Source organism: Osmerus mordax, chromosome 15 (genome assembly GCF_038355195.1).
Source record: "Osmerus mordax isolate fOsmMor3 chromosome 15, fOsmMor3.pri, whole genome shotgun sequence".
Taxonomy (NCBI): domain Eukaryota; kingdom Metazoa; phylum Chordata; class Actinopteri; order Osmeriformes; family Osmeridae; genus Osmerus; species Osmerus mordax.
Window position 1 is genome coordinate 4,838,266 of NC_090064.1, and position 72,089 is coordinate 4,910,354.

A 72,089-nucleotide genomic window follows, 5' to 3' on the forward strand; every position below is an offset into this window, starting at 1 on the left:
TATTTGCCAGGTAAATGTTTTCACTGCCAAGTAGGGTTTGGTATAGTTCCAATTTATCGATTCCAATGCTGGTTTTAGAATCCGGTTCTTTTCGAATCTTGGTTTCGATTCCAATAATTTCTTAGATATAAAAAAAACACGAATATAATGATCTGTTCTAGCTCTGATTCTGATGTGCAAATAGACAAAGGAGAATACCAAGGATAACTTTCTGTAGGCTATTTATTCAACAACATTTGTAGGCCTATTATTTTATCCTCTACTATAGGCTAACTACAAAAACCATCCAAAGTTGATGTCAAATTATGAGATGGAAATAAATACGAATGAGGGGTAGCCTAACCTACAATTTCTAATTCTTTAAAAATTATTAAAGTTATACTTGCGGGAAGTCACGTGGGACCACTGATGGAGATGGTTGCCTAGAACTTGCCTTCCGATTGAATATATTTTAAGTTACAACGACGTGTAAAGTGTAGTATTACAAGTGTCCGCGCCTTCTCCCTCCCCTCATGGCGAATACGTCGAAGAGTAGAACAGCTAAACAAAAATAAACTATGCTAGCATGGCTAGTGGCGCTACATCCAAGACAGGGTCCGATGCAGCCAGTGTTCCCAGTCTTGCAACAGATGCTATAGCCGGACTTCGGGCTACTTTGGAGAAAACAATGCATGAGATGGCTCAGGTTAGTGTATACTTAAAGAGCTACAAGAGGACGTTTCCCAAGTTAAGAGAGTACAGGCTAAAACTAGCATGGACATTACGGCCATATATGAAAGACTGGATGAGGCAGACGGTCGAATTATGTACTGGGAAACTGAAAATACCAGGCTAGCCACTGAATTACAGAAAGGAGCAAAGCACTGTGAGGAGCTGGAGAGAGCCATGCAAAATGCAGAAAAAAAGGATAGACAATTGAATTTGAAGCTGGTTGGATTGAGGGAACATGAGGGGAACATTTGAGGGAGCTAACTCGTCAGCTCATTGATGTCGTGCTGGGAGTGAAGCTAGCTGACATTGAGCTACAGCGGGTGTATCGACCAGGGCCATTTCGGACGGATGAGGAGTCCCCTCCGCGACCGGTCGTTATGAGATTTCATTCTCTACTAGAGAGGGATCGACTGATGGCCGCCGCTAAGGGGAAATACAAGAGCAAGACTATGCTAAAATGGGAGGAGGCCAAGATCTCAATCTTTCCGGACGCGACAAAAGCTGTGGCTGAGAAGAGGAAATTCACTGACTTTCGGAAGAAACTTTACGCGATGGACATTCGATTTACACTCGCCTACCCAGCTACACTCTTCTTTACTTGGAAGGGGAAGAAAATGTATTTTGCAGACCACAAGAAAGCACTATTCCTTCACAAGGAGACAGAAGGCCCAGAGTGACTGCGGATAGGCTTGTTTTCTTAATGCAAACGGGCAGTCGCTGGATGACAGGTGTCGCAATAGTCTAGGGCTATCATGATTGCATAAGTGCTAGTTGGTCAGTGCTATTGGCTTGGAATTAACCCCTTTTTTCTGTTTTTCGTTTTTATCGAATGCAAGCCACTTTCAAAATACTTTTCATATATCTGCTGCTATTATCATTTGGTAATTACTTAGTAGCTAACAAGAATATGACCACAGATTGATTTTGGAAGTGACTCTGGTTTTGCTTTACATGTGTGGACCATTTCTGTTGATATAGGCTAGGGCTTACACATTTGGGTTTGGAGGGTTGAAAGGTAGTCATTGGATAAGCACCTCATGGACCAGATCAAGGGAGGGGTTTCCCCCATGGAGCTGGATGTACAGATTCCAAGGGGGACTATGGGCAAAGATAGGGTAGTAGTGTTATTTACCCTAGGTTCAAGTGCATGTTCATGTTGGAGTGTGTTGTTGTTTGACTTTGACAGTTTATCGTCTTTTGTTTTTGAAGATGCCGTCTCCCTTGTTTTTTTTTCTCTCCCATTGTCTCTAGTGGTGGGTGGTGGCAATATGCCATGAGGGAGCGTTACGTCTATGACTACACAGGGTAATGGTAAGTGTTTCCCCTACCATTATATTTGGGGGGCGCCCCTCCGCCCCCCCTGGAAGTTAATTGAGTTATTTTTTTAAATGTTTTTAATATAGCGTCAGATCCAAAAATAAGTCATTTAAGGTTACCTTTCCTATAAAACAGGTCTATAGCTTGCTCTTTTATTAAACAAAGTAAATGACCTTATGTTATTTATTTTATTTACGACGGCATGTCATTTCTGTCTACATGGTCGGTCGCCCCCTGCTGGGGAGTCCAGGTGCTGTAGGGTGAAGTGGAGGGCCATGTTAACTGCGTCGTCTACAGACCTGTTGGCTCTGTAGGCAAACTGCAGGGGGTCCAGGAAAGGGTCTGTGATGGCTTTGAGGTAGCACCAGGCGCTCAAAATACTTCATTACCACAAAGGTCAGGGCGACGGGTCTGTAGTCATTAAGTCCCGTTGGCCTTGGCTTTTTGGGCACAGGGATGATGGTGGAGGACTTGAGACAGGCTGGCACATGGCATGTCTCCAGGGAGGTGTTGAAGATGTTGGTTAACACCGGAGACTGCTGGTCAGCGCAGTGCTTGAGGGTGGCTGGAGAGACGGAGTCCAGAAGTGTGTTAACTTCACCCTAATGAATGGAGAGAGTTGTCACTGTATGCAGTGTCTTGGGATTCGTCTTACTCCAACTATCGATTACATGGTACAGGCTAATTTTTTTCCATTGCTTCAGCTTATAAAGGATAACCTGGACAAGTGGAAACTGACCAAACTTAGTTTATGAGGAAAAGTAAACACTATCAAAATGATAGTTGCTCCACAGGTGAATTACATATCCATGATGGTGCCATTGACTGTCCCAGAATCCATTTCTAAGCAGTACGATAAAATGATTAGAGACTTCCTGTGGAACGGCAAGAAGTCCTGTATAAAGCTTGAAAAGTTATAGACAACCAGAAACAAGGGAGGGTTGGCTTTGCCTAGTGTGGAGCTATACAGAACAGCTTTCGAAGTATTCAAAATGGCTAAGCACTGGGGTGGTGAGAGTTCAGCTCGGAGTTGGTTGGATATAGAGAGGGAACTGGTGTCTCCATTTGGGACTATTGAGGCTTTGTCACAAGTTGTTAAGAAGAAGCATCCAAACCCAATCCTGCAGTATTCTATGGAGACTTGGGCAAAAGTTCATAAGCAACTGCATATAATGTATTCATCCATATGGAATAACCCCCTCAATCAAAGTAGGAAATGAACCTTTTGTATGGGCCATCTGGCTGAATAAACGCATTAGTAGGATTAGTGACTTGTATGTTGATGGCCTGTTCCTGACGTTTGAAGAACTCAAACAAAAGTTCTATTTGACGGATAAAGCAGACTTCTGGAAATATTTACAGCTCAGGAGCAGTGTAAAGACTGATATATGCTTCTGCGTTTTTCGAAAAACGGACACATGGTAACGCCCTCGTCTCCGTGGAACGCCCTCTACGAACTCTCCGTCAGCCCTCGGAGAGCCCCGGAGAGCTCGACGTGCACCTCCTGAATTTTCTAACTATCCGTCGTGAGCGACGGAGAGCTACGGAGCTGTGATTGGTCAGTATTAAGAATCGCTTGCGGCGGGGGCGGGGTTGCCGGGATAAACAGGACGAACAGAATCCTTTGACCGCCATTGCTGTAAGTTTTCACAATTCATATTTCAGCTAAACAGTACATGTAAATCAGCATCTGAATTAAAATGTGACGAGAAATGGGCAGTGTAGTTGCTGAAAATGTGCGTATTTTATTGTTGAAACGGCTAATTTGTAAATTTGCTCCGACTTCTCAATAACCTAGGTAAATAAACACTACAAAAAACCGTTGCGCCACCTACTCTTCTGGCGGTGAATTGTTTTCAGCACCCACAGCCTACGGAGAACCATAAACGAAGTCTATCCGTCCGTATCCGTGCGTATCCGTGCGCCCGCCCATCCGTAAACGGAGACGCAGAAGCATATTTCGGCCTTTATTAGTCTTAACATCTCACTTGATAATGACACAAACAAGCTTCTCTGATATTTGAAGTTTCCTGAGCTTGTTCGTAATGCGGATAGTTTCTATGGTCATTCTAACCACTTAAGGATAATTTGGGAGAGGGACTTGAACTTAAACATTGAGGAACAGGCATGGGAAAAGGTGGTTTCCAATGCAGGGTGGCCGGTGAGGGATGCGATTAGCAAATTCACACATTATAAGGTTATTCACGGGTATTATTATACACCGGTCAAACTTAAAAAAATTTGATTAATAAAGGACAATCTGTGTTGGAAGTGTATGAACGTCACAGGCTCCTACCTCCATCTTTTGTGGGATTGCCCCCTGGTCTTTCCTTTTTGGAAACAAATCATTAAAACTATTGCAGATTGGTTAGCCACACCATTGCCAGAGTCTCCCCAGCTGTGTCTAAAGTGGAGTCCGCTCTGACACTAGCTGGGTTTATCACTGCAGTACGAATCGTTCTTAGACATTGGAAAAGCCAGGTAAGGCCTAGTTTTGCAGAATGGCTGAAGTCAGACACAGCCTCATTTGAAGATCTTATTGCAAGACTGAATGATGGTAGGGGTAAATTCTACCAAGTCTGGTGTCATTTCCTGCATTTTATTCAATTTGAACTGACTAGTGCCCCATAATTTATATTATTATCAAGCCTAAATCAAAATTAGCCAACACCCCCCCCCCCCTTCCTATTTTACTTATTATTAATGGTGTTACGGTCGTCGTTGTCTAAGGGGATATTAGTTGTCTGAAACCGATGCTAGGGCTAACAGCGGCGGGCCCCGACAGGTGAAACTGAGGAGAAGCAGGAAAACTCACCCCAGCCAGGTAGACTCCCACCCCGGTCTCCGGGACAGCTCAAGCTGCCGTTCCATTCGGCGAACAGCGCGTTCGTGGTTGGTAGTTGATCAGTTTGTATATAGATATCGGTACATTAAGCATGGCACTTACACAAAGAAAGGGTGGATAGGCAGCAGTTGGGAAACAACGCAGAGGGGAAACAGAAACCTAGGAGACAACCGGTCGGCACTGATGATTACTTCCACTCACAACAACTCTGAGGTTCCCCCATCTTTCCGCCATCCGGGAGTTCAAAAAGGTTAAACCCCTCCCCTTGATTACCTGGGCCCCAATCAGGACACAGGGCGTAGTCCCACTCCCCTCTCCATCACCACCATGTGCAAGGCTGCCGCGCCACTAAAGTGTTTTATTTAAAAGACACTCCCGAGAAAGGAATATGAACCTTTCTCTAACCGCTGCCACTAGGTGTGCATGTAACAATGGGTATGTGTTTTAATTGTGAGTTTTTGTTGTTGTTTTTCTATCTTTCTTGCCCAGATTGTGTTTGTTGCTGATACATGTTGTTAAATGGTGTGTTTCTCACATGGAAAACAATAAAAACGTTGATTATAAAAAATAAAAAAGTTATATTTATATTAACGTGAACACTGCTGATACAGTTCTGCAGCTACCTAACTAACCTTCTATCGGAACACACACAGCTAGATAACTTCTACGTTCATCAAGACTCAATAGTTTTCTGGCATCTCAGAAGTTGAAAGCTGGTTTCGCCAGATGATTGTCTGTGGCGACAGCTACGCTCTAATCCTTAAAATCCATCCAATCATTTATATTGGCCATATTGCGCCAAAGAATATTAGGAACTGACGAATTAGTTTAAGCAATTTTGGCTGTCCCCGACTAAGATTTTCTTTGGTCGACCAAGACTTGACTAAAACGTCTGAAAATCGACTAATCGAAATTTGAAATGCTTTTTTTTTTTTTCACAAAAACAAAAACGTACAAACATTTTCCCAATCTGACTCAATGGCTGCTGGACATTGCAGATTCAGCCGCTAATAGCTTACTAATAATAAGACTCGTATCACCAGTCCTGTTGTAACTGAATGCCGATGGTATTTAGTATCTCTTACAATGTAGTACTACAAATTACAAATATTGTTTGTTTAACATGCAAATCATCATAGCCCGCTTATCACTGCCTGAAAACTTGCACCATGCGAACTTACGTAGAAGCTGAGTGGGGAACGGTGCAACAGAGAAAGATTTTGTTGTCTTGGCCGGAGAAGATAATGTCATTCGATTTGGATGTGATTCTTATAATAGGCATATTCAATTTTCAACCCAGCGCGTTACCATGAGCGAAGTAGGGCTAGGCCAACTTACGTTTTTCAGGTGGTAGGCTTCATCATATTCAACGTCGAACTATGAAAAATAAACCGTTGATGGCAGAGTTTGCGTTCAACGATTTTCGAGTCACCCGGTACTTTGTAAATGTAAATGGACTTTAATGAAATGCTGCCATACCAAAGATTTCTTTGCCATTTTGACTAATAACACCGACAAAGTAGGCTATGGCAGAGTTTGTAGTTCGGCAGCCAATTGTGCTTGTGCCGTGTGCAAAATACCAAACCAAAACAAAGCGCAGATTAACGAAATGGAAAACACTAACACCTTTTCTTTTAAATTATATATTTTTAGAGTTGCTTTATTTGTCTTAAATAATATAATATACAATTTCTGTAGAACATTTTGTTAATTCAGCAATGATGACACAAGCGGGAATCAGATTTCACACTGCCATACGGCAGCTCGACTAAAAAAATATTAGTCGACTAAGAGCATATCGACCAGAAAATCGACTAGTCGACTGAGTGGGGACAGCCCTATTTGTCACCCACTTTGCCTGTTGCATTTTGTTAAGCGATCATTTAAAGGCAGGGTAGGCAATGTTGTTGAGAATCACTTTTGTCATATTTGCATCTTGATGGCAACCCATATAAAGATTTGACGGTAATATGAAATTGATCCTACATCTCTGGGCGTTGACAAGACTGTAATAAACACAACCAATCATTAATCCGTACCCTGACTAATGTTTGGACGGGCTATCTGTCTGTCTACCTACCTACCTACCTGCGGACACTCTTCCCCTTCACTCAATGAGCGTTACAACATTTTGTGGGAGTGGCTTTGAAGGGAGGGGGTGAGACATTTTGGTTTGAATGTGTCAAACCGAAGATAAAATAGCTAGCTTTGCATAACTTGCCTACACAATCTTTAATGGAGATGCAGTAGGTTAGAAACGTTTTGGCTTCATATTTGAGCTGTAAAGTCAACCAATCAGCCTGTGAAAGCAGGGTTCCCGCGGGGTCTTAAAAAGTCTGAACTTTAAATTTAAGGCCTTAAAACGTCTTAAAAAGACACAGATTTTCATCCGAGGTCTTAAATTTAATTTAGTAAGGTCTAACAAAAGGTTTTACCCTCGTTCATTTCCAGAATGCTGGCCGCAGGAAGTTATTACAAAATAGCAAAAAAAAGCAGCCGTTCCTGCCGTCATCCTCCTCAATGCCTGGTCCCTCCGGTCTCCAGCGCAATATCATCGCAGGTCCGTCGAACGACCTTCATGGTACTTTTGTATCAACTGACACGTCGAAAGCCAAAGTGCTTTGGATACTACACACGATGACTAAACATCACTCATTTAAAAAATGTATTGAAAAGGTCTTAAATTTTACTTACTGAAACCTGCAAGAACCCTGTGAAAGTCCAAAGGCTCAAAGAGTATTAGAAGACAAGAGGCGAGGCTCTGGTGTGTTTTTGACAATCGCTATTAGATGGCGCAAAGGTAGCGATGCCGCCATGTTGGACTGAGGTACAGTCAGAGTATAGAAGCACTTGCTGCTTCTATAAGAATGTAAGATCAACTTACCGGGCTCGGATAGCTTTCTTTTACCAGACATTTCCTCAGAAATTTATTTGTGCAATTTCTATCTGTAAAAAGTATATAGTTTATCCGAGGCTCATAGGATTTGCTGTGTATTTAATGTATTCTCTTATTAGTCTAATAATTAGTATAATTGTGTTATAAATCTTTTGGGGAGGGAGAGAGCACTCACAGAAATATTTAAGACTTGTTTTTAGATTTATGTAATTTAATTGCATATAGAATTTCCATTCATTTACATTACATAATTAGAATTAAACATATAAACTTAATATTATTTGTATATGTCAATATAATAAAACGTATTAGTTTGAAATGCATAAAAGCAGGTTCATGTTAATAAAGACTGTTTGAAATGCATTATAGGCAGGTTAACCTAATACATTTTATTTATTCAAAATAGATCATATGTATGTACTTTTTATTAATACCCAAAGGATTTTAAACATATGTTTAAATGTTTCTATCCACCCACAATAACTATAGAAAAATAAATCAGACACTTGTTGAATTGATCAATGTATTGCCATCAATGAGTAACAGATTACCAGATATGTGCATCTTTAGTAATTACACAATTTTCCAAAATTATATAGACATTATGTCGATAAATCCTGTCTGGACATGGTGTCCACAAATGAAAACATATCAAAATCAAATATTGTTAAGTATTTCACTTCCCACTTATTTAGTCTACGGAGCCCTTAAAGGGACATGGGTGAAAGAATTAGAGGTGGGAAGATTTCTCTTTTTTTTTTTTACATTTTTGACTGCTACAAATAGTTCTAATTAAACAATTTTCCAAAATAATGATATGTGGATAAATCCTCTCTGGTCATGCATTGTACACAAATTAAAACATATCAAAAATAAATATCGTAAAGTATTTAACTTCCCAGTTATTTAGTCTAAGGAGCCCTTTAGGGACATGGGTGAAAAACATTAGGAGGTGGGAAGATTTCTCATTTATTTTTCAAAAACCTTTTCTTTGACTGCTACAAATAGTTCTAATTAAACAAATTTCCAAAATTATATTGATATGTCAATAAATCCTCTCTGGTCATACAGTGTACACTAATGAAAACATATCAAAAACAGATATCGTAAAGTATTTCACTAGGGACATGGGTGAAAAAAATTCGAGGTGGCAAGATTTCTCATTTATTTATCAACTGGTGTGCTGTTTAAACCAACAAAAATAAATCTGCCACAAAAGAGAAAAAAAAGTTGTATTTTGTTATGAACAGTTTTTATCACTTAAGCAACTTAACTTTAAGTCCTTGGACTTTTGGTGACAGCTTTGTTGGGTCCAGTTCCATAATGATTTTCTGATAAAATTCAAATGTGGACTTCAGGAGCCGAGTGCATCAGCTGGGCGTAAAAAAGTTGTTCTTAACTCTTACGTCGGTCTTAGCTACGTCCGACTTTGTGATTTGAATTTACACCAAGTGCAGCAAGCTTGACAGACCACGGTCGTAGCTACGCCTGGTCTTAAGATGCGCGTCCTTGTGAAAATGCGAGTGTCGTTTGTTGCCAAGCAACACATTTAAGAGCCTATCCAAAGCGCACTCTATAGCTAGCCTATCTCCCTTCAAATCAAGCCATGGATAAAGAAAACCAAAAGAAAAATACATTTTACTGATGGAGAAATTAGGAAACTTAGAGTCGTATACTCATAATAGCGTGCTCACGGGAACATTTTATAATATCAACACAAACAAACAGAAACAATCAGCTTGGAAATCGATCACCAAAAGAATTAACAGTGGATTTGTGCGATTAATGCCCTTATGTTGCCTATAAACAAGACGCGCTGCATGTGCGATCAAACTGTTGTACATTATAATTACCATGGATATTAGTCCGATTTTCCAACTTACGCCTGCTCCACACTAGGCGTAAAATGTACACCCAGGTGCAACAGATAAAGGGCTTAAGTCTAACTGGTGCACTAGTCATAAATTGAAGTTGGTCGTAACTTTCAGTTCTACGTCGGACGTAGCGTTATGCCCAGGCGTACACCCAGCTGGTGCACTCGGCCCCAGGTCCTTGGGGTAGCTCAAGTTAAGGCTGTAGATAAGTCCAAAAAGCATGACACATCCCATGGTGACACTTGGGAGGTTAGGAATAACTGTCACACCTTCAAGAACCACGCCAGCAAAACACCCATTTCCTGGACTGGCACTCTGAACAGTGTAGATGCCCATGGTCATCTGCGCCAACTCTGCCTCACTGGAATCGATGTCCTGCAGGACAAACAGAAAAGAACTGTCAGTCACCTTGACCTTTGACCTCAAATCTTGCACTTGCACTTGTCTTGAAGGAATTTCTTATTTGGGTCAAACGGCCACTTGGACTTCGGAATTTGGTAGTCAAAGGTAAAGGTCACTGTGACCTCATGTCCATCCCACTCAGGAACGCAATCCCAGGAACGCCTGAAGGGAATTTCATCACACCTGGCACAAAGGAGAGTAGGCTAATGTACACTTACCATGTATTCTTTGACGAGCTTCTCCATGTCTTCATTGAGGTAGACGCTAAGGCTCCTCAGAACACAGTCACGCTTGATGTTTGTCTTCATTCTGAAGTAAGCATATCAGAATGGCAGTGTGAGATCTGATTCCCGCTTGTGTCATCATTGCTGAATTAACAAAATGTTCTACAGAAATTGTATATTATATTATTTAAGACAAATAAAGCAACTCTAAAAATATATAATTTAAAAGAAAAGGTGTTACTGTTTTCCCTTTCTTTAATCTGCGCTTTGTTTTGGTATTTTGCACACTGCACGAGCACAATTCGCTGCCGAACTACAAACTCTGCCATAGCCTACTTTGTCGGTGTTATTAGTCAAAATGGCAAAGAAATCTGTGGTATGGGGGTCCGTGTACTTTGCGGCCAATGGATTTTCGTTTTGAAATAAGAAAACCAAAATCTGGAAACGAGCTGTTTCCCGACTACCATTTAGAAAACGGAAAACAAAAAACGACCCATTTTCCATTTTCTGTTTTGATAATAGAAAACGGAAAACAAAAAAACAACCCGTTATCTGATTTTCTTTGATGTGCTTAACCCGTTAAGGAGTAGCGTCACACATATGTGATCGTTCGAAAGCGGGCCCCACAGAGTACCGTCACACGTGTGATTCTGAACATTCCAACCGACTATTTTCTGATAGACAACTATATGACAAACGCTATAGTATGGCTTAAAAATTTACAATTAGGAGGCTAACAAGTAACACTAGCAGGTAGTAGCATTGCTACGAGTATTATGCTAGGTTGCTAGGTAACGGAAGCTAACTAAAGCTAGCTAGCTTCCATTTAGGAAAAATAACCCACTCTGGTAGAAGCGTCGGTAATATTTAGAACTCACTCCTTAAAAGGTTAAACATGGAAATCAGGAATTAAAATAGTGTGTGGAAATCTTCTTTCTCAATTTTGCGTAGATTTTTGTGTTGTGACCCCGAAGTTGCTCCCACGAGCTTGAAAGTCACATATTCAGGATGTCAGCAGAGGGCGCAGAGCAGATGAACGATAAAATTGCTCGCAGAGCAATCGAGCCTCAATGCAAAATTGGATTACATCGGACACATTACGTTGTACACCAAATTTGAATATTTTTCTAAGAAAGTCAGCGACCGGATATATTTTATAAATTATAAGTGAGTCTCTTTGACTTTTGGGGAAATGGGCCATTTAATGAATTTTAAATGTTAGTTTGTTTTATGGACAATGCAACCATATTCGGAACCTGTACACACAATCCTCTGTTATCAAAAAAATATTTAGATTTAGATTTAGCATCACTAATATATGTATTATTACATTTACTGTAAAATAAAGTACAATCATTAATAAAAACATTTGGTAAAGTTGGTAAGGGTCTTATTCTTACATATAACAATGTGCTTTGAACTAACTGTAATAATGGTATCGGTATTGCTTTACAGATCTTGTTGTATTCTCTATAAGTACAGTTTAAATTATATTTGTCGAAGAAAGCTATATATTACAAAAGGTTACCAGACATCTATAACATCATTCACAAACACAATGCCCTTTTCATAACAATCATATTTAAACAATGATTTCCTATTGACAAATTTGTTAAGATAGAAATTTTTAGGCTCGAAATTTTTAAGCTCGAATTTTTGGGGGGGCTCGAATTTGAGCAACATGAATTTCCGAGTCTTGAATTTTTGGGTCAGGTTTTTTTTTTTTCATTGAAATATGTGAATTCGGTGTTGTTTAAATTATTCAAAGTATTCAATTCCTTTTAAAATTCAAAACATTATGTCACTGATTTGCTTCCATACAAATGGCAGCGCGCCCTCTGCTGACATCTTGAATATGTGACTGTCAAGCTCGTGGGAGCAACTTCCAGGTCACAACACTAAAATCTATGCAAAATTGAGAAAGGAGATTTCCACACACTATTTTAATTCCCGATTTCCATGTTTAAGCACATCAAATAAAATCAGATAACGGGTTGTTTTTTTGTTTTCCGTTTTCTATTATCGAAACAAAAACACGGAAAATTGGTAGTTTTCCTATTTCTAAATGGTAGTCGGGAAACAGATCTTTTCCCGATTTTGGTTTTCTAATTTCAAAACGAAAATCCATTGGCCGCAAAGTACACGGACCGGTTTAATTTCATTAAAGTCCATTTACATTTACAAAGTACCGGGTGACTCGAAAAACGTTGAACGCAAACTCTGCCGACAACGGTTTATTTTTCATAGTTCGACGTTGAATATGATGTAGCCTACCGCCTGAAAAACGTAAGTTGGCCTAGCCCTACTTCACTCATGCTAAAGCACTGGGTTGAAAAATGAATATGCCTATTATAAGAATCACATCTAAATCGAATGACATTATCTTCTCCGGCCAAGACAACAAAATCTTTCTCTGTTGCACTGTTCCCCACTCAGTTTCTACGTAAGTTCGCATGGTGCAAGTTTTCAGGCAGTGATAAGCGTGCTATGATGATTTGCATGTTAAACAAACAATATTTGTAATTTGTAGTACTACATTGTAAGAGATACTAAATACCATCGGCATTCAGTTACAACAGGACTGGTGATACGAGTCTTATTATTAGTAAGCTATTAGCGGCTGAATCTGCAATGTCCAGCAGCCATTGAGTCAGATCGGGAAAATGTTTGTACGTTTTTGTTTTTGTGAAGAAAAAGAAAAAGCGTTTCAAATTTCGATTAGTCGATTTTCAGACGTTTTGGTCAAGTCTTGGTCGACCAAAGAAAATCTTAGTCGGGGACAGCTCTATTACTGAAGCCTGAACTTCTCTGTCACATCAAAGAAAGTAGTTATTTCAAGAGCCAATTAATCCACAGTTGTTGGTATTCCGGATTCAATGGTTAGTTTCCTTGCATCATCTTCACCTCCAAAAAGGACTCTGATGGTAACACGTCCTGCCATCCTGCTTGCAGTGGCGGCTGGGAAGCCCCCGCAGCCCCCGCGAGGCGGGGGGGCCACCACGCCCCAAGGGCCCCGCCCTGCATAGCAAAAAACTAACAAAATAGGCCTGTATAAAAATATATATATTTATAAAAATTGAAAAAACTTTGAGGGCGCTCATTGAGAGCCCCAAGTTTCAACTTCCAGGTAAAGGAATACGGTAATGTAGGCAACGTAACAGATTTTCATGGCAAAAACGTCTTTTGCGTATCTTACGTGCACTACTACGCCATTACGCCTCTTGTCTTGAACGCGCAAATTTCAAAAATGCTTATAATTACGTTTTGCTAGATATTGGACGAGACATCAAATAAGAAAAGAATGAGTAAAAGAAAACATGCAAGCGGTGCTCTGAAGCGCAGCAGTAAACTGTTGTCAGAAAAAGCTTGAGCTAAACACCCGAAAATCACACAATTATTTAGACCAGCCAAAGAGGAAGCTATTGCCATCTCCACAGACGAAACACTTCAGCAGCAGCAGGTAGCTAGTAGCAGCACCAGCACGTCTTCACCAGTAACCAGCCTTTCCAACACAACGTCATCACTGGCACTGCCTGAGAACAGCAGTCATAGCCTTTCTTCTAATCTTTCTTCTCCCGAGCACAGAGACGTACATAGTTCATTTAGCACCAGTTCTCTTCCACCCTGTCCAGCCCATACAGAAGATGACAACCAGAGCAGCCGAGATTACCCCTCTTCCAAGTGATAGCTCCAGCGCCGAGTTCCCTACTGACAGGGCTCTTTTCCCTGTAGACATTGATGATGACAGCATCAAGAGATATGTAATAAATAAAGGGTTGTGTTAGCCAAAGGGACCATATCCTAGAGACAGTAAGGACAGGTGCTTTTCAGACGAACAGTACATCAAAAAAACTAAACATGGAAACAAGATTCTGCGTAGATGGATATGTTATTCACCAAAGATAGACTGTGTTTACTTGCAAGCCTTGTTGGCTTTTCATCAACAGACAGTGCAGATCACACCAGGTGGCATGGGCTGTGGGAATTAATGACTGGCAAGGTCTCTCAAGGAAAATCAAAGACCACGAATACAGTCTTTCTCATTTGGCTGCATGTGTCGCTTATGATACATGGAAAACGGACCACACCATTGATAAAGAGTTAGACTCCAATCTAAAAAAACAAGAAAACTTTTGGTCAGAGGTACTGACGAGAATAACAGACGTAACATTGATTCTGGCACTCTTGTAATTTGGCATTCAGGGGGCATCGGTAGAAAATAGGTGAAATAAAGAATGGTAATTTCTTGTCTGTTATTGAGCTTCTTGCGCGATATGACCCTGTACTGAAAGATTTACTCGAGAGGAAAAGTAAATTGAACTAGAGAGGGTACAATTTCTGGGGAAATTGTAGGGTGTGCTTGCTTGCGTCGGATGCACAGGGGTCCGTTTTTTAATGACATTTTTACAACTGATATTTCTGTATATTTTATATAAACATGCATACTTATTATTTATAAAGATTACATAGATTTAAAAGCATCTTTTTTTTGCTGCTCATTTACAACTCAAAATACGAGTGAAGTGTAGAATGAAATAGATGTCTTCTCATTTCCCCTGCAAGAGGCAGCCTCATAGTTGAATCAAAACGAATACATTTGGCAGACCGGTGTAAAAATTGACCTAATCTCTATGACTTAAACGTCCTTTTAAGTTTTTCCCTTCTCGTGATATTTACAGGCATTTAGCCTAATCATATTGCATTCATTCATGAATAAAGAACCCCCTTTGAAGGTTATTCTACGACGTTACTGGCAGTAGAAGATGGAATTGCGATTCAAACAGTACCATCTGCTAACTGAAAATATGCCCCCAAAAACGTAAATAAGCTTGACATTCATTTAGTGCAAAATCGCTCATTCATAAAAAGCTCACTGGTAGCAATCATTGTCAGTAACAACGCAAAATGCGATATAGCCCTGTGTGGAGAAGCTTCCCCGGTAAATTGTACTACTACAGCACAGTACTGTAGACTACGGCTGTGTTCGTCTTGGTAGCGATTGCGTTGGTTGAATTGGATTTAACGTTCCGTTGTACGGTTTAGGCTGAAATTAATTATTTTCATGAACAGATTGACAAAGTTTAGGCTGTGGCAATGAAGTTCAGGTTAGTAGTCAGATAGTTTCAACTATTGAAAGACTTTTGATTTAAGTAAGGGGAGTGCCGAACATGTTCTGTTGCCGTTTGACTTCCTAAACAGCTGTGTAGATGTTTTTGTAGTGTGCCTCGCGTAGGCTACAGCGTTGCAGTGAGCAACACTGGTTTGAAACCACAGGTAATGATAATTTCACCAACAAATCGTTTACTTGTAATGTAATGTCATAATAAATCCTACAACAAAAATGTATTTGTGAGGAATGTTTATTTTAACGATTGAAAACAGATGCATCATAGACCACTGTAGTATGTGTTGCCCGGGCAACAGAGGCTAATGTCCTGATGCTAATGCTTCAGTGAAATAGTAGACTACTGTTTCCGAAAGTAGATGTACTTCCTTAATAATATCATCTTATATTGTACATTACACATCACAATTGTCTTTCATATCACAAAGTAAAATGAGCAAATAGTTATCACCCAGGCCTCTTTGCTTGTGGCGTTTCTGCAGCTGCCTTGCAGTAAAGCAGTTAGCCTAGCTATCTCCCAGAAGTTAATGAGCTGCTAAACTAATGTTTTTACTAGTCCGACTCCCTCACCGCTCAGCCACCTGACTCCCTTAGTAGCGTTAGTGACTGTGGCTAGCAAGTTAGCCACCGTTAGCTTCAATTTACGCCACAAAAATGTAATTTCTACTTAAACCATGCAACGGAACGTAAATACAAATACAAGCAACTCAATCGCTACCAAGATGCAACTTTTGACACCTAGGTTGTCTATGTAGTCCACATATTGACTGAGGCTTAGGTGGGCAAAAATAAATAATAATAACTAGAGAGGGTAAAATTTCTGGGGAAATTGTAGGGTGTGCTTGCTTGACATTTATTTAGTGGAAAATCGCTCATTCATAAAAAGCTCACTGGTAGCGATCATTGTCAGTAACAACGCAAAATGCGATATAGCCCTGTGTGGAGAAGCTGCCCCGGTAAATTGTACTACTACGGTACAGTACTAGACTACTGCTGTGTTCGTCTTGGTAGCGATTGCGTTGGTTGAATTGGATTTAACGTTCCGTTGTACGGTTTAAGCTGAAATTAATTATTTTCATGAACAGATTGACAACGTTTAGGCTGTGGCAATGAAGTTCAGGTTAGTAGTTAGATAGACTTTTGATTTAAGTAAGGGGAGTGCCGAACATTTTCTGTCGCCGTTTGACTTCCTAAACAGCTGTGTACTGTAGCTAGATGTTTTTGTAGTGTGTCTCGCGTAAGCTACAGCGTTGCAGTGAGCTACACTGGTTTGAAACCACAGGTAATGGTAATTTCACCAACAAATCGTTTACTAATGTCAGAATAAATCCTACAACGAAAATGTATATGTGAGGAATGTTTATTTTAACGATTGAAAACAGATACATCATAGACCACTGTAGTATGTGTTGCCCGGGCAACACAGGCTAATGTCATGATGCTAATATTTCAGTGAAATAGTAGACTACTGTTTCCGAAAGTAGATGTACTTCCATAATAATATCAGCTTATATTGTACATTACACATCACAATTGTGTGTCATATCACAAAGTAAAATGAGTAAATATTTATCACCCTGGCCTCTTTGCTTGTGGCGTTTCTGCAGTTGCCTTGCAGTAAAGCTATAGTTAGCCTAGCTATCCCCCAAGTTAACAGATGCGAAACGAATGTTCTGCCAAAGGTAGTCACGCGTGTTTTCGTCATTAATAAATACTCATGGTCACCATTCCTGTGCTAGAATTGATGCATATACCCAAGAATAATTTGCTGATCTACTCGCCACCCTCATGTTGCTTTTATAACGTGCATTTATCAGATGGCAAATTAAGGCAAAAGCGGGTAATACATTTCCAATATGCACTATGTACTTTTATAAGTATACAATGAATTGAAATAATATACAAATGAGACCTGCATGCATGACTCCTACAAGTTAACCCTTGTGTTATCTTCGGGTCATTCTGACCCATCAGTCATTGTGACCCACCGTCGTATTGCGACAAATTTACCTTGTACAAAAACAAAGTGAAGCATTTTCTTTTAACTGTCGGGCTGTCTCAGACCCCCCACATTGGAATGGTTAAAAGAAAATTATTTTTATTTGTTTTTGTATTGGGTAAAATTGGGTAAACACAACGATGGTTCGTTATGAACCTTTGGGTCATGTGACCCGAAGGCAGCACGAGGGTTAAAGACAGGATGCAGAAACAACCATCTAAAGGATGTTTCTGAAAGTAGATGTGGGCCTACTTCCTTAATAATATCAGCTAATATTGTACATTACATTTCACAATTGTGTTTCACATCACAAAGTAAAATGAGTAAATGGGTATCACCCTGGCCTCTTTGCTTGTGGCGTTTTTGCAGCTACCTTGCAGTAAAGCTATAGTTAGCCTAGCTATCCCCCAAGTTAACAGATGCAAAACGAATGTTCTGCTACAGGTAGTCACGCGTGTTTTCGTGATGTTAGTAACGTCAGTGACTGTGGCTAGCAAATTAGAAACCGTTAGCTTCACTTTTCGCCACAAAAACTTAACTTGAGCCTAAACCATGCAAAAAACAAGCAACTCAATCGCTACCAAGACGAAACTTTTGACACCTAGGTTGTCTATGTAGGCCAAATATTGACGAAGATTTAGGGGGGCAAAAAGAAATAATAATAATATATATGTGAGAGAAGAAAGGTTGTGCCCTTGCCGAAAGCAAAGCACTCCCAATTATCTGAGCCACACAATTCAAAATGAACTGATTGCACTACTGTCCCAAAAAGTACAGGAAGAAATTGTCACTGAAATCAAGCAGGCTGAATTATATTCAGTTATCATGGACACGACTCAAGATATCACAAAGGTTGACCAACTAAGTCAAGTGTTTAGATATGTTACAGTGGAGATGAAAAGGAACAACCGACTGAGGTTAAAATAAACTAGAGTTTTCTGGGATTTCAAAGCGTGAAAGATCAAAGTGCCTCAGGTATTGAAAAACAAATAACTGGACTGATAGAAAGTCTTGGAATATCAGTGAACAAATGCCGTGGCCAGGGCTACGATGGCGCAAGTACAATGAGTGGCGCTTACTCCGGTGTCCAAAAGCGCATTTCAGACAGAACGCCAGATGACGTATATGTCCACTGCGCTGCTCATAACCTAAACTTGGTTTTAAACAATGCTTGTCAAAAGATACCAGAGATAAGGGCCTATTATGACACTGTACAGAAGATCTATGTGTTTTTTAGTGAAAGCATCAACCGGTGGAAGCTATTGGAGAACCATCTTTCCAAACCTACTCTTAAAAAACTGTGCCCTACGCGTTGGGCATCCAGATACGATGCCATTAAATCATTACGCTTCCGATACAAAGAGGTAATGCAGGCGCTGAGTAAAATTAAAATGCTGTCTAAGAAACCAGAAGAACGCACTGAGGCATCGGGCATACAAAAGGCAATGGAGACATTTGAATTTGTGCTTATGACAGTAGTACAGTCGAAATTACTGGAGACAGTTAATGCTGCTTCACAAGCTCTCCAGAAGAAAGACATGGACCTGCTTCATGCAGCAAGCCTGTTAAGAAAATTAAAATGCCTCTACTTTGCTCTAGACGGCTCTACTTTGCTCTCGACGAAGGCGGTCGCATTTTTCTCTCCTCCCCTCCCTGACCTTCCCTGCTTGGCTGTGTCTTGTCTTGTCTCAAGATACTCTCTCATCATCACTCTCCGAAACTAGAAGCATGGAATTAATTAGCTGGTCTCTCAATGCTATTGACACCATCTTCTCGAAGAGAAGCTCGGGTTCGGGGGAACCCAACTGTCCGGACGGGACGTTCGCAGCTGGCTACACGATGGACGCGTGGGAGAATTGGCGTGTCGTGTGTCTAGCGGCGCTTTCCGTGGAGGACGTTGAAGACATCTTCATATTCGGAACCATGATTACAGGCTTTCTGCTGTTTGGAATAGGCGCTGGCTTTGTATATCGGAAAATCAAGGAAACGGCTGCTGCCATCAAAAGCCCCGTTAGGCTGCCCGATATGATTGATGCGGTGGGCAGAGTTGTTGGAGCTCAGACTGTGAACTTACAACGCAGCATTGATTACAACAGGGATAAGTTTGCGGCTCTGCTAAGGAAGATGGAGGACATGGAGACCTTCCTGAAGGGTGGACGTGAAAATTGAGTTGCAGCTACTCGTCAATACAACTACCCCAATCTTATCCACTTTTGGCCCTGTAACCAGCACATGCCTTGGCCAAGGCCGTCGCTGGAAAACAACTCCCCTGGAGAGCGCTGAAGCGAGACTATCTTGCTCCTCCCTCCCCCCCCCACCGACATCTGTGGTTTGGTCTCTTCCCGGGTCATGACCAAGGATGTCTCCTGGCCAACACAATCTGCATAGGGAGAATCGGACTGATTGTGGCCTAGGTCGAGGGCGCCAACCCAGACCTACTCACACATTAACTTTCACCTACTACAGATATCACCACCCCCCCACCCCCATCCAACGCCTTCGCCTGCTTGTTTCCCCAGGGTGGCTGGCGGGTCTGTGTCCAGCGCCTACCATGGCTGCAGGTCCAGATGCTGCTTGTCTACCCCCCCCCCACTCCCCGTTGCAAGTCACGTGTTTTTCTAAATGTTGTTGTGCTTATGTGCTGAGGTTTTTGTCTGTTCCCACACTGTACTCCTCTAGGAACCTTTTTCTTTCCTCCTCTCTCCTCATGTTATGCTGTAACTTTCTAGTTGGTGCCGAAAATGGCTGCCTAGGTAGGCTCTCCTGCCAAAGTAAATTCCTTGTCTGTGCAAACTTTCATGGCAAATAAAAACCAATTCTGATTCTGAAGAAACGCAATCGACACACTGACCAAGCTCATGGGGGAGTATGAAGACATCAAGGCAACAGCGCAAACCCTAGCAGTATCATGGGGCACCAGCACTTCTTTTAACAAAAAGCGTGCACGGCGTACAAAAAGGCACTTCGATGAACTCAGTGAAGACCAACGGCTTCAGAATGCAGAGGAATACTTCAAGATGTCTGTGTTCTACGCTACTGTTGACATTGCCACCACACAACTTGGACGCCGGTTTAGAGGAATGTAAGAAATTGCAAACCGCTTTCAATTTCTGAGCCCTAAAGAACTGTTGTTAGTGAAAGATGATGATCTATACTCATTGGCCAATTTATTGGCAGTGCAATATTCAGATGACCTGTCCTCAGACTTTCCTTTACAGTTACTCTCTTTCCGTAACGTGCTGAGGCCAGCAATTGAGGAGAGCAGCTCAATTAAAGATATCACTCAGTTGCTTTATGTGAAACACCACTCTCTTCTTTCTAGTTTCCCCAAAGTTGCTACAGCACTAAAGATCTTTTTGACCGTACCTGTGACAGTGGCTTCTGCCGAGAGGTCATTTTCAAAGCTGAAAATAATAAAGAACTATCTAAGACGCAATATGTCCCAAGAAAGACTGTCAAGGTTGGCAGTACTCAGCATCGAAAACAGACGGGCCCGCAACCTCGATCTAAAAGGTGTGGTTAAACAGTATGCACAAGAAAATGCACGGCGATCCCTTAACATTTTAAAATAACACTCCCGGAATGATGCTACAGTAGTTTTATTTTGTGTTAGCCTACTTTCAAATATGAACAAATCAAATGTAATTACTGGGGCTTTGTTAAGCAAGATGACCCAATTTTGTTATTTATTATTTATTTAATATAATTATTATAATTTGGCACGTTTCGCCCTTACCTTTTAAGCAGACACGTTAAAACTTTACAACGTTCACTGAGTGAAGGACCAATAAGTTGCTAGCATTATTCTTTTTGTCTACAATAAATATACTTACTTATTGTCAAGAATAAATGTTTTCCTTTCCCACCATTGATTGTGTGTTACTTCGCGGTGCTAATATCCTTGGTGCTGAACTATCAGATGGCAAATATGCAGTTTTGCTGACGCAATTGTGCTTTTGTCATTTTTAAACTTTTGTATTTCTCTCACATTGCTGAATACAGGCTATAGTTAAAGGTAGACAGCAATCAGTATATTGGCAGTGGTATAAGATAATAGATGGAGATACATTTTGAGTTGCCTCTGCAAAGTCCCTGCCGCCACTGCCTGCTTGGTTAATCTATAGAGCAAATACAAACACACCAAAAGGACTGGTATTAGGGATATTACAAAGTTATGACTAGGTAGCCAATTATAAATATTAACATTATTACAAGCAGCTCAGACAACATCACCATGTTTTGCATCTGAGAAGAGTTATATAAATGTACATTGCTACATGCTATTAAGTTGAAGTAGCTAACACTTTTGTTGAACGGCTGAACAGTAAGCTATAGCAAGCCATTTGAACAGCACTCCCTGGTCACAGTTTTTAAAAGGTTGTCACCAATTTTGGTACAACACCAAAAGTAAATTTGCGTTCATGGCATAAGCTGCTAGCTCATCTATTCTTTGGGTGTGCTCAACAGGGCCGGATCCAGGGGGTACAGAGTATTAATGTTTTTTCCTGTGGTCATCCAAAATCAAACCTTTGATGATGATGTGCCTCTTCAGTGTTACCATACGTTTGTATCCAACAGTGTAGGCTGAAAGTGGATAGCAATCAGTCAGCTCTTCAAGCTGAACCAGGGCAACCTCTCTACCTGGTGACAAAGTCAACTGAAAGGCCCTAAAATGATCTCTATACCAAGCACAAAATAAACGAACAATAAAACTCAACTCATCTCCCATTATGCACATTTGGAGAATTTCTGCAAATTCAGGCATTCCAGCAGTTGAACCACATGCCATTCCATTTCTGTAATTTATTCCTCTAGTGGTGACATTGTTTTGCAAGATTAACTTGACTGATACCTGGATACTTTTGCCTGAGAGCCAACACAACTTCCTTACTCAAAACATCAACCTGGATTGTGGAGATATTTGCAACTTCCAAATTCGATGTCCTAAGACTGGATGAATGGATGTGATAACTGATGAATTGTTGGTGTTTTGCTGCCAGTGAGAGTGCAATATAGCTGAAATTATTTGTGTGTCGGGCAACTTGTTTAAAAAAAGCTATGTTTTGCTTCGAATCGTCCATACACCTACAAGTAGACCAAAGCACCTAATCAAGTGTGGATAATGCTCAAGATAGTGGTGTTTAGGTTTCACTGTTACACCTGGGTCAAGTTCAAGTAGTCTCTGTCTGTGCTCAGACACTTTGACATCAGAATGAACAGGTGCCACAGCTAACTCTACAATTTCCTTCAGATCTAGTATAACTTTCCAAGCAAGCTCATCCTCTGGTATCAAGTCTCCTATTGGAAATGGAAGCAAACGTATTAAGCTCCAATTCTCATGAGCATTGCCACCTATTGTCTTTTTTAAAGAATAGCTTTGTGGTATTATGTGAGAACGTTTTTTTTTTGGTTGTGCTCAAGCCTTCGGCGAGAGCACAACCTTTGTTCTCTCACATATATATTTATTATTGTTTATTTTCGCCCCCTAAAACTCAGTCAATATTTGGCCTACATAGACAACCTAGGTGTCAAAAGTTTCGTCTTGGTAGCGATTGAGTTGCTTCTATTGGGATTTACGTTCCGTTGCATGGTTTAGGCTCAAGTTACGTTTTTGTGGCGAAAAGTGAAGCTAACGGTGGCTAATTTTCTAGCCACAGTCACTGACGTTACTAACGTCACTAACGTCACGAAAACACGCGTGACTACCTTTGGCAGAACATTCGTTTCGCATCTGTTAACTTGGGGGATAGCTAGGCTAACTATAGCTTTACTGCAAGGCAGCTGCAGAAACGCCACAAGCAAAGAGGCCAGGGTGATAACTATTTACTCATTTTACTTTGTGATATGACACACAATTGTGATGTGTAATGTACAATATAAGCTGATATTATTAAGGAAGTACATCTACTTCCGGAAACAGTAGTCTACTATTTCACTGAAGTATTAGCATCATGACATTAGCCTGTGTTGCCCGGGCAACACATACTACAGTGGTCTATGATGTAGCGTTATCTGTTTTCAATCGTTAAAATAAACATTCCTCACATATACATTTTGTAGGATTTATTCTGACATTAGTAAACGATTTGTTGGTGAAATTACCATTACCTGTGGTTTCAAACCAGTGTACTGTAGCTCACTTCAACGCTGTAGCCTACGCGAGACACTACACAAACATCTACACAGCTGTTTAGGAAGTCAAACGGAACATGAAAAATGTTTTCCAACTTCAATAAAATTTAGCATATTTTTTGTTCTATAACGTTTGGAAGGTCATCTGAAGTATCAACATCACTATCTGCATCTGACGTACCAAAATATATGTCTGAAGATGAGGGTCTGTCATCTGCAGGAGTGCCAGATTGCTTCACTTGAGCAGTGACTTTAACCACACCTGCTTTAAAGTCTTTTAGGGTGTGGGGATTATGTTTTCGTTGTTTGTGCGAGTTAAACGTACCATATATGTTTGTCTGATACAGACATCCCTCAAACATACAAGTTATGGTTTCATACTGCCTAAGATGTTGATTTACATGGGTAAAGTACTCCTTCTCAGTTGACAGTTCCTTACATCCGCACGTCTGACATGAGAAAGTAGTTAACTGAACATCTGCTGTTTCTAGCTTCCTGTGTGTTTGATATGTGTAACTCGAAGTTGTAAATGTACATGGACAATCTGCATAGACACAAGGATAGCGGCATGTGCGGCCGGAGTGAAAATGTCTCAGCCTAAAATGTTTTAACAATCCATACCTTGTAGGTAATGAGATGTCACATACTTTACATGGCTACATTCACACAGCATCTGTAAATACAAACAAATAGGTGTATTAGTTGTGTGTCAGTAACACATTTATATTTTGAAAAGGCACAAATGTGTTTACAGCCCAGATCCTTACTTGATTATCGAGGTTGCCCTTCAAAGAAATATAGAAAGTGGAGAAACTCAAGAGAAAAGCACATCTGTAAAAGACAAATGATAGTTAGAAACAAAAAGCATTTGGGGTTGACCAAATATTTTTCACACCTGTATCCAGATGATGCTGTTCAGAAAAATGTACCTCAGTTATAAATTAAAAAAATGCTGCAAAATCGCTCAGAGAAATAACGTTTCTGATGTGCAAGCTTGCACTGTCTGGATACAGGTTCGAAAAATGTCTTTAACGTGCAAATTGATCGCAGGAAAAAAACAAGTCCAGTGTGCAAAGGCTTTTAGGCGGCAAGATAACTTATTACTTTTAACAACAGCGCCTGATATACAAGGTAGACTAGCAAAGTCAACTCATTATGTTGCACACAAAATGCAACAAAAAATTACATTTGCACACACTGTAAAACAATTAACAAAAAAGATAGGACACGTTGTCTAACGCACTTGAGAAAAGCATGCTTGCTTGCTAGCTAGCTAACGTCACTGTGTCCAATCCCGACCGATTTTTAGCTAACATTCTGATAAAATGCCACTTCAAATATTGAAAAAAATTATCGCATCACGTTTTCAGCTGATTTACTGATTTCACGTTAAGCTTTAACTTCTTACCTTTCGAGCTAAATATTGTTAAGAAATGTAGAGTTAGCTTAGCCTTTACTAGAGCCGGTAAAAAGCCGTGCGCTACCCTTGTCCAAACCCGACCGCACTTCTATCCTCGTAGTAAACACTCGCCGCTGCTGTTTTTAAAGGGATATTAACTTGATCCAGGGTCACCAAACTGACCATCAATGCTGTCAACATATCCGGGGACGTAGTTATGTCCTCCACAATAAGATATCACGCTTCAACATCTCCAAACTATGCGATAAAATCTCAATTTGACTGTATACCACCACCTGCTGGATGTTTTGTTGAACTCTTCTCAAAGTTTGCTAGCCCCCATCCCTTCCTCCCCTCGACTACAGATCACGTCACACATGATCGTGTATTTTCATTGGCTAGACAAAGTAAGTAAGTAAGTAAGTAAGACTTTATTTATATAGCACATTTCATACAAGAATTGTAGCTCAAGGTGCTTTACATAAAATCAATAAAAACAATAATACAAGTGATAAATAATTCAAACAATAATAAAAATCCCAATAAGATCTCTGTTCAAGAGAGAAAACAACTTTAAAAAGTAGGAAAACCCTTTTGAGATAAAATTACTTAAATGCTTCGGTAAAAAGGTAGGTTTTAAGCTGTCTTTTAAATATGTCTAGAGTGTTAGCTTCCCTAATATTTATGGGTAATTTGTTCCATAGTTTTGGGGCGTAATTGACAAAGGCCGAATCACCAATCTTCTTATGACTGCTTCTGGTGACCTCTAATAGGCCTGCATTTGATGATCGCAGTGTTCTAGCTGGTGTGTAGTTTATAAAGGAGTTAGCAATGTAGCTAGGTCCTTGTCCGTGTAGAGCTTTGTATGTGAGGAAAAGGACCTTAAAGTCAATTCTGAAGGTAACAGGGAGCCAGTGTAAAGTAGCTAGGACAGGACTAATGTGTTCTCTCCTTTTAGTTTTGGTTAATAATCTAGCTGCAGAATTTTGAATGAGCTGTAGTCTTTCAGTGGTTTTCTTGGGAAGACCAGTGAAAAGTGCGTTACAGTAGTCCAGCCGGCTGGATATAAAAGCATGAATTAACTTCTCTGCATCATTTTGGTTTACCTTTGCTATATTCCTCAGGTGAAAGAAAGCTGTTTTGGTCACTTTATTAATGTGAGAGTTGAAATTCAAATCTGAGTCCAGGATTACGCCGAGACTCGTCACCTCTGGTTTAAGACAGGGGGTTAAGCCTCCAAGATTCTTAATAAGCATCTCTCTTTTGGATTTGGGGCCACATAGTAGGACTTCGGTTTTGTCTTCATTTAATTTAAGAAAGTTATCATTCATCCATTTGTTTATTGCCAACAGGCAGTTTGTAATGGAATTGATGGCCGTTGCATCGTTGGGTTCAGTGGATATATATAGTTGTGTGTCATCCGCATAGCTATGGAAATCTATGTTATGTTCTCTGATTATGTCGCCGAGTGGTAACATATAAAGAGAAAAAAGTAATGGACCTAAGCAGCTTCCTTGAGCAACCCCGTAGCAGTTCTCATGTTTCTTGGACCTATGGTCACCTAAACTAACATAAAACTTCCTTCCTGTGATATATGATTTCAGCCAGTTCAATACACTATCCGTGAACCCAATAAGCTTTTCCAGTCTATTGATTAGGATGTCGTGATCAATTGTATCAAATGCTGCACTGAAATCTAACAGGATAAGGATAGAGACTTTATTTGCATCAGAGTTTAGTCTGAGGTCGCTAATTATTTTGGTGAGAGCAGTTTCAGTACTGTGATATTTCCTGAAACCTGACTGCGAGACTTCCAGGATGTTATTTTCTTCAAGAAAAGAATTTAATTGGACTAAAACTATCTTTTCCAGTACTTTACTAATAAATTGGAGGTTTGATATTGGTCTGTAATTTGCAAGTAGACTGTTATCCAATTTGGGTTTCTTTAATAGGGGCTTTACAACAGCTGTTTTGAAGGCCAGTTCTAAGGGATGTGTTTATAATCTCTAGCACCGGACCTGAGACACTATCAAACACTCGCTTAAAGAATGTTGTGGGTATAGGATCAATATCTGAGGTTGTGGAGTTAGATTCGCTGACAATTTTGGAAAGTTCACTAAGTGTGATACAGGTAAATGTGCTCATGGTTATGTTGCAGAATCTACTGATGTCGTTTCGACCCCACTATTAATAATACTCGCTCTAATCAAAGTTATTTTGTTCTTGAAGAACAAAGCAAGCTCTTCACATTTAACTGCTGAGGATGGAGGTGGGGCAGGGACAGTGTTTAGCAGCTGGTCAATGGTGGAGAAAAGAACTCTGGAATTTCTGGCATTTTCTGTAATAATGTTGGAGAAATATTCTCTCCTTGCTAGACGGATGGTTTTGTTAAAGGTGGTTAGTGTATCTTTGTAGATATTGTAGTGGATAGTGATCTTTGTTTTCCTCCATTTTCTCTCTGCTGCACGGCATTTTCTTTTCGTTTCACTAACATTTTTATTTCTCAGCCATGGGGAGGTTCTGCTTGTGCACTTCTTTTTGGTTTTCAGTGGTGCAACAGAGTCTAACACAGATAATAGTGCATCATTGAGGTTCTCTACCATTTCATTCAGAGAGCAATCATGGTAAGTCGGCTCATATAGAGCAAATTGTTCCGAAAATGTCATCATAGCTGTATCGTCTAAATATCTTCTATGGACTAAGAATTCTTTTTTGGTTTTTGTTAGGATAATTTCCACATTAAAAAGTATATAATGATGGTCTGAGAGGGGTAGATCAGTTATTGAAATATTATTGATATTTAGTCCAGTTGTTATCACTAGATCTAGTGTGTTTCCGTGCCGGTGTGTTGGGTCTGTTATGTGTTGAGTTAGATTGAAACTGTCAAGGAGATTTAAGAGCTCAATAGTTCTTGGGTCTGCTTTTTTATTTACTTGGATATTTAAGTCTCCGTTTAAAACTACTTTGTCATATCTAGTGACACATAATGATAATAGTTCAGAGAATTCTTGTATGAATATTGGCGAGTGCTTGGGTGGCCGATATATAATAACAAAAAGTATTGATTCGGTTTTGAGCTCTATAGCAAGATATTCATATGATGTGAATTCACCTAGCTCAGTGATTTTGAACAACAGTTTAGAGGAGAAAATAGCTGCGACTCCTCCACCTTTTTTTGATGTCCTTGAAACTTGGTGAAAGCTGTAATCAGGCGGACACGCTTCTATCAAAGTTGCTGTTGCCGTGTCATTGTTTAGCAAGGTTTCTGTTAGACAGATGCAGTCTAAGTTGTTTTCTTTGACCAGATCATTAACTAGGAATGTTTTGTTATTTAGTGATCTAACATTTAGAAGGGCCAGTTTCATCTGTGGGGTATTAACAGATAAAACATGGGTAGATAAATCTGTTGGAAGAATATGGCTAGTTCTGTGACTTCTAACACTAGTTTCAGGTTTGTAACCATGCATTTTACCATGCCATTTTCTGTTTGTGATGATGACTGGTATGTCCAATGAAATAGCATGGTGGCTGTCCTAGCGTAGCTTTTCTTTGGGAAAGTCTCTGTCACTGAGCTGTTCCATCACAAGGGAATTCATCCGGGGGGTGCAGATCTGTGCAGGGCCCATGTCCTTGCAGGAGGCTGTTTGAATGTTCTGTTCCATGGGAGGTTGTTTGGGATGCGTCAGTCAGCTTAGACACAACAGGGATAGGGAGAGAAGCTTGATTTGTGGTCAGGAGCACGTGATTGATGTTTGCTGTTAGTAGTCGAGATCCTCTACGGTTTGGGTGGAGTCCGTCAGCTTGAAAACGGTCTGCACAGTTCCAGAACACATTGAAGTTATCGATAAATCTCAGTTTGTGTGTCAGACAGACAGATGCCAACCATGTGTTGAAGGATAGTAGTCGACTGAAGGCTTCTTTTCCTCTGCGAAAGCATGCAATCGGTCCACTGATGAATACATCTTGATATCTGTTAAGTGTGTTCAGTAGCTGGGTGAAATGTTTTTTAAGTATCTCAGTGCCAGTTTTCTTGTGTAGGATATCAAACGAGCCAGTGTGGATGATAATCTTAGGGTTGTTTGGTTTATTGTTGAGGATTGTTTGTACCTCTGAGGACAGTTCCTCGGCAGATGTGTTGCTAAGACAAATATTTTCTGTCTTTGCCAGTTTAACATGTGCTGTCATGGCATCTCCAATCAAGATAGTGGCCATATGTGGTGTTGTGTTTGCATTTCTAACGTTTGCCTTATCAGTAGCTGCGGGGCCAGTTCTTATCTTATTTGGGTTAGCAATGATAGGACCTTGTGCTAGACCAAGGTTAGACACTGCGTTAGTGCTAGCAGTAGATTCTATAGTGCTAGCAGTGTTAGCTCCTCTAAGTGTTGATGGGCTGTGGGTAGTCTTAGCATACCTTGGATCTTGATAATCCTGTGATATTGTTGTCTGATTAGGCTTGATAGGGGGTCGAACAGCGCCCCGAGTGGTCCGAGAGGGGCTTGGAGTGAAATGGGGAACTCCCGGTCGCAGCAGACGATGATGTGTTGGATTTGCATGTGTGTAGTAGCTACCATCATGGTGTGTCGGCGATCTGGGCCCTTCATGTTTGTTAGCTGCGTGGCTAGCACTCCTGTGCCTCTTCGCCTTGGATTCCACACACAAGGGAGAGAAAGTTCCCAGTGGTTCAAAACTGTTTCTGAGTGTGACAGGAGGAGAGGTGATGCGGGAAGAGTTTCTGCCTCGCTTTTTTTGCTGTTTATCCTTGGTGACAGTCCCATCTCTGATGAAGGTAGAAGCGGCGCTAGGCCTCTTTGGTTTAGCGCCGAGAGCAGGCCATGACTCATCCGGTCCAACGGCCGGTGGAGAGAAAGCTGGTTCCAAGGGTGGCTCATTGGCAGGTAGCTTAGCCTCCGGGCTAGGTAGCATGGAATCTATGAAGTCTTCGGTCTCTCTGATATCTAAGAGGGTTCTGACTCTTAGCTCCAGTTCGACTATCCTCTGAGTAAGTTGTTTGCAGTCATTACAAGCCATAGTTCTACAGGGAACAAGCTTTAGTTGGCTTGCCTGTGGTCAGTCTTGGAGGGCAGCCCAAAATACTTCTGTTCTCCTTGGGCTTCAGTCCTCTCAGGTTGTTCCTTTTTGTAGTATTTGATTTTGAGTAATATCTTCAAAAACTATCCAAATGATTGAAACTTCAGAGCATTTCTCCGTGAATAACTAGACAATACGATAGAAGCCAAGCAGGGAAGCAAGCAGGGAAGGTCAGGGGGAGGAGAGGGAAAGAAAATGCGACTGCCTTCGTTGAGAGCGTAGTAGAGTAGTGTTAAGCTAGCGTTGAAATACACTCATATGCTAACCCATATAGTAGCAGTACGATGACAACACAGACACGCTTGTCAGAGTAAAGATCGTCGCCCAAGCGTCGCCCGAGTGTCGCCGAGTGGTCTTTCGGCCAAAGTAACTTTCCTATATTATTTAGACATGTAAACGTCCATATATGTTCATGAAATTTGACACGTAGATTGTTTGGTATGCCTAAAATAATACAACTTACACTTTGCTGGCGATCGCAAAAGTAAATGCTGGCAAAAAGACCGGAAACTGAGTGTCCAAACCCCGTTCGGGTTTGGACAATAGGAGTTTACGGCGGTCGGGATTGGACACAGTGTACTTGAGTAGCCATTCCTGCACAAAAACAGCATTTGCATGCACGCTGACCCACAGCAGAGTTAATGGTTAATCCTAAATTTGGAACAGGGAAAAACCTGCAAATTTGTATATATAATTTTTGTATATAATTGTATATAACAGCACTCGCTAGAAATATTTTACTGTTGGCAATATACTCTATATGTTCCTATTTCACTGACACCAGCCGCAAATTAGCCACCCTAGCTGATGGTTCTAGCATTAACCATGTGATACTTAGAGCTAGCTATCAAACCAGACGAAAATTTTTGCAATAATGACGGATTTACTGGATTTGATTGCTAATATATTTATATCAGTGTGATAGGCATTAACTGCACTAGTAAAAACATAAGTACGCAGACAGATTACAAGCAGAAAAGTTGGATGGCTTCAGATAGCTTACCGTTACGAAACAAAAGTCACGATCCTCCTGGCAGACAGCGCTGAGGTGAAATGGTGGAAAGGAGAAACGGTCGGGAAAGAGCGAAATCTGAGGTTATTTCCACCTCAAAACGATTTCACTTCCTGCAAATTGCATGTAAACCAATCTCATACGTTTTAACCAATTGAATCTTGCTTGTTTCACAGCTAGCCCTATTTAAAACATGTTAGTATGTTTTAATTGATTAAGAGTAATATATTTCAGAATAGATTTATGCTCATTCTAAGAATTTTTTATAAATACATTTTGAGAAAATGACTATTTAAATAAATAGACTGCCATAAGAGACAATGACCCACTTATGACTCCATGGACCTCACTCCCTCCTCACTCTCTCTCTACCCCCTGCCTTTCCGAAACCCCCTCAAGCTGTAGCTTTTAATTAAAAATACTTTGCTTAGCTGGTGCTCTACATTGCCCTTGGGGATGTTATAAAGCTTTGTTTTCATTTTTGTGAAAAGGGCTGGGCCATGGGGAAATGTAATGTGAGCCCATGTGTCCCCTCTTCTGTGTGTGTGGACAGACTTGCGTGTGTGGGTGTAGCTTTCGCGACAACGGCCCCATCAGGTGAGAAGACCAGATGATCAACATATGCTGATCCCAGGTGTTTTGTAATGCAGCACAATGCAAATGGGACCAATTGGTGATGTGAGGAGGCGTCATGAGAAGAGAGACATGACACACAATTCCCAGTCAAATTATTCCATGAATTGCATCACTAGTCCTTTATTCCTTCTATTAGAAGATGTTCTGGGAACTGGACTGGAGAGGTCAACCAAGCCTTTCAAGTCATCCCCCTTAGTGGTCCGGGCCAATAGTGTTTTCTCACTAACAGCAAGGTGATCCATTCATCCTGACCCCATCTACCTCCCACAAACCCTACTGCTACACTACACTGCATGCCAGCACAGAGGGACCTAACCTCTTGACCAAGACCTTTTCAGCAAGCAAGTCAAACGGAGTCTTTGTGCTGCATAAAGAGGAGGCCACTGTTTGCAGTGCTGATGACTGTATAAACTTGTCTAATAATGCAAGTTGCAAGTGAACTGAAGTTCCCTTTAAGAAATTGGATAATGAGAAAGGCGATAGAAGCTGGGTTAGAGAATCCTGGCGTTTGCCACTTTTTCCCGGCCGCCAAGGGAAGTATTAGGCTATGGTTTAGTTTGTTGGCACACCACTGTGTGTGTGTATATATCACTGCCTGCGTGTGTTTTGTCACCTTCTGTTCGTTTGTCCTTGTCTTATCTTTGCCACTTTCTGTCTGTGCTTGTCTTTGAGTATCTGACACATTTACAATCAGGAACAAATGTTTACAAGATGGATGCTGTATGGGGGACAGAATGGATCCTACTTTTCCAAGGGAGAATGTATACTGTACCTCCTACCAGTAAAGTTTGCCAGTGTTCTGCTAAACTGTAGAAGGTTTAAAGTGTTATTTTAGGTAAAACCCAAAATACTCAGAGTACCAGTTTGTGTACCAAGCCTGCTTGAGGCCTCGCAGAAAAGGTTTCACTGGAAAGCACACAGCATCTGGTGGTATTAGCTAGACGTGGTGACAAATCCAGTCTCAACAGGTAGATGTAGACTTATTTGTTTCTGAGTGAACCTTACTTCCTGTACATCTGTCTGCTGGAGTCCAACCCAGCTTTTTCTGGCTACTCCCTTCTTCAAGTCCTCCTTCCTCTCTCCTGTCCTGCTCTGGCGTTCGTGATGTAGCTACAGCCAGGACACAAATTTATGATGACTTGACTCTTCTGGTAATCATGATAGCAACTCACTTCCCAGAAGTAATGAAGATGGTGTGTGATTGCGTGCATACATGAGAAGTCCTAGCCACAAAACCTGAAAAAGCTTTAGAAGGATGTTTTACCTCAATTAGTGGATAGAACTTCATACAAATAACTTAATCGTATTAAGGTCACACATGTTCCCAAGCATATACTTCTTACCTTTAGATCAAAGATAGGTTTACTTGGTCAGTCTCCAGAGAAGGGATATTCTGGCAGTTTCACACCTCTGTTTTTGATGGGTTGTGTATTCAACAGTTTCTGAACTTCATTTACATTTACATTTTACATTTATTCATTTAGCAGACGCTTTTATCCAAAGCGACTTCCAAGAGAGAGCTTTACAAAGTGCATAGGTCACTGATCATAACAACAAGATAGCCAAAAAACATCGCGAGTAGCCAAAACATGAAGCACACATTGTGAACAACCAAAGTAAGTGCCAAAGGGAAGAACCATAAGAGCATGTAGTTAAACAAGTCACAACCAAACAACATGAACAGCTATAAGTGCAAGTGTACCTGTGGGAAAAAGCAAGCAACAGTAATAAAACAATATATCACAGCGAGAACCAAAAATTTTAATCAGTTACCACTAACCACAAGAGCAACAAGTCTCTAAGCAAGAGTCATTGTGATCCTTGAGGAAACTAACATCGGGTCAAGCGAACCGTTCCTAAGTACCGTTGGGGTGGTCCTGTTTTTTAACACAATTATTACTGCAAGAACACAAGGAAACAGGGGTGTTGTCTCGATGAGGACAAAGGGGGATAGACAGGCAGCCACAACTCAGCAGTGTGTTTAAAGAGGGAATGAGGCAGCAGCATTTCTCAAGTTTTGAGAGGCTAACAGAGTGGTGATTGGTGTCTGGCCAGCGTTTCCCTTTCTGCAAGTCTCTGTCTCCCCCTCTCTGTCTGTCTCTCTCTCTTATACCCCACTGTCCTCTCAAAGGATTGATTGTTTTTATTGCTGAATCAGTAGCCTCTCTACAGGACCACCTAAAAAAATGTGTGTTGGAGTTGCAAGTGAGCTGTACACGTGTTTACTATGAGGGCTTTGTAAACTTGTTAAATGGGCAAGTTTATGATAGTATTTTGATATCTCAACTACTTAAGATCTTACAATCCACCACAAGGTGGCAGACCTACTGCTCCCCCTTATGTCTCTCTTTCTCTCGTTAGTCCTGTGTTCTCTTCATTCTCTGCTTTTTCTCTTCAGCGATCAATGTATTTGCTGACCTGATGGGATTTGGAAGTGGGTGAAGGATCCAGTAATTGTTGAGTTGTGGGGGAAGGGATTGATTAAATACTTCCTGTGTGTCTCTCTTTCCTCCTCTCTCTTCTTTCTCCCTCTCCCTCGGCTCTCAGGAGTGCATAAACTTGTTACCTTGTGCATAGACCTAAATATGTTGCAAGCAGCCCTCGGGTCCCAGGAATCCGATGCCACAGCTTACAAGAACAGCAATAGAAAATCTAATCATTTCTAGAAATTGTTTATAATTTACCTATGGATTAGATTACAGGCAATTGTCTGTATATATTTGACTTTGACCGAGACACACTGCTAACATACCTCCTGCCTTTTGTGTCCCCACAGATCGTTCCCCAATGCTAGCGACCATGAGTGGGCTCATTCTCAAGAGGAAGTACGAGGAGGTGGAGGAGGACCCATGCTACTCCTCGTCATCCTCACTCTCCTCTTCGGCCTACTCCGGCTCGGACTCGGAGAGCGAGAGCTGCTACTCTGACACACTGGACTCCACCCCCAGCAACCCCAGCTCCCCAGCCACACATTTCCACAGTGAGTGTTGGAACACGCAGAGGCCTGTCTGAGTAGTGGGCATGCACCCAGCACAAGTGTGGAGAGAGACTGAGAGAAAGTGATAAAGGGAGAGGTAGAGAGGAAGGCATGTAGGAACATGGGAGGGAAAGGATCATTAGACTTCAGATTTTTTTAAACAGACAGATTTGTTGCATAAGACAGTGTGGGTGCTGAGAGAAGATCAGTGTTTGGCTGTCAGATTAAGCGGCAGTGGTGAGGCAATCATTTATCTCCACAGATGTCACAAGCATGAATGTCAAACTGCTGCAGGCTGTATAGATTTCTTGCAATGACACACATACACACACTCAATGGTGTAAATATCAAGCTGTGTGTGTGTATGTGTATCCAGTAACTCCCAAAGTTTTATGTTTTTATGGTGGATAATTTGGTGTGTGTAACTACAATTTCTCAGAATAATGTTGATCATACAACTGCAGCCACTTTGAGGGGGGTGGGGTATTCTGTCCACTTGTGTTGGCTAGCTCTCACTGAAAGCATTGATTTGCTAAAGTTTGTGATCCTAATGTAGTTTACAAAAGAGGAGTTGTTGTTTGGGATATAAAATAAAAGGTTTAGGAGTAGGGAGATTTCTTAAGTACTTTATTGAAGGTACAATAGGTAATGGCACAAAGACTTGTGTGCAAGGATGTGTCTCTAAAGTTTGTTCAGCAGACCTTATACAGAAGTTAAGATAATTCATGTTCCACCTAGTGGTATTAAAGGAGAAAGCAACTACTGAGAAGTTGAGGAAGCTTTAATAATTGCAGAGGGGAAATAGGCGGTGTTTATATTCCCCAAAACGGATGTGAGTGTTTTCCTATATTTGTTCTTAGTTGTCCGTATCGTAACCCTGGTTTTCCCCTCTCTGTCCATCAGCCACATCCATCTTGAAGAAGGCAATGCGGGTGCGGCGGGAGCGTGGGACCAACGTGACCTTTGACCAGGTGACTGTGTTCTTCTTCCAGCACTGCCAGGGCTTCATCAGCGTGCCCAGCCGGGGGGGCTGCTCACTGGGCATGGTGCAGCGTCACAGTGCCCTGCGCACTTACACGCTGGCAGAGTTTGCTGCAGAGCAGATTGTACTACGCCGCAAGAAGCTCCTGGACCGCCTAAGGGAGGAGAAGCTGGAGGCGCTGAAGCTGAAGGTGAGCTTGGTTGTGCAGATCTCTGGCCAGTTACACTGTCTGATTGTTTGGATGAAGAAGAATAGATCTCAAAGCCTTGTCAATAATCCCTCATCCCTTTACAGCTGACCAAGAACGGCACGCAGGAGAGTGAGGAGGCAGAGCACCTGACCGTAGACGACATCCCAGAGGAGGAGCTGGACCTGGGCACCGCCGGCACCTGCCTGGACGATGGCTCCTTCCTGCACCCGTACTCGTCCAAGCGGCGCCATATGCTCCTCAAAGCTGCCGGCGTCAAGAAGATTGACAAGGAAGAGAAGAGGCAGTTGCACGAGCTGCGTGTGTCACGTGAAGACTGCGGCTGCAACTGTCAGGGCTTTTGCGAGCCCGAGACCTGCGGTTGCAGCCTGGCTGGTATCAAATGTCAGGTGAGAAACGCCGTTCATTCACCTTTTTTTGAGTAGGCTTAAATTCTATGAATCAAATGGTTGAGGGGAAAGAGTTTAAACCTACAGTATTGACTCAATAAAAATGCTATGATTAAACATGCCTTTCGGTTGCAGTGTTCCAAACTTAAAACAGCTTCAGTAGTTGAAAGTGCCTTTGGACTCTCTCTCTCTCTCTCTCTCTCTCTCAGATGGACCACTCGTCTTTCCCTTGTGGCTGCACTAAGGATGGCTGCGGAAACACGGAAGGCCGCATACAGTTTAACTCCAGCCGCGTGCAGACCCACTACATCCACACCATCATGAAACTGGAACTGGAGAAACGTCTGGAGGAGCACTCTGAACCAGAGGAAGAGGAGGTGGAAGGGAAGCTTGAGGTCAATGGCTTCCAGTTAGACTGCTCTAACCACGGTTACGGCCACAGCTGCAAGCCCCTGGGGCTCCCACCTCAAGCAGATCATTCCTGCCAAACAGTTTCTCTCCCCACCGGAACCTCTTTCCACTTCTGCACAGAACTGGCGGCGGGTGGGGAGAACAGCTGCAGCAGCGACATGACGGACTCGTCCTCGGGCTCCTCTGCCCACGAGGACTCTGAGGCAGGGGAGCGTAGCCCAGGTGAGGAATCCTTCCCGCTGGGTGTGGATGAGAGCAGCCTAAGCCGCATCCTGAGGTTCAGCAACGCTGACAATGAAGACTGTACCATCAACTGCAGGGGTGTGACAAACTGCCATGAGAAGCAGCAAGCTCTGCAGCAGTCGACCACATCCTTGTTCGGAGGCTTCAGCTCGGCAGAGTTCCCTGATGAGAATGAAAACATTGATGCCGCCCTGTTAGACTCTATAGATGATCACATGAGCAGTCGGGCAGCAACAATATCGGAACTGTTGGACGAGAACGCCAACCAGGGCAATGGTCTTTTCCACAGTGGCAGTGTTCAACGCACTCCCTCACCGTCCTTTGACCAGTCATTCAGCTATGGCATGGACCTGAGCTTGTCCTCCGAGTCAGACCTGGAGTTTTTTGATGGCTTTCCCTGTCTGGGGACGAGCTCGCTCTACAACTCCCTTAAAAAATACGAACACAACAATTTCTTTCAGTTCCAGATGCCTAGTTACCCCAGCCTCCTTCAGGCCAGTGACCCGGGGACCTGCCTTCTGGAGTCTCTGATTGGCCTGTCAGAATCTGTCCCAGAATCCCCTGCTACTTTTACAGACAATCAGTTGTTAGAGGAAGCCTTCAAGCTTTCTGTTATGGAATCTGTGAAAGGGTAACACAACATAATGTTCATAGGATTTGAAAATAGGAAATGAAAAGGGGGGTGGGGGCTGTCAGTGCAAAAACTTGTCACTTGATGTCAAGTAATGTCAAACTTGTCATAAACTTGTTTTTGATGTTCACGGTTCAAAGCTGTGATCTCCCTCTAGCTTATAATTTTCACGATTCCATACTTGTCTTCATAATGTGAGCAAAGCAGTGTTGGGACTAATGAGATACAAAATTACATTTCAGTTAAGAGTCTGTGTAAGAAATACAAGCTCAATTTGGTTGTTTTGAAATTATCTTAAGAGTGATACTGCCTGTCAAATCCTTTTTCAACCAAACTTAAAACTCCATCCAAAAGGTGTTGTGCATAAGCCTTGTTGGTGTCATGAAAGGGAATCTTTGTTGAATGTGCACCTCAGGGACTTTTTGTAGCTTTTATAGGCAATGTATTGTGACTGATGCTGTGTTTAGGAGTGGGCCTACCTAGAAACTGACACGGTCATGATGTTGACCCCTACATGGTTGTATGGCTCTGTCACAGTTGACTTGAGTAGATGGGGGTCAACTCTGTTATTGATTCTAAAGGGGAGTCATTATCCTCAAAATTTCTCTTGATTCTCTGGGATGGATTCAACAGTTGAGAGGATGGGGTTATTATTTATGAGATTGTTAAACTACAAAATGATTTCAGTTGAAAGTGATGTTCAAAACAGAAGCTGAAATATCTCATGTTTATTTTTAATGTATTTAATTCATAATGTTATTGTATTTATTTCATATGATGACCTATATCATTCATATTGAAGGGGCACTTTGGTTTGACATTTTTACCCAGAAGTACTATCTCCTTATCAATTCCCCTCCCCCCCTTTTCTTTAGGCCTACAGAGAAGCATCAGGGAAACAGGACAAGTCTTTAATATATATATATGTTATTAATTTAAATATAATGCATTGGTGAACTATTTTGTTTATTATTTCACTAGTTCTTATAGAATGAGACATTTTATTTGAAGGCAATAAAATGGGTGGTTTACCGCTTGCCTGTTGGTCATTAAGCTGACATTTACTCATTGTGCCTGGCTACCGTGTTTGCCAGTGTGAGCAAGCAGTGCTTACATTTCAGTCGTGGGACTGAAAACTGTGGACCTATTTAATTACTGAATCATGAGAAGTATGGGTCTATTGTTGTTGCTGTCTTTGAAACTATAGAAAATAACACTAATTTTGTAACTAATTCAATGAATGAAATCTAATCTGTATCTCTGACAAATTATTTTATTTAGAAAATTGTTGCATAATGCATACTTCTCAATTGTGGAAACTATGATATGAACTATGAACTAAAATATGAATCATAGAGGAATGTATACTTATGAAGACTATTGCTGTCCAGCTTTTTGAAGTATTTTTCATAGGCTCATCCGTTACAGATTTTTTATAAGAATGCCATTAAAACTAAATTGGTGATTGTACCCATCTTGGTGTGGATGTGGTCAATGTTGTTATATTGTTAATGATCAATGTAAAGATTTTTGTATACATAAACTGCATATATTATGCAATTTCTATCACAATATGCAAAAAGCCTCAACATTGTATGTCTGTATGTGTTGCCTCAATGGGTCCTTGTTTAAGATATTTTCAATATGGAGATTCTTTTAACCTTTTTTTTTTATCTTTGGGTCATTCTGACCCATCAGTCGTTGTGACCCACCGTCGTATTGCGACAACTTTACCGCATACAAAAACAAAGTGAAGCATTTTCTTTTAACCGTTGGGCTGTCTCAGACCCCCCACATTGCAAAGGTTAAAATAAAATTATTTTTAATTGTTTTTGTACTGGGTAAAATTGGGTAAACACAACAATGGTTCATTATTAACCTTTGGGTCATGTGACCCGAAGGCAGCACATAGGTTAAAAAGAGTATGCGTTTGGACAGATGAGGGACACTGGAACCAATGGGCCTCATTCACCAAATGTTCTTAAGAACTAATTTGTTCTTAAATCCCACTTACGCAGTTTTCACGAAGATTCTGGTATTCATCAATGTTTTCGTATTTGGGATTTGTTCTTAGGTAAGAACAGAATTTACGCACACCCAAGAGCACTCTTGCACACAATTGAGAGCTGACATGTTTGCGCAAAATAAGTGGGTATACCATTTTCGTCCGTTCTAATTTAAAATTGAATATTTCTCTCCTTTATAATTTTGCAACAAATAATTTTCATTATTTTACACATTATTATATGTTTGTTTGTTTTAATAAATACGCACTACACTTACACTTCGGCTCATTTGTAAAGCACTTTGAATTGCCATTGTGTATGAATTGTGCTAGGCCTATATAAATAAACTAGCTTTGCTTTGCCTTCAATTAACATATATTATGTTAACGGGGAACCTTGCCATCCAATAATAAGTGACTTATCACGGTATTTACGTTTATGCATTTAGCAGTAAGTAAGACTTTATTTATATAGTAAGACTTTATTTATATAGCACATTTCATAAAAGAATTGTAGCTCAAGGTGCTTTACATAAAATCAATTAAAACAATAATACAAGTGATAAACAATTCAAACAAAAATAAAAATCCCAATAAGATCTCTGTTCAAGAGAGAAAACAACTTTAAACATGCATCTTAAAAGTAACATATACATTTGGTTCACCCCTGGTCTGTATATATAAAACCATACACTCTGTTAACAGATCCTTTGCCTCAGATCAAGAATACAGATTGTTTTACATATTTGTTTAAATACTTCACGCGACCAGGGTTCTTGTACGCTATCAGAGTTCGCCAACTCTGACCTAGACAAAGTAAAAATAGCAAGTCAAATAATGACCCAAATTTACTAGCAGACGCTTTTATCCAAAGCGACTTCCAAGAGAGAGCTTTACAAAAGAGCATAGGTCACTGATCATAACAACGAGATAGCCCCAAACATTGCGAGCAGCCAAAACATGAAGCATACATTGTGGAAAACCAAATAAGTGCAAAAGGGAAGAACCATAAGAGCATGCAGTTAAACAAGTTGCAATTGAACAACATGAAACTCCCCACAAGAGTGCAAGAGTGTACCTGTAGAAAAAATAATCGTGTGCACACGGCCTTTATCCTGGCTGTGCCCTCCTACGTACTTCCGCTCAATTTTGATTTTGCTTCTGTACTAGGTCTGGCCATGAGGTACGCAAGTCAGATGTCTCCGGTTAATTTTCTACCGGCCAATCAGCGAACAGAGGGAGTGGCTGAGAACGATGACGTTGATGTCGTGCGCTAGTTTGTGTTGTAGTTCCGTAATGGCGGCGGAGAAAGATGCGAGCAAAGCTATTCGGTCCGTTGTGGCAACGCTGCCGAATATCCATAAGCTAAAGCCAGAGCAAGAACAAGTTTTGCTGAGTTTTGTTGGTGGCCATGATGTTGTGGCCCTCCTCCCCACGGGGTTCAGGAACAGTTAGATTTTCCAGCTACGGCAGCTAGCTCTGTTACAGTAGTGGTGAAAGAATTGGCTAAGGTGAACGCTAGTGATTGGTTATGGCAGATCAGAGTGGCTCTGGGCAGATCCAATAGTTTTAAACTTCAACGGAGTACCCGCCTACAAGGAAGTCAACGCTTGTCAATGGAGCGAGGCCAGACTCTCTGTACAAATGAAATGTACAAGAGTCTGGTTAGGACCAGTTTACTATTTCTAAGAACTAAAAAATCTAAGAATAAAACAATTTAAATGTAAAATAAAATATATATAAGAATAAGAATGAGCAGCGTGAGTGGTGCAACCAGATACTGATATAAGGGGGCTTATGCATAGTGTAATTGCCATTAGATGGACTTATAATAGTTAAATAAATGAATGAATGTCAGTGGGAGTCCTTGGCCTTGTTGAAGAGGCCAGTAGCAGATGGAAAGAAACTGTTCTTATGTTGTGAGGTTTTGGTCCTCATGAACCGCAACCTTCTGAGAGAGAAGAACAATATACAGTAACAGGTTTACTTTATTTGCAAATTCAAGTCGGGCCTCCAGGGACATATAGAAGCTTTATTTGTAATTTAAAAGTTATATATGATACATATACAGACAAGCACACACTTCGGGTTTACATTAAAAGTACACACACTTTAGCAGTCGTAGAACTGACCAAACAACAACAAAAATGAACCTAACTTTGAATGTCAAATTAAAGCCCTGTAGAGAGTGAGAATTGCACACCAAATGTGTGCCTGACTGGGAAGACTCATATTGCCATGCTGCTGGCCAGTTTCTTAATGAGAATCCCATGCTTGCCAAGCACAGGCTTGAGGTTTACGATTTTCTCCTTGGCAACCAACCAAACAGTAACTGTTTGAAAAGATGTAAATTCTGGAGAAGGTAGGCCGGAAGGAGTCACGACAAAGGAAAGGAGTTGACTTTGGTTTATTAGTCGAGCGGCCCGGATCAAACAATCAGTTCAAGACGAGCTGATGGCATGAGTGAAGACTCTGTCTCTCAATCGTGCTTAAATACACGAGTTGGACTGTACAGATATAGATTGCACAGAATTGCTTCCTTAACGGGTCTTCAGTGGTCAGTGTATTGACACACTAGAACGTTCAACAGGTGAAGTAGTCGTTAATCACATAAGCCTTATTTGTACATGATTTTCCTCACTGTCTCCCCACTGTCTGGACTGCATGCTATATTCTGCTCAGAGGGGGCCTCGCTTCATGACCTCTTGACCTTACCGAGACACAAGCTGTACATGTACCCAGAAACTCTGCCTTACACTGTAAAATAGATTTTTATATACTGTTCTAGATGATTAGTAAGGGTGAGTCTTCTAGAATATATCTGTTGGCTCTTAACTTTTGTTGGGTGCTTTCGATTTAAGTGTGCTGCATTTAAGATTGCAAAATGTATGAAATATTCAGACGTGGACACTTTCCATCAGGAATTAACATTTCTTAAATAGGAATTTTAACATACTGTAATGTATTTTCCATGTCACATGCAGACATAGCCTAAATAATTTGTAGTGGTTTGATTAAATAGATTTGACATTTTAGTATATAACTAGAAAGATACAAACTAGATGTGTAGGCTTTTTATCATTTTAGTGTTTGCTAGTTATTGCTTACTAAACGTAGAACCCTATAAATTTTCACCAATAAAATGATCAATGCTTTAGCTATAATATTATGTAACAGAACACATTGTTGTCATAGACCACAAACCAAAGTGTGTTGGTTTGATAGTCGACTCTTCACTTTCTGTGAAGGTGGCAAATTCTTCCGTTGGCCTTTCATTTACACGAAAACTGAGGTTTTATCACGGAAAACGATCATTTCTAAAAACTCCGGCCAAAGTGGAGATTTCTGAAAACTCTGTTTTTGTGTTTGCGTGTGCACTTGGTTAAACAGAGTTTTAGGTTCTCAAACGTCACAGTATGCGACTAAAAATGCATCACGTCATGTGAGCGTCCTATGTTTACAGTTAGTTTGCTTACTTATCATGGATGCTGTTACGGTAGTGCTCATTTCTGCGTTAATGCAAACCCTTTTGGCCTGTTTGTATTTACAAACACAACTGATTTTTATATTGACGAGTAGAGGCGAATATTTTGAGAATTCTGATTGGTTTGCATGGCTTTATCCTTCTCGTTACACTGCCGCCTACAGGTTTGGCATAGTTATGATGGCGGTCGGGGGCGTATTTATGCGGGTTCATGTAAACAGAATTTTTTTTGAAAACCATCTTGTGTGTATGATGTTATTATTGAAAACGGAGGGTCAGAAATATTCATTTCTGTAAATACCCGGCTATGTGTAAACGTGGCCTTAAGGCCGATTTATAGTACTCCGTTTTCACGGACACAGGGAACGCCCTCTCCGACGTGAAACGCCCTCTCCGAGCCCCTCGGAGAGCTCTACGTGCACCTACTGATTTTCCTGACTATCCGTCTGTCCATCAATTTACGGATACCTCTTGGCTGTGATTGGTCCATATTAAGAAACGCTTGCGTCAGGGGCGGGGGCGGGGTTGCCGTGACCAACAAGACAAACAGAATCCTTTGACCGCCATTGCTGTAAGTTTACAATTCATATTTCAGCTAAACAGTACATGTAAATCAGCATCTGAATTAAAATGTGACGAGAAATGGGCAGTGTAGTTGCTGAAAATGTGCTTATTTTTTTGATGAAACGGCTAATTTGTAAATTTGCTCCGACTTTTCGATAACCTAGCTAGCATCGCAGTGCAGCGCCACCTACTCTTCTGGCAGCGAAGGCTGTGGGTGCTGAAAACAATTCAAACAATCCGTCCGACGCCGTCTGTCCGTAACGGAGTCGGAGAAGTATAATTCGGCCTTTACGTCTGTTGTAGCATCGTAGGTATGTATTAATGGTTTGACAATACTTACTGTTACTTACTGAGCTTTATTTGTAACGATGTTACGTTGTTACGTTTGTTGTTATAAGTCTGTCACTTACTATCTGCTTTTACGATCTACGTTGCTAGTGATGGTGTTATGTTCTAACGCATGTTTGGTTCTAGACGCGGGATCAGTGCTAATTGTGCATCCTTGTATGTTTCAGTTTCACTCTTTCCTTGCAACTTCAATAAACCTGTGGACAAGGAGTTAACTGTCTTCAGAGTCTTGATGTTAGGAAGAGTTTATCTGGCTGTCAAGCTATATACTGGACATGTACCGAGGACAGCTCAGAAAGAGAAAATGAAAGAGCAAATAACAAATACATGAGATACTCACCAGAATATTTGAATTGTCATCAAAATGAAGTTGATGAGCTAGTACCAACCAATGGATCAATAACTCACCACTTGTGTTTTTCTTGAGGAAAGAGTGTGTTGCTCAAAAAGTGTTGAGACAGAATGTGATGAGCTAATGGTCATAGCCAGTGCTCGAAGTGGGCCGGTACTCACCGGTACGCAGTACCGGCACCTCTACAGTTTACTCTTAAGCGTACCGGCACCTTTTCTTGCGTACCGGCACCTTTTCTTGCGTGCCGGTATGCTAGATTCGAAAAAGTTATCAAGACAGCATCAGCTGATGCCTGAGTAAAACAGATTTTTCACTGCTGCTTTCAAACCTAGAAACTAAACGACTTTCGTTTGCAAGGAATTATGTTAGCCTGTCTTCAGAAAGGCACTAAAAGAACGCGTGTGCCAGAGCCAGACACGTCAACAGAGGTCCAAGTCCAACCAGAAACATCGGGTAGGCCACGAATCATGAGCTTCAAACTTGTTTAAATAAATACATACATTTATGTATGGCTGCGGGAACTAGGGGTGCTGCGGGTGCTGCAGCACCCCCTGATATATAATAATATTACTTTAAAATCCACCACCGCGGAATAGCCCCGCAGTAGCGGACTGGCCATCGGGAACACCGGGAGAAGAATAACGATGGAAAACCAGAATAAGAAACGTAAGGGTGGGGCTGAAAAATAAAGAGAAAAAAAGACATAGCTTTCACTAGACAAGTTTTTACCAATTAAAAAAAATTCTATTTTTATGTTACACAAAGCTCAAAAAACTATTTTGCGCTCAAATAAAGGCCAAAAAAGTTGGCCTTTAAGTATCGAACTCCCGAACTAGCATCACATCAAACAGACTATGCATGCATTACAGGCAGCTGTGGTGGCGTATACGGGGGCCGGTTCTGGTGGGCTGGTCTGGATAAAAGTCCAGGGCCTATTTTTACGCCCAGTCCGTCCCTGCCGCCCCGGAACATTAAGCCACCCCCCTAATAAAATATGTTCCTGAGGCTATGCATTTATGTTGTTAATAAATAGGCTAACAATAATTTGTTGTTGTACCAGAAATATCTCCAAGTTTTGTTTTTCACTGTAGAAATCTCAAATGTCATAATAATTTGCCAATGCAAGAGAGTACCGAGTACCGGCACCTTTTTTTCTCCACTTCAACAACATCATGACCACCAACAAAACTCAGCAAGGATTGTTCTTGCTCCGGCTTTAACTTATGGATATTCGGCTGCGTTACCACAACCGCAGAATAGCTTCGCTCGCATCTTTCTCCGCCGCCATTACTGAACTACAACTCAAACTAATGCACGACATCAACGTCATCGTTCTCAGCCACTCCCTCTGTTCGCTGATTGGACAGATTATAAGTGAGGGGGGGTGAAAGGAGGGGCCACTATTAAACATATTTCAAAGTAAGAGCTGTAGCCTGAAGATTGGCTTAGTGCGCTACACGTTTGCGCCAGACTGTAAAACACTGGACGGTAGCTCTGAAAAGTGAGGCCAAAAAATATCGATCGCCCCCTAATGGCTGGCTGCAGTATAGGTCATAAATCCCACCCCCTCCATGTTAGCGGATGGGACATGAGCCAAACAAAAAAATCACGTCAAATGATTTTTTCCCAAAGATGGTTTCTGTAATTTAAGGTAGTTCTTATCCCGCTGATGTGTGTTCAACTGCTCATTTTTCTCATCATTTTGTTTTCAATTCGTTATTTGACGATATAAAAATGGGTTATTGTGTGCTTGCAATTCGGGCGAGTGTATGAGTGGGACCTCGATACAGCGGCTCCAACACCCGATCACTACTGCGCAGATGGATCTTTGGACCTCACTTTGTGCATAAGAGCACAATCAAGCCAAAACAGGAAAGGGCCATCCCCAAAATGTTCCTACAAAGTTCGAAGCACAGAATTGTCTATATAGTAACATTTTATACTCAAGCTAAATTAATTCATCAGTAGAACTAAGGTTCCAGCCCAAAACAAGGAAAACGCCTCCATTCAATTTGGCTTGATTTTAACCCAATGAACAAAGCGGAAATCCATACAGATTGCGAGCCAGGCCCTCTCATCTAACATCAATGTCTGACATCACAAATGCTCATACTTTTGGCTAGGTATACTTGAGGAGTGAGTTTAGCCATTTCACACATCGGCTGCACGTTCTATACGACACAATAGATCCCAGGTAGAGAATGTTGTATTCCAACTTTGTCTCATATAAGGACTGTCAACTTTCAGTCTTTGCAACACTTCCTAGCCCAAGATGAGCCCTGTCTGCCGCCTTTAACTCTGGGGACCCTGATCAGTAGAGGAAGGCCAGATACAACCTTTGAAGGCCATCAAAGCAGCGTAAAGGGGTTACAGAACCAAGGTGGAGTCCAGCTACCATGGCTCTAACCCCAGGCACATGTGGAGTGGACTTAGAGCCATCACAGACTACAAAGGGAGAGGCTACAGTGAGACCCAGTCCTCTGTCCTGCTACCAGACGAGCTGAATGCCTTCTACGCTCGCTTTGAGAGGGACAGTGACCAGGGTTCTAAATTAAGGCGGCCCGCCTGGTCTACAATCTACCCAGACGCTCCCATGTTACCCCGCTCCTCATCTCCCTCCACTGGCTAACCATCACAGCCCGCATCAGATTCAAGACCCTGGTACTGACCTTCCGAGCGGTGAACGGGACTGCACCCGACTACATCAAGTCCTGCAGCCTTACACCCCCACCCGCCACCTACGGTCTTCTTCAGACAACCGCCTGGTGGTCCCACCGCTCAAGAGCGCCCGGTCCCAACACAAGCTCTTCTCCTGTCTGGCCCCTCAGTGGTGGAACCAACTCCCCACATCCATCAGAGACACTGACTGTCTCCCCACCTTCAAGAAAAGGCTCAAGACACACTTGTTCCGGGAGTACAACGGTACTTAGGAATGGTTTGCTGGACCCCATGTTAGTTTCCTCAAGGATCACAATGACTCTTGCTCAGAGCCTTGCTGCTCTTGTTGGTTAGTGGTAACTGATTTAAATTGTTGAAATATTTTTTACTGTTGCTTGCTTTTCTACAGGTACACTTGCACTTTCATTCATGTTGTTTAATTGTAACATGTTTAACTACATGCTCTTGTGGTTCTTCCCTTTGGCACTTATTTTGGTTGTTCACAATATGCGCTTCATGTTTTGGCTACCCGCAATGTTTTTTGGGGCTATCTTGTTGTTATCAGTGACCTATGCACTTTTTAAAGCTCTCTCTTGGAAGTCGCTTTGGATAAAAGCGTCTGCTAAATGAATAAATGTAAATGCAAGGTCACCTACATGAATGACTATCGCCCGATAACACTGACCTCTGTCATCATGAAGTGCTTCGAGGGGCTAGTCAAATCATTCATTTGCTCCTTACTGCCTCCCACCCTGGACCCTATGCAGTTTGCATACCGGTCCAACAGGTCTACAGACGATGCCATCGCCCTGACTATGCACATTAGGCGACCTTATAGTGGGCCTAGCCTATTCAGAACCAACTCAAGTAAGTAAGTAAGTCTTTCATACAAGAATTGTAGCTCAAGGTGCTTTACATAAAATCAATAAAAACAATAATACAAGTGATAAAAGTAATAATTAAAATAGCAAATTATAAAAACAATAATATAACTAATAAAAATATTAAAACCCTTCTGAGATAAAATTACTTAAATGCTTCGGTAAAAAGGTAGGTTTTAAGCTGTCTTTTAAAAATGTCTAGCGTATTTGCTTCCCTAATATTTATGGGTAATTTGTTCCATAGTTTTTGGGCGTAATTGACAAAGCCAATCTTCTTATGACTGCTTCTGGTGACCTCTAATAGGCCTGCATTTGATGATCGCAGTGTTCTAGCTGGTGTGTAGTTTATAAGGGAGTTAGCAATGTAGCTAGGTCCTTGTCCGTGTAGAGCTTTGTATGTGAGGAAAAGGACCTTAAAGTCAATTCTGAAGGTAATGGGGAGCCAGTGTAAAGTAGCTAGGACAGGACTAATGTGTTCTCTCCTTTTAGTTTTGGTTAATAATCTAGCTGCAGAATTGTGAATGAGCTGTAGTCTTTCAGTGTTTTCTTGGGAAGACCAGTGAAAAGTGCATTACAGTAGTCCAGCCGGCTGGATATAAAAGCATGAATTAACTTCTCTGCATCATTTTGGTTTATGAATGGTCGTACCTTTGCTATATTCCTCAGGTGAAAGAACCAGCAAACCAGATTCCACATCAATATCCCATACTAGGCAGTGATGTTCCCTATCAAAATCACACTTCTAATGTCTAAATTGAATTAGTCCCTCATCATTCATCATTATTGTATATCACAGCAGCTTTGTGGTGTTAAGCAATTAACTAACAGTTCTGAAAAAGTTTATTCGGTATGGAGAAAAAACGATTGAAGCCGATGTAATACATGTAATCGTAACATTGTGATGTCTCTCTTTCGGAGTATCGCTGCCAACAGAAAGTGGGTGGACCACGACTTGCCTAGCATCGCGCACGCCTACTGCCAAGCCCCCGGCTCCTCCAATGGGTGACCAGAGTTCCGGAATTGCTTCTCCAATGGACAATTGACGCCAATGAAGGACAAGCCCCTTAAAAGGGGCATGTGGGCATTTGTACTGGGAAGAGCTGGGCGAACAGCGTGACGAATAATGTGGACTGGTGAAGTTGCGATCCTTGTTCTTATTTGTATCTTTTAACTTTTGTATTATTGTTGGTTTTAACCGTGGATGTACAATTGGTGTCCTAAGCAGTGTTGTACCTAAAGCTAGCTATACGTAGACCTCTTAATTGCCGTGAAACCTCTCACTGCCGTTTGAAGTGCGTGTGCCTGTGTTGTGTGCGCTTGCTCACCTAGTGTATCGTGTTAACACTGATGTGTGTAATTGCAGTGCTTATTTCACCGTGGTGTATGTCAACTGGTTTATGGAGCGTATGCTGTATTGGGGTACCAGACCTACGATCTGCTGTTGTTTTAGCTGTACATAATAAATTCATGGTACTTAATATTGTAGAGTCTACCGGTTGTCACTGATACCTATTCCAGATCCCTAGTTTTAGAGCTTAAGAAGCTAACCATTAAGGCCATTGCACACTGAGTCCGAAATTCGTATCCGAAATGTTCGCACGTTAAAAAATAAATACGAACTCACGTTATGTCAATCGCGCTTACACACTGCCTCCGACTTTCGTCCGTCAAAAAAAAGTTCGGTTGCCAAAAGTTTTTGGCAATTCAGAGCCACAATGTTGAGGCTGACGATTGCGAAAAAACGCATACGAAAATTTCGCACTCAGTGTGCAAGGGCCTTTACACCTAATATTTTGCAACAGCCTACAGAGTTAAACAAATGCGTTCTGTTACAGTAAGCATATCTACAGGGGAGTATGTTGTTGGTTATCATGATTACAAAACCTTATCACCATGCATGTGTGTGTAATGTACACAAAAATGGCATTTAAAAGATTTCACCAATCCATGTTCTAATAGGCTAAAGGATATAAGTATATGATATTGTTATTGTTTAGTGTGTATGTAGCCCAGGGTCAGACTGGTCGTCGGGAGATTTCCTGAACGGCCGGTCAAACGGCCGCGGCATAATGCAAAAAATATATGGCTGTCGGCGCCGCCGGTGCTGCATGAAGTCGAACACACCTAATGACAACTTGATAAATAAAGGTTATATGACAAATGTGTCGATTTGTTAGTGTCAAAAATATGTTAGCATATATCTTGCTGTATTATAAACAACGTAACGTCTTTGCTATTTTACATTCATAATATTTTTGTTCCGGTTCTTATAGCAATATTCTCTAGTATAGTTATGTTCCGTAAGGCCTCGTGGTAAGAGCTCTGCCTTATAGACTGATCTTGCGAGTTTGAGTCTCGGGGACCTCGTTTTAGAGGAAGTATATGCTAAATGAATAACTTATTGTTTGATAATGTAGACTATCGGTTCAGGTTTTGGAACATGCTTTTGCAACTGGGAAAGGCCACATTTGAAGGTAAAACTATAGAAAGATGTATGTGCTTGTGTACACCTACTCTCTCACATCTTTATCTATCTCTGTGTCTATATAGCTCTGGCAATCTATCTGTATCTCTGGCTCTGTCAATGAATATATCTTATAGCGTCCGTAAATAGGCAACTACCCAGTGTCGGAGGGGTATGCAGCAACAATTTTGGCGCCCCCCCCCCCAAATAAATAAGTGTGCCGGAAATCATCATGTATGGGCTTTAAATAATAAAGGTTTATTTTCAAGTGTATCAGCCACTGTAGGCCTACCATAATGATACATAATTGTATGGTATTATTAACAATGTTAACAAATAATAAACAGTTGCAAATTGACAAACATTAACATTATCATTATAACATATAACCAATGCAACATAATGCCTTAAAATGCAAAAGTACACTCAAAAAAATGATTCTTTAAACTAACTTAATTCAATTATGGACAGTGGTTCCACACAAGCAAATTGCTTTTTATTAACAAATTGAATTTTTTGAATTTATGTAAACTCCTTGTGTTGGGACAACACAACTGAATGTGGTAGAATCTACATGACATAGTAATGTCGAACCAAATCAATGGAACTGCTTACCTATAACTTAAATCGGTTAAGTTAAGTGAACATGCAGTAGTTTATTTAAAACTGTCCAAATAGGTTTCATTCAACGAACACAAGATTTTCTCATTTAAATTACGGTGTATATTACAGGTGGTTCCATCCTATTAGTTCTTGTTACTTTAACTCAATAGTATCTATTTCAAGTTACTCCTTTCAAAGCAGCATTGCTTGTAGAGTCATAAAAATACAAGATGCAAATTATCAAACTGTATTTATTAAACAGTTGCAATAAACAGTTTTAAACAGCCTGCTCAGCCATTACATCCAATCCAAGAGTCTTTTAACTTGTGCAAATATATTATCAGCAAAAATTACTTTTACACTTAAAAAAAAAAAGACTTCTGCAATACTCTATAAAACTTGGTAAAAGAAATACAAGATTTTTTTTATATACACATTTACACAATACAATAATGATTAAAAAAGAAAATCCTCCATGCAAACAAAATGTACAAATGTACATCTTTCACAGAAAATAACAGATGCACTGAGCACCAACTAAGTTCAACAATTTTGAACATTCATAAAACAAAGTGTAACCTGCAATAGAAAAACAAAATATAGCATTTTGGCATTCCAGGAACAGTCCTTACGGTGCGTGTCCACTACAGCGGAGCGGGCGGCGCGTCGGCTTCTAATTCATTTTCAATGAAACCGGGCGTTGACGCTCCCAATGCCCTACGCGAGCGTCAACGCCCGGTTTCATTGAAAATGAATTGGAAGCCAACGCGCCGCGCCGCTCCGCGCTAGTGGACACGCACCGTTAGACTCCTTACTCAAACACATCAGAGAAGAGCTTGGTCTTCAGTGTTTGCACTTTATTGGACAACTTGTTGCCATCTAGCTCCAGAACAATTTTTTGAAGGACTTCGAATGTGTACCTGAGCTCAGGAGGGTAGCTCAGGTTCAGTCCATAAATCAGTCCCAGCAACATGGCTGTTGCGTATGGGACACTGATGAGGTCCTGAAGAACCTTTTGACCCTCTAACACCACTCCAAGATCTGCTGGGCTGTCTTCCATGTCTGCACCTTCAAGTCTTATGACATAAACTCCCATCACAGTCTTCTGGATCGCCTCTTCAGTGCTGGCAACGTCTGTATCCTAGAGGGGATATTTAAAAAGAATACAGTACTCTTAAATTCCTGTGTATTAACTTTAACAAAACATTTAGAATCCTTAAAAATACAGCAACATTTTAAAAAGCACATACTCACCATATACTCCATAATCAGACTGCTAGGGTCTTCATTCAGGTATGCACAGAGAGATTTGATGATGCATGCTCTCTTCACTTCAATGTCATCAGTCTAAAGATGCAAATAACAACATTCATCTTTTATTACTTTGCCTGATTATTTCCTTAAGGTAATACAGGCAAGCAGTCAAGATGTACTTCTAACAAACATTAGCCGCTTTTCCAATGTTGCCAAGCATTATTAAACCTTATATAAATCATATCCATACAAGCTGGGCAGGATCAGGACAGAATGGAACAGTTAAACAAAGAGAATGGTTTGGTCCAATAGTGGAAAAGCAAATGTCTTTCAATACGATAAACAAAATGTTATATGTAACATCTGTCAGGTTACAGTGATACTTTGTATTTATTGTATTTATCCTGGTAATAAACCTTATCTTATTAAAGCTGTGGGTTGTTTTTATGCATGCTCATGACCATAACCCCAAAACTCAGTGGCCAGGGAGAGAATAATGTTTTAATACACGGTTTTGTTGAGTGCAGTTTTTCATACCCGTGTAGTGGGCACCAAGAACTTTTTAAGTCTTTGTCCAAGGACTCCTCCTCGGTTTGCAAACATCTTCATCAGTTTTCCAGAGTATCCATCCAGCTTGGAAAAAATGTTGACACCAACGGGATAGTCGTAATTCTCTCAAATTCTGCACAAACCTACAAACACATGAAAATGTATTTGTTACAACACCCAATATAGTCTAACAGCAAACAAAAATTTCAATTAAAAACTTTCAATTACCTCTTCTGTTCTGAAAAGAGCAGGCCACCTGGTTTTGAAGGCTGCAATAAATGGTCCCTTGATCACCTCGTGTCTCCTAATTGAAAAACTCTTGTCCATCAGCATTCTAACATTTCTCTCATTGTTCTTCTTTTTTACTTCATTCAGAAGTGTTTTTCTGACTGCCTCAAGAGTTTCTTCTGTTTCCCCTTGTGGATGGGTAGGGCAGTAATTCACCTCAGCTTTGCGTGGTTTTTTCACATTGTATGCAGGACTGGATATACCATCTGGCTTGTGCTTGACTGAATTTATAGCAACTTCTTTGCAGCCAATATTTCTCAATTTTGTTCTGTAGTTGCCAAGTTTATACTTTAAACTGGCTTTCCATCCACTGTACCCAGTTATAGAACCTCTCTCTTTCAAGCAAGGATGCTTTTCAACGAGTGCTGCAGCTACCTGATCATATTCTGCATCAGAAGGGTAGACTTTCTACTTCATAATTTCTTCGGCAAGTCCATCTAAAATTGAGATTTTCAGTTTTGGGTCAGGACTGAGAAAAGTGCCGTGTGTTTTGAAAGCTGCATTACTTTGTTCCAGTTTGAGCTCTGAGTCATATGTGAAACGAGGCACAGTGAAAACAGCAGGCCATGCAGATGACTTCATGCTTGAGGACGACTCAGGAGAAAAACTCGCAGAAGATTCAGAGTGTGTTGGAGTAGATGGAGATGAAAGTATAAGTGTGTCACTGGATGAGATTGACAGAGCTGGTGAGGAGCACGCACTTCCACTTTGAGATGTGTCCACATGTCGTATGGGCGAGTCATTACGGTCACTTGATGCTGTCAAAAATACCACTTTCAGGGTACCTTTGTCTTGGGTTTCTGATGTGGACATGAGATTCATGAAGTCATTGTCAAAGTCTGGGTCCATGAATTGCAATCTAAAATGTCCTTGGAGATTACACTGCTTTGCAATTTCCTTGGTTAGATCATCAACAGAAGTAGGCATACCATCCTGAAGGATCACCCTCTGAGAGTTGTCCTCCAAGAATAATTCTTAGATGGATTGAAGTAGTCATTGTGGTAAGTCTGAAAACTTACAACAAATTGATCCCCTTGTTATCATTTAAACAAATGCAACAAAATTAATGGTTCAAATAAAGAAACAAGCAGTTTAAAAAAATACAAAAAAACATGTAAATACACCTTTTATGCATGTACTTGTCTTTTCAAAGTCACCAAGCGCAAAGGACCAACCATGTAGTCAGCCAAAGGATAATCGTCAGCTAAATCTTCATGTTCAACAAAGAACATATCTCTTGTCGGTGATGCACTAAGCTCAAAAGCCCTGAAGTGTTCCCTGTACCAACCACCCAATCTTCTCATTATGAAGCACAATGTATTTTGAACTATACAAATCTGAACAATTTCTCCGAAGTCAGGGAGCCCACTTGTAGTTCCATGTGCCAGGATCATACCACTTCTGAAGTTCAAGCCCTTGCTAGAGACACTCCTAGCCAAATGGACCCCTGATACATTTGTGTATTATCTTTGATCATGTGAGCTACCTCATTGTGCAAAACATCAAGAGGAACTGTTGAGGCAGTCGAAACGTCCAGTGTATGTTTTTCATGACTACTTTTCAAGTGGTAGGAAATCATCAGCTGATGTTTTACAGCTAGCGAGCAGGGAATATTTTTGAAGCAATTTGTGTGCCGTGCAACCTGCTTAAAAAAGCTGTGCTTTGCTTCAAAACGCATAGTCCATAGACTGACAAGAGGACCAAACGATTTTACCATCTCAGGGTAATGCTCCAAAAAATGGTGCTTTGGCCGAAGTTTGACATTGGGGAAAAGTTCTTGGTACCTCTGCCTGTGTTCAGAAATTTTCATCTCAAGGTAGGATATGGATTCATCTGTGTGTACTGGGGAAACCACCAACTCAACAATATCCTTCAGGTCCATTAGCACCTGCCACGCAGGCTCACCTTCAGGCACCACATGCCCAATCAGAAATGGAAGCAATCTGATCAAACTGTACTGAAAATGTACAAGGAATAGGCTTGTTCTTCTTGTCTTCCCACTTGTAGGGAAACTGGAGAATTGATTTGTTGAGGCTTTCCAATGAAAAGTATTTCTTTGATATCAGCAAAGCTAAGCAATGTGCAAGTTCTACAGGCACTACACCCTCAAAAATGTCATGTAGCACATCTGGTGGATAGGCAGATAGCACATTGAAATGAGAGAGGTGCTTAGTAAAAACACATTCTCTTTTCACTCCACAACAGCTTATGCCATTCGCCAGTGCAGTTTTCACATGATCTTGATGAAGATCTTTATCTCTGAGGTTGAATGCACCAGACCGAACTTCTTTTACCTGGACATCAGAATTCTTTCCCATACAAAACCGACAAAAGAACTCAGCTGAAAAGCTTTCAACAAAGCCAGCAATACCATGTGCTGCCAAGTTGTCTGCCACCACACAATAAACAGTACCTTTAAGAAAGGTTCCAAGAAGTTGAACGAATATGCCATCTTTTTCTAGAATTGAAAGGTCACGCAGAAGAGGACCAAGGACTTTCTCATACCCATAGTGCATCAAATCCTCACTTTTGCACAGAAGAACCAAATAGATTGAGGAGAGAAATGAATGGGAGCCTGGGGGTAAATTGCTCAAAATCCAGTACACAGCAAAAAGCTTGTGTTTTTTTCGGGACGTCCCAAGTGGGTTACACACCTCAAAATCATCTGCATATAAAGTCAAAGAAATTGTTAAGTCTTCCCCAGACAACAAACTGTTTTCTTTGAAGTGGGTACCATCCTGAAATGATCTGTAAACATGGCTGTCACAACTAGCTGGACTAGTTCTTGCTCTGTGATTTTCAACAACTTTGTCAACAATGTCCTGCTTAGCCAAAAGCAGCTGCAAAGATTTCAAAATTGGAACGTACTGAAAGGTGTTAGTCTGTTGTTCATTAAGACAATATTCAATAGGTTCAACAACACTAAAGCTGTCTTTGTAAAACTTCTTGCGCCTATGTGTAGTACATAAGGAACCACCTCTGCCTATTGCTGAGTGTAATGGGTTAGATGCAGAGATGGTAGTGGCTATTTCCTTTATGACCGATTCATCAGCATGAAGATTATGTTTCAAAAACTGAGAGAGGCACCGACACAGACTTTAACAGGTAATGTAGTTCTTCCAAAAAATCATCAATGGCTACAGAAGGAACATGTACAAGATGTTCCAGTTTTAATAGAATTGCTGCTAAATTCTGAACAACGACATCAGGCAAGTCATCAGCCACTTCATTGCAGTCATCATTCAAACAAGCATTACTGGCCTCACTACTGCCAAAATCCTGAACCTCATCAGGCTCTTGTAATTGTTCAGAGATGGTAACTACACCAGGCTTAAAATCATTGAGTGAATGTGGGTTGTGTTTTCTGTGTTTGTGCGACTTAAAGGTTCCACAAACATTTGACTGGAAATTACAACCAGAAAACATGCAATGGACGGTTTCATTTCTCTTTAAATGACCATTTATGTGAATAAAGTAATCTCTTTCTGATGCAAGATTACTGCATGCACACAAATGACAAGTGAAGGTGGACATTTGTCTGTCATTTACTCCAGAGTGTGCAGCATGGGTTCTACTCAAATGAATCAGTAGAGCATTCCATGTCTTGAATGTACATGGACAATCTGAATATGTACAAGTGTATCTCTGACTTCGACCATAATGTCTGTGCTGCAGTCTGTGATGTTTTAGTAATTTAGACCTTGCAGAAACTGCAAGTCCACAAATTGTACATTTCCACATTTCTGAAAAAGGAAAGAAACAGACACACACTAAATAAACATTATGTCAAGGGAGATTGAAACTAACTAAAGTGGCAAAACATGTTCACAGCTAATACTCAGTGAAATTAAAATACTATCATTGTGCCGAGCCGTGGGTTGTAACAAAGTTTGCAAAATTATTACAGCTTTTTATACATCCTAAAAAGGCAATACAGAGCTTCACTTACCTTTGCCAAAACGTTGTTCTCAATAAAGTTGTGGCAGTCCTTCATTACACCTGCTTCATTTCAGTGATGAACTGGAAAAACCATCATGAAAAACATACTGTCATAAAAAAAGAATATCAGAAAAAATGCCTAAATGTGCATCTACGACAGGCGAATGTGGCATTATTTGTACTTTCTTCAGAGCTTCAGCCAATTTTACTGAGATTTTGTGCGTTTGCTACATTAAGCCACATTAAACATTTTAGAATGTCCCTCATAAGTAATTTCATGACTTCGACTGAAAACCATTTTGAATTCCACCAGCAAACAGATACACTCTAAAAAACGCTGGGTTATTTTTTTCTAGGCTAGAGCTATTAGCTAGGTGTTGTTGAGCTTGTTTTAGCGGTTACTGTACCTCAGTTTGCAACCGGCTAACTTAGTCTACATTTACTAGTCTAGCCAGCGAAGTACATTTTAACTATACAGAAGAACCACACGAAATAAACGTAGCTTACTGTACTGTAAACTATTTGTTTTAAGGAGTTTTTATTTGAACCTGCTGCTTTTTGACTGTTTACCGTAGCTCTACAAGTAAGTAGTCTAGCTAGCTTAGCTAACAACTGGCTGTTCGTTCGTGAAGGCGCCAAAGTGGATGGTGATACAAATAGAAAAAGTAGTCTACAGTACATTAAACAGAAAATAAAACTGTTTCAAACAACGTTATGTTTTCTCCGTGTTTGTATAATAATTGTACAAATAATTAAGTGTTATACACGACAGAGAATCATGCGTTTTCCACAGCACAAATAAACTCGCATCTTTCAATCACATGAAATCGTCAATCAATGCCGTAATAAACACATTAAACACAATACTTGATAGTTAAACAACAGTAAACGCATCCCAGAACAGGCTTTCCGAAACACTAAAAGAAATTAAAGAATTTGCCTTCAGATTACATTTATAATCCACTTTACTTACCTGGCTGGTACTTAGCTCTGACGCCGCCATGCACCTCGTCACCTTCTCCTTCGTTAGCGCCGTCTTCATCCAATACGTTGGAAATCGTCACATCCGGTTTTTTGAATCGCGCAAACCACTTACGTTAGTTTAACGCTTGATAATGAAGTATAGTGGAACATTACACAACTTAAGTTTATTAAACGCAATACAATAGTGTTTTGATGGGAAAATAAATATATGTGTTATTTTAACAAAAAACATTTGGGTAGAACGAACAGTGGCCAAAAACAATTTTTTTGAGTGTATAAGCCTACAAACAAAGATCCTTTAGAACCCTCCTATAATGTAGCTTATGTAACAGTGTTGCTACCAAAGATTCTAGAGCGCTCTTTAGTTCCTACTAAATTGTAACATGGCGTGCCTTTGCACTTGCCCATTTATCTAGTATTGCATCAAATGAAATACTTCGTGCCACACTGTTTTCTATTGAAATGACTGCTAATTGGGTTAAGCGATCATTACTCATGTTGGAACGAAGGTATGTCTTTATCAGGTTTAGCTTGCTGAACGATCTCTCCGCAGAGGCAACTGTCATAGGCATTGTTAGGAAAACTCTCAGGGCTACCGTTAGATTTGGAAAAAACAAATCAAGGTTCTCCTATAGGAGGACATTCAATTTATCCAGAGCCTTTTCATGACCCCTAAGTAGACGGCTTGCTGGGTAAATTTCCTGAATGATATCCCTTGAAACATCATTGGTAGCCAGGGCATATCTTGTCACTGATTCCCAACTCAGCTTTTGTCATGTGTTCCATTTTAAAGATGAACTTAAACTTTTCGGACATTAGCTGAAGATTGCTAAATCTGTCAGACAACTCCTGAATTACTGTGTCAACAATTACATTGAAAACCATGCACCTAAAATGGGTCTCGGGTTCCTGCTCATAATGGCCAGTGCTGGAATCATCACCATGAAATCTCTTTTGCTTTCTGAAATGTCTCTCTCTAAACTCAGGGGAAGCATCCATCTCAATGGCTATTTGGCGTGCAATGTCAAGGGATTTTTGAAAGCCCTCCACTCTATACTTAAGCAAGAATTCTTTAAGAGAATCTATCATTCTAATGGCAGTGTCCATTGAGATGTTCACTGCTTGCATTGCCTTGCTGACATAGGTGATCTCTGACAATAGATCATACCAAACCAAGAGGCACATGAGAAACTCCATGCTGACAATCTCGCCAGACAGTGACTTTGCTTCTGAGACAGTTTTGCCATCTTTTCCCACTTACTCAAGCTTTTCCAAAGCATCAAGAATCCCCCCTAACTGGAAACGTACAGCTTTGACAGAGTCTAGTTTTGCCTCCCACCTGGTATCACTCAGAGGCTTCAGTGTAATGTCCAAATGTCCACAAATTATTTTAAAATATCCCACCTCTTCACTAAGGCCGAAAACATGGTGTACAGTCTTTGGAGAGTGCCAAAAAAGGTTAGACACACTCTGTTTGATGACGCAGCATCGCATAACAGGAGGTTCAGACTGTGGCTACAGCAGGGGATGAATAGTGCCTCTGGACACTTCTGCTGCACCAATGCTTGCACACCCTTGTGTATACCCCTCATATTTGAGCCATTGTCATAGCTCTGCCCCCTACAGTTAGCCAACTCCAAACCCAGATTATCCAGCACCCCAGTCAGTGTATCTGTGAGGCCTTTACCAGTTGTGTCCTTCACGACTGTGAAGCCAACAAAAGACTCATTGATGGTGGCATTCTTGTTGTCGTCTGTATGAACATACCGGATTATTACTGAGGCCTGCTCCTGCTTTGAAATGTCAGGTGTGCAATCCAACTCCACTGCAAAGTACTTGGAGGCTTTGACCTGGGCACACATTTTAACAAGTACACACGCTGAAATTGAATCTAAAAATTAATTTTGAATGCACCAGGAAAGATATCCTGTGGTTTCTTTAGAGGCTACCTTTCTGAGATGCTCTGCTAGTGTGACATATCGTGCTATGACCTCAAGGACACCCAGGAAATTTCCATTTTTAGGATCTCCTAACTTAGCATTCTTCCCCCTCAGTGGCAATTTCCTTTCTGCAAGGAAGAGTATGCAGTCGAACACTCTCATTAACACACTTCTCCAGTGTGCCTTTTCAGCATCTATGGCTCTTTGCAATGTTCTGTCAATGGTTTTACCAAGGCGTAAGCGGGATGCTAATTCGTTCCACAACAGATAAGCATTTATGTGATAACCACTGGTTTCATGGTGCTGCAGCGTTTTTGAAAGACACTGCCAGTTATTGTACCCCACCACAAAGCGTGTGTCAACAACTCTAGCTCCACCAAAAAGCTTACATACAAAACAATAAACTTTATTCGTACTTTTGGAGTACAGTAACCAATCCCGCTGCACTTTTTCTCCATTGGACATTGAACGAAAACAGTATGCTTTGGAAAAACACCTTCTACTCTTGTCTGATCTTGGATACGGCCCATCAGGACATTTCTGTGGGCCATTCTCAACCATACACTGCCTAAACGAGTCCTCAATCTGGTGTGGTGGTGGCCAGTCAGATGGATCTTCTGAGTAAGGCCTTGTCTCAGCCCTCTCCTCTTCACCTCTCTGTTCCACATTCTCTTCCACCTCATCTTCACCTATCTGTTCCACATTCTCCCCCAATTCCTCCTCAGTGGTGAGTGGCTTTCCATCTCTGTCTGCACTATTGTACCCCCAAACGGGACACAGTGAATAGGTTGGTCAACAGAACTTCAAACCATACTGGACATTTAGTTTTGTGTGGTCTAACTAACAGAACTCCTACCTGATGTCATCACTGGCCTCATCTCTACTTGCCATCGCCGACATCATGTCTGTCTCATTCACTTGCCTGTGTTCTTCTCCACTAACACACATTGTCAAAAAAAACATTATGTAATAGATTTTCCATATGAGTTTTTCCATATTAATAATATTAAGAAATTAATCTGTTGGTATCAAGTGGCTCCCCCTACACTTCCACCTAATGTTAGACCTACCTGTTGTCCTCCCCTGTCTTTCCTGATCCACCATCCTCACACCTGAATGAAATGAACTCACTGTTAAATATAGCAGCCTACATTCATTTCTTAAATCAGCCTAGTGATAGCATCAGATAAGACAACTATTATGCAGTAAGGTTGTGCTGCTGTTTTAAAAAGTACAAATATGGAGAGCCACTTAGCACAGACAGAAAGAGAGATATGTGACCCTGTAATTACAGCTTCCATGTCACCCAACAGATGTAGCTAACGCTATAGCCTGTATGTCTGACAGCACAGCTAATATGAACAGCTAATGGTAAAACTGAATATATTATTGATTCCATGGTAAACCAGAGTTTTTGCACAAGTTATGTTTTCCAGCTTCTTGTCATTTATTGTGCAGGCTACCTTATATTTACCAGTTGTTATTTTATCTTAATAAAATTGAGATATGTCATGCATGGGATTGGTACCATAGGGTTTAACCAAAATCGAAATCTTGCTATCATAAACATTGGTTTGCATTAAGATAGCCGTAAACCCCACTTCAGCTGCTAGTGTTAGAAAACACTAGCGTTAGCTAATCTGAGAACAGTCTGTTAACATGAATATTTGCAAGCCTCCAAGTTTGGTATCTAGCTTGATGCATGATGGTAAACCAGAGTTATTGCATTAGTTATGTTTTCCAGATTCTTGTCATTTATTGTACACGATGCTACTTTTTATTTTCCAGTTTTCAGCTCAGCAACCTCGTTTTTGCATATTCTAAACTAGCCTTAAACCCCAATTTGGCTGCTACATTCCCAGTGTTAGCAAACGCTAGCTGTTAACATGAATATTTGCAAGCCTTCAAGCACAGACGTGACACTTAAAATCCTACCTTTTGGCTTTCACCATCCACGTATTCAATTGCTGTTGCATCCCTCGACATGTCATCTCCCTTTCCCTCTTTCTTTTTCTATTTTTAGCCCCCGACAGCTTTTTTGCTTTATCCATCTTCGCTCAGCGCTCAAGGCGCCCCCTCTCCCTCTTCTATTTCAAAATTCTATGACGGAGTCTTATGAGATAGGGCGCCTACTCTAGCCTGTTAGTACTCTAAAATGTTATATAACATTGAGGAAATGCAGAAACGCACAACAGAAGCTAAATATTGAAACATTTTTTTATTTTTTTTTGTTTACATTTATTATTTTTCACCATCGCTTTGGCGCCCCCATGGAGCTGCGCCCCTATGCGCCGCATATAGCGCATATCCACTTTTTGCGCCCCTGTCTATAACCTACGAATATTAGTGATTTCTGATGTCTTTTTAAGCGTTTGAATAAAACGCCATTTGTCTCAGCTGCTTGTGTGACTTCGACACTTCGACAGGTGATCACTTGGTTTTTGCCCATTTGAAGCCACGCTCGACACGTTTGTGTCGGTACAAATTGTTTTGAAAGATTGAGCACATTCTGAGATTGAAAAAACCTTTATTGTTTGTACTCCTTCTGAAATTCATAGTTAGTTACAAATTGGCACATTGTAACCGTTGATATCATGTCAGGTGCAGGGGCAGAGAGTGATGGTAGAGAGAAGGTGAGGGGTGACTACACCCCCTCTTTAGTAAAGGTTCTTCTGCACGTAGGAAGTGATGTACTTGACAGCCAGCATGGTCTCCTCACAGGTGGGAGTAATCTGAGACACAGGTAGCAGGAAGCCGTAACGGCCAGTGTCACGCAGCTCAAAGGTAAAGGAATACTTCACTCCCAGGTCATAGGCCCAGTCATCTGAACCTCCAGCAGCAGGATCTTCGAACAGAGACAGTAGGGCATGGCATTTCAGAAAATACTGTCAGACTCAGACTTATTCAAATGATTGTGCCAGAACAGGTCTGCAGGACTACACAGACTCTTTATGGAAATGTTTTGCTCTTACTATATTGTTTATAGGAATGTTTAGTTCACATTGGATTGAAAGTTATTTATTTGCGCTACGAAAGGAACAGGACCAAGAATATATTGTAGCCTACCCATTCTTGTACTTGTTACAAACTTGAAACTTGAACATATTTCATATCATGAACTTCATATAACATTGCATACTATATACTGTATAATGACTCAAAAATAGTGTTGCTGCTTACAGCATACAGTACTATCTACTCTGTTAAAGGATTCATGATGTGCTTGTAAACTGTCTGAATCCAGGGTAGAAAATGTTGACACTCACAGATGGTGGCAGCACCAGGGCCACTGGTGTAGCGGGTACCATGTAAACTACGCAGGGCCTCGGAGGCTCCCTCAGCCACGCTCATCTAGAGGGGGAGAGAGAGAGAGGTAGAGAGAGAGAGGTAGAGAGAGAGAGAGAGAGAGAGAGAGAGAGGTTTGGAAATGACTCATAAGTGAAAGAGATTCTTGACTAAGGAGTAACCACATAATTTAAAAAGAGTTTTCATTCTGTTTAGAAAAAGTGAAACATATATTATAATCGACAGATGGGGACCATTTTTACCAATAAAATAAGCATATTGTGTCCAAGAGCACAAAGGGTATGCTGAATGGGTGTTACGATCATGGTGGGGTCCTTGGAAAATGTTCACCTCTGTAAGGGGTCCCTGGCCCCAAAAAGTTTAAGAACCCCTGCTCTAGGGTTTCTTAGATTTCTTCAAAATATGTCACAGTTCTTTTAAACACCATTAACATTAGCAACAATAGACAGTGTACGAGGTGCCTTTAAATGTCAACAAACATTTACAGTATAGTCTACATTGTTAGTTTGACTACAGGAAGTCAGATGTTACATTTGTCTACGGGCAAGAGGGCAATTGTAACTGTATGTGGGGGCTACTGAGTACCTATACTATCTACTATTACTACCTAAACTATAGCTGTACTCATTGTTTCATCAGCCAGTTTGTTGTTTTGTATTCTGATGGTCATGCATGATAAGCATATGCCAGAATGTATATGTGTGCCTTTACATCAATTATATTTAATTGTTTATTAAGAAAAAATAAATCTACATGACGCTCTTATCCAGAGCGACTTACAGTAAGTACAGGGACATTCCCCATGAGTCAAGTAGGGTGAAGTGCCTTGCCCAAGGACACAACGTCATTTGACACAGCCAGGAATCAAACCAGAGACCTTCTGATTACTAGCCCGATTCTCTAACCGCTCAGCCACCTGACTCCCTGAATCAAGAAATAAAAGGCCTTTGTCATTACCTGTTATTAAATTTTTTCAAGTTTACCTTGATCAGTGACTTAAATAAAGGCTTGAACCTGCATTCATAAATATGTCTCAGAATGTAGATCATTAAAAGGAATGCACATATCATTATCAAGGTAGAGGGAGCACTTCAATTAGAATATGTTAAGGATCGGTGAACTTTCTTTCCTGTGTGTTTTATGATTGTATGTATGGTTACGTTTGCCCTCTGTTACTTTGCCTCCCCAGTTTCCCTCAAAGTTCATGACGCGAGGTTACTGACCAGCTCGCTGTGGTGCTCGGCCAGCTGGAAGGTGTAGGAGTATGGGAAGAGCAGCAGTTGAGAGTAGGAGTGGATTGTGAGATAGGCCTTGATGATGGACTTGTTTTTGCGGATGAAATCAGCCACGTTCTTGACCTCAATCTCAGACTCGGGCTTGGAGCCGCAGAAGGTATCGCTGCAGGGGTTGCTGGACGCTCCAGTAGCTAATTTGACATTTTATGTGAGACCTTAAATTAAAGATCTTGGGTAATCTAAAAAAGTGATCTGAGCATAATCCAGAAAATATGGAAAAACAAAATTATTGGACTGATTTAAAGAAAAACATAATTTTTGTTGTCAGGAGTCATTGGTTCATGTTACATGCTTTGACAGTTATTTGTAAAGTACCTACTTTTGTGTCTTAGACATAGAGTTTTGACGAATGAGTTTTTTCTCTCTACTTACTACACCAGCCAGCGTTCCAGTTCCTGTTGGGGTCAGCGCCATAACAGCTGGATCCAGATGACCTGGAGCGGGTCTTCCTCCACATCCTGTCCTGTTGGTTCAAACACACACATCTTCTCAATAAAAACTAACGACAAAGATGAGTCTGAGAATTAGTAAAAAATTTGGATTCCAGGTTTTCAGCGATTCTATAAAATCAAACATTGGGACAGTTTCTGTTCAGAAACTACCACTTTCTGAACAGACAGACTGCAGTCTGTCTCTACCTTCTCAACACTCCACTTGTAGATAAAATGTAGATAATGTAATAGAAACATACTCTCTTGTGAGTGTAGTCATATCCATCAATGTTGAATACGGGAAGAACAAAGACATCCATCTGGTTGAGCAGGCTCGTCATTTGAGTGTCACTGCCATAGGTGGACAAAGCCTGCAAATCACAGGAAAATTTGAATACTTACCTGACACTTTGTTCAACTGTTAAAATCATTTAATCTATAGTTTGTATTATACTCGTACAAATCTCACCTCCTTAACAAACCATTGGCAGAAAGCAGGGGAAATCCATTCCCTCGCGTGGATACCACAGTCAAGGAAGATAGAGGGCTTGCTGGAGCTGGACTTTTTACCAATCTGGTTTGGGGGAGATTCATTGTTTGTTGATTGTTGTTGGTGCATCCTATATTATATATTCTTTTATTTTATCTCACTAGATAAAATATGCATTGAACTCCACACAATATAGTTTCCTTTGTGAGCATGTTTTTTTGCAGTCTCAAAAATCATGTAGATCAATTTGAATAAATGCAGAATGCTGAAACCTGAGCAACTTGTAATGGTTACCTTAAGGAGGGTCATGGGACGTCCCTCGTAGCTGTTTCCGATCACCTGCTTACTAACCAGGTCAGGATTGGAAGAGGAGATGGAGGAAATCCAAGCCTCAACCTGAATAACCAAGCAAGGAGAATTACATATCAAAAAGGGACAGTGGATGTTAGAGAGAAAGCAATGAGAAATAGCATGGCATGTGGTTGTGTTTCTTACATCGTCCAAGGTATTATATTTGGTGTAACTATGGCTCCTGGGAGAAATGTCCTTATTATCCATCTGGGCATCAATGGTGGCCTGCAGATCCTCAATCATGACCCTGAGAGCACGCATGGGGCATCCCGATCACTTTAGCCTGACTGAACTATTATAACATCATTATTTGTTATTTCCTTGAGAATTACAATACTAATGTAGTTGATGAATAGTTAAAAGAAGAGATAATTGTATAAAATGTTCACATGACAAAGTCATGTGAGTTCTTCATTAAATGGGAAGTATGTTTATATTATTATCAAGATATATGTAAGTAAATGAATAAGCCATACTCGTGCTCCATGCCACTCTGCTGCAGCATGGTGAACACCATGTCAGTGTGAGCAGCAGGGACATGGATGTCCACATTGATGTCAATGGTCACCAACTCAACACTTTCGGGCCTCCAGAAATCAACCTGCAGATGGCGCCACACACAAAGACTTAAACAGCAAAACTGTTTTCAAACACTAATTATCAGCTACTGGTAGTGAAATACATATCTGAGGGAAACTTCAAATTAGTGTACGTTTTTGACAGTAAAAAATGTTAAAATATTAGCGGATGAAGCTTTTCAGTCAGAGACCCTTACTACATTTTTGTGAATCGGGTAACACATGGCTTGGGAAGAGGTGCCACCTGATGGCACACTTACACAGACACGGGTGAATATGGAACAAATTACTATAATGACCAGGGAAAGCCAGTCCAATTCCATCACCTCTAATGAACAATTTGAAGTCCTGTAGAGGTTGAGAATTGCACCTCTGAGCTAAGCGCAGACTGAATAGACAAGGTCTCATACCTCTATACTGCTGGCCAGCTCCTTAATGAGAATCACATGTTCGTCAAGCACAGGCTTCAGACGGAAGACTTTTTCCCTGGTGAGGGAAAAACAAAGACAAAATCTCCCTAATTTCGTATTGCTGTATTATCAGTATTAGAATATGTAGAATATTTTAGATAAGACAAAATCACCAATTTAACATTAACCAACCATTTAACATAATTTTTCATTATATATGTTTTGGATATAATGTGTCAAGTTGAAGCTACTTATTAAGTAAGGACTAATTGAAGCAAAGATTATTTTCTTACCCATAGAAGCGAGTCACGTCAGCCAAGGCAACGGCCACCAAGCCTAAAAGCAGAAGGACCTTCATGGTGTCTGTGTGACAGACCTTACCAATGGACTGCTCTTATAACCCTTTGACTCTCTCCTTCTCCACCAATCCAATGATTGTGGTCTACATGTTACGTTTAGCAGTGTTATCAGTGTCCCAAGTGATATCTACACCTGTTAAATTTAGGTGTTTCACAACTTTTGTTGTTTTTTATTTGTGTAGCTTTTAATAATAATGAACATTAATATAGTGCTTGGGTGTATCTTCAGTCTTAGTCACAGGTCTCTGGGTCTAATCTTACACTCACTACCTCTGACAATAAGTTAGTCAGATTCTCTGTGACCCAATGATGCAGGAAATGGATGATAAGCACACATGATACACAGTAATGACATTACTAAACTAAGCATATGTATTTTGGTATTTTATATTTTTATTTATTTATGCTCATATTTTATTTCAAACATTAACTGTACATGTAATAGGAATAGGTTTTAAAACACCATATTGACAAACGGACACAGAAAATTGTCAAGTGTTTGCGTTACATGCTGTCTAGGCCTTGAACCTATCTTTATGCCGGTTCAAATATTTACAGTGTTCCATATATCAAACTAGGGAAAAGTATGTGCACCCTCATATAATTAGCAGTATTTTCAATCACACTTTGTTACCATTTGTTTAATTACTATGTAACAAAAATCAATACCTGCAACAATGTATGAATTACATAGTTATGTAACTCTGTTGCTATAAAGCTGAGCTCCACAAGTTATGTGGGGGTATGTGTAAGCAAAAAGTCAAAAAGTAAGTTGCCCTTTTGCCACATTTCCACCCATACCTTGTAACACCTTTCAAATCAACTTTTTACTCATAATAACCTTTACAGCTGTAATTAGATACATTTTATCATAATTAAATGTCATGAAATTCACTGCCCTTCAGTTCATTAGTAAATACGATTTATTTAAGGTCAACTCTGACCATTTTTTCTAATTAATTACAAAGACATTTTCCACAATGCAATAATGATATCACAAGCAGCAAAACATATAGACAGTTGGTGTTGGGACAATCAAACTTCATTTGTCATTGGGATTATGTGGAGTGCATTATTTTCACAGACACAACACAGAAAAATGTGCCTTTACATACATCACACTTCTACAGAAGACAAGTCAAACAAGGTATCCTCTAACAAGTTGGTTTGGTAGGTAAAATAAGCCATAATAATCATCTAAATATTTGAGTATCCTTAAAATAACTCAAATATTGAATATTTCTCCCAGGCAGTATGTTCCAGGTTGTTTACATGCAAGTTCCAGGTTGTTTATAAATACAGACAGAAATGACATTGAACTGTATTGAGTCAAGTACTATAATGTCATGTAGGACGTCTGGACTGAGACTGCCAAAGTTATGTATTTCCGTCAATTACTTTCTGTTAAAACATAAACTCAAGAAATGTACAGCTAGTTTCTTCCAGTGCTTGGTCATACATTTGGGGCTTTAAAAATGACAGTGTCTCCTCTCTATGATTCTCTGAAAACAAACATAGATGAGCAGAATGAAAAAGGACAGCTGACACTCTCCCTGAACTTTCTTATTTCACATTTGCCATATTGGTCTTATTGGTCTTGGCTGTGAGGTTTAGTGTCTCAGAAGCATGGTAAGAGAGGACACTCATCTTGGACGTGATGCTGGGGTGGGCTCCGGTGGTGGGTTCGGTGCAGCGCAGCAAACGTAACAAACTCTTCCGGAAGTTGTTCCCCACAAAGCTGTAGAGGATGGGGTTGACGCAGCTGTTCAAGTAGGCTACACAGATGGTGAAGGGCATGGCTGTGTCGATGATGTCTAGTGTGGTGCAGTTCTCCAGCACCTTCAGCTGGGCCAGGACATCCATAAAGTGGAACACTTGATGGGGAGCCCAGCACAGGAAGAAAGCTAGCACCGCCGCCGCTAGCATCCGCAACACTTCGTCATCTCGTGAGCGCGTGCTCCTCTGGATGCTCCTTGCCCCACGCAGTGCTCGTCCAATCAGGCAGTAGCAGGTAATGATGATGATGAAGGGGATAAGGAAGCCCAGCAGGCTCTTCATCAGGCTGATGGCCAATAGGAGGTGGCTGAGTCCTTGTGAGGCAGTGGGGCCGTTTGGGAGACGCCGGCCACACGCCGTAGTGTTGGAGATCTGAATGATGTCACGGGTCAAAGCCGTGGGAACACTGAGCAGGAAGGCAAAGAGCCAGATCAGCACACAGGTAATACGGGCATAGACTACTGTACGGTGTTGACGAGAGCCCACTGGGTGTACGATGGCGAGGTAGCGGTCAATACTGAGGGCAGTGAGGAAGAAAATACTAGTGTAGAGATTAAATATGACCAAGCCAGCACTAGCCTGACACAGGAAGCCTCCGAAGGGCCAGTGGTAGCCTGTGGCAGTAAAGGTGGCCCACATAGGCAGTGTCATGAGGAAAGTGAGGTCAGATATTGCCAGGTTGAGTACAAAAACATTAGCAACAGTCTTCAACTTCATGTAGCGGTAGATAACTGCCACCACCATGCTGTTTCCCACAACGCCAATGACGAAGTTACAGCCGTAGACAACAGGGATGAGGGTGAAGATAAAATTATGCCTCCCGGACATGCTGCAGTTCAACTGAATGTCTTCCATCGCTCCCCATGTTATGTTCTCCATTTTCCCTTTTTGTTTTTTACTGGTCTTGGGATGCTCAAATGGGTTGGTGGGCCCCGTCAAAAGGATGCGTCTAGGTGTCTATTACTGGGCCTTGGAGCGAGGGGGCCTCTGTGGCAACTCCTATAAAAGATACACACAAAAAAGTGTCACAGACAGTCTAGTGGAAGGGCAGTCATTACCACAGACATGGCCCATAAACGCTAATCTACATGAGCGGCCATGAAAGCGCTCTACCCTACACCAGCTCATTAAAGACCTGCACATTAAGCTCGTCTCAAAGCTTTATGTTTTTTCAATAAAACAAGAAGCCATCAAAAAACAGATGTTGTATGTTATTCAATATTCCATAAACGCTCCTTTTGAAACATTATTACACAGACAGTCTGGATTTTAAGACATCTCTTGGCTAATGAAAGGCAACAGTTAAAGTGTACAATGTTCATCGAATGGCCCGTCCATCTGGAAGGACAATCGGTACCCGGAAGGAGTGTATTTATGTTGTGTGTTACAACCTGTGTTAATGAAGACTGCATGCCAAAGTGTGTGCTCTGGATAACAACTCCATTAAACACCGAGATACCATGGTCGGGGATGTAGTGTAGAGAGAAGGAGGGAGGGTAGAAAAAAAGAGAGAGAGCTAGAGAGAGCTAGAGTTGCTTGAGTTACTGTGAAGACATGTCACGTTTCAAAGCACACTCTGTGCCGAAATACCCAGCATGGGAATATCTAATCAGCACACACCTAAACAAACAGGACAGCAGGTTACCAGCTCTGTGGAAACTTCTCTGTGACAAAGTCAAACCTGTGCTCTGTGGAAAATTTGCCAGAGGCTTTGTTATTAAGTTCAGAACGTAAAATGGAGATAAAAATTAATTCAATCCCTTCCTTGAAAGTGTTTATTTTTAATGGCAGAGCTTGAAATGTGCATCATTAGCGTGTGATGATGTAGTAATGGGTAAAAGCTTGAGGAATGCTATAACTCTGCTACTAAAAGGTCTAAACCACTTATATTTGAATGAAAGTATCTTACTTAACTGAGAAGAAATAGAAAATGCTGACTTTTTTATGATAGGGCGTGATTTAATATTTGAAAACAACATTAAAACAAATCCTCAAATGCCTTAGATTTCTAAACATTGTATGCAATACAGCTGTATTGTGTGAACTATTGAGACACCATTGAGATGATGTCTACAGTACATGCCACAAAATCACATTGTAAACTTATTTTTATAATTCTATTGTCTTTCTCTGAAATACATACATATTGACAACTAAGTTGAAGGTTAATAAGTTATAACTTCATATAGAAAGTAAAATTCACAAGTAGTGACATACATTTGGGGTTTTCAACTTTTCTTTTTGCCATTTTATTTGTATATGTAATTAAAGCTCCTTTAAATATATTATCTATACATCAAGCTTCTTACATTTTCTCTTGCTTTACGGTGGTTGCAATCTTTAGAAAACAGTCCTGCATAAAAGCAAGAAACAATATCAGTTACAGATGTGGGTTTTGTTGTGAACAGAGGATGTCAGAGTGCCAAGGGCAACAGAATAATAAAATATCTGTGAGAGCCCTATACAGACCCAGCGTGATAAAGCACAGACACAGATGTCACCACTTTTCAGAATGTTTCGTTAATTCGTTAATGATTAATTAATGGTTAATGAACAGTAAATGACTGTAAGTGCATGACAGTGCATTCATGCATTTCAGTTTCATATTAAGTATGAGAACTGTTAAAATAATACAATATAAAAAAATGATATTCAACATTTTTAAATTCTGCACTCATTCTAGAGTAAAGTACTTAGAAATTCACAGGTTGTAAAACATTCAGAAAGGTCAACACAGGAACTGGCTGTGGTCACATCCACTGTATTTCCATGAGCAACAAATGACAAAACATTTGATGCAGGACTGATCTTATGTTCCCTAAAGTAGTTGGTTTTTATACTGTATAGATACAAGAAACAGTGGCTATCCTACTATATGCTAGGGAAAGCTGGTAATAAACGCAGCTGACCAAAGACAGGAAGCCACTCAAAAGCAGCAGATGACTTTGTGTCACCCTTGCCCAATGAGCCGAGGTTGGGAAGGCACATTACAGAACGGTGGTCGTAAAGCCTAGGTGACCGCAGACAGGAAGGCAAACAACCACTTGACAGTGCTTGTCAGCCCTCCCACACAGCCTTACCATAAGGGAGTATTAGGAGCAAGAGAGAAACAAGGATAGAAAGAGTAAATTATACAAAAAGGACATAAGTCCCTAACTCCACAAAAGCCTCAACAAGACTATCAACTTGTCTTCTGAAATCCCATTCTCAAAATATATTGAAGGTCTTTACTAAGCTAAACTAACAGGTTCCCATCAGCAGAACTAGTCTTCTCAGAGC

The 72,089-nt window shown here is 40.8% G+C and overlaps 3 protein-coding genes across 4 annotated transcripts in view; 1 reads left to right on the forward strand and 2 right to left on the reverse strand.

Annotated features, from left to right (window-relative positions):
• The first annotated feature begins 534 nt into the window (after positions 1 to 534).
• On the forward strand, positions 535 to 38,539 carry csrnp1b (cysteine-serine-rich nuclear protein 1b). Its single transcript, XM_067252146.1, has 5 exons — positions 535 to 2,022; positions 34,437 to 34,640; positions 35,541 to 35,809; positions 35,914 to 36,216; positions 36,426 to 38,539. Exons 1-5 carry the CDS (start codon positions 2,004 to 2,006, stop codon positions 37,503 to 37,505), a joined length of 1,875 nt encoding a protein of 624 aa, XP_067108247.1. The 5' UTR covers positions 535 to 2,003; the 3' UTR covers positions 37,506 to 38,539.
• Positions 38,540 to 62,323: 23,784 nt separating this feature from the next.
• cpb1 (carboxypeptidase B1 (tissue)) lies at positions 62,324 to 67,033 on the reverse strand. 2 transcript variants are annotated; one of them, XM_067251257.1, is made up of 11 exons: positions 66,969 to 67,033; positions 66,676 to 66,751; positions 66,164 to 66,288; positions 65,832 to 65,934; positions 65,631 to 65,732; positions 65,316 to 65,420; positions 65,107 to 65,217; positions 64,788 to 64,878; positions 64,344 to 64,546; positions 63,081 to 63,165; positions 62,324 to 62,659 (listed from the first exon to the last, which is right to left on the reverse strand). In XM_067251257.1, exons 1-11 carry the CDS (start codon positions 67,031 to 67,033, stop codon positions 62,472 to 62,474), a joined length of 1,254 nt encoding a protein of 417 aa, XP_067107358.1. In that variant the 3' UTR covers positions 62,324 to 62,471. The 2 variants fall into 2 exon arrangements, with proteins under 2 accessions (XP_067107358.1, XP_067107356.1); XM_067251255.1 differs by lacking the exon at positions 66,969 to 67,033 and having other exon boundaries at positions 66,676 to 66,746.
• A 413-nt stretch (positions 67,034 to 67,446) lies between these two features.
• agtr1b (angiotensin II receptor, type 1b) overlaps positions 67,447 to 72,089 on the reverse strand; it is a 5,783-nt gene continuing 1,140 nt past the window's right edge. The window contains exon 2 of the mRNA XM_067251903.1: positions 67,447 to 69,809. Within this exon, the coding sequence (XP_067108004.1) occupies positions 68,598 to 69,689 (1,092 nt within the window). The 5' untranslated portion in view covers positions 69,690 to 69,809 and the 3' untranslated portion in view covers positions 67,447 to 68,597. The remainder of the gene's footprint in view (positions 69,810 to 72,089) is intronic.

What these genes read in the sequence shown, in the direction of transcription:
- csrnp1b (XM_067252146.1), top strand. An exon ending in CCCAGCCACACATTTCCACA is followed by an intron (nt 34,641 to 35,540) that starts GTGAGTGTTGGA and finishes TCTGTCCATCAG; the next exon opens with CCACATCCATCTTGAAGAAG. An exon ending in TGGAGGCGCTGAAGCTGAAG is followed by an intron (nt 35,810 to 35,913) that starts GTGAGCTTGGTT and finishes ATCCCTTTACAG; the next exon opens with CTGACCAAGAACGGCACGCA.
- cpb1 (XM_067251257.1), bottom strand. Translation starts at nt 67,033, where the DNA reads ATGAAGGTCCTTCTGCTTTTAGGCTTGGTGGCCGTTGCCTTGGCTGAC. An exon ending in AGCTGGCCAGCAGTATAGAG is followed by an intron (nt 66,289 to 66,675) that starts GTATGAGACCTT and finishes CGCCATCTGCAG; the next exon opens with GTTGATTTCTGGAGGCCCGA. An exon ending in CCCTGGTGCTGCCACCATCT is followed by an intron (nt 62,660 to 63,080) that starts GTGAGTGTCAAC and finishes CTCTGTTCGAAG; the next exon opens with ATCCTGCTGCTGGAGGTTCA.